The following is a 50,725-nucleotide window of genomic DNA, read 5'->3' as shown; positions in this document are numbered from 1 at the left end:
TGGAATGTACCTTCCGTACTTTTTTCTAGACTATTAAGGATCTAATAACCTTTTCTTTGTCATCTTTAAGAATATTAGTTCCTATCACGGGGTGGTAAACAGAAATGCACTGTTAGGGGCTGCTAAGATGGATGAGGTTATGTGTCCTCCTGCTCTGTGACCCTGCAATGCTGTGCTTTTTGAGCTATGTCTCATGTTCACAGTTTCTCTATCTTCCCTTAAAATCAGCTGTCACTTTTTGCTGCTGTCTTGGGTGCCTGCCTCTTGCACTAGGCCCTTGATTTGCTGCTTCTAGTCTGCTGTGGCCTGAGAAACCGGATTTCCAAGCTTGCTAGAATTGTGTCTAAAATAAGAGTAAGTAGACTAAAAGAAGGCTAAGGGGCTTTTTCTGTCAGTTAAGTGCATGGACTTTGTGGTACCCGTTTGGCTGCTTAGCATACTTCCGTTTGCCTCTTCCTTCTTTACTAAAAACTTGCTAAAAATACTTGGCTGAATATGTGATTGCCATATATTTAAGGTATTAATCCAGTTTTTATACGTTAATGTTCCTAGGACTCTCCATTAATGAATTCAGCTGTAAAAGAAAATTCATCTACCATCTTTGTACAAATCACTGTGTATATTTTAGGAAAATGTTAAATGTTTTGTTCTTGTTGATTGTTCCTAGTATAGGACATAGACTGAAAACTTAGAGCATTATAAATGTGACTCCAGCTCTGTTCACCAAGATTTATGTTCTAGAACTATAAGTTTGAGACTAAACTTGCATGGCTAATTTGGTAAAAACTGGCTAACTGAATATTTGGAGAATGACTCATTCTGGATATCCACGTTTTCTATAGAGCTTAAACCCCTTTAAGCATTAAAAATTTTTGGAATAATTTCTGAAGGTAATCCCTTTTAAAACAGTATGCATTGCTGTGTTATTAAACAATATATGAAAATCATTTTAATCTTTTTTGATGTCAGAATGATCATTATTAACAAGTTATCATAGCTTTGTGCCCTTTTACTAAGTGGTTGCATTCTGCTGTGCTTTTTTCATTTTCTTGTCTTTGTTTTCTGTTAGTAGTTCTGATTCCTCCAATTCCTGCAGTTACTGCTTGCTTAAGTGTACCCATAGCAATGGCCTTTCTCCACCTTCGTAGTGCTCCTTCTAGTCTGCTTTAGTTTCGGAAACCAGGTAACTAAAACAGCTACAGTAATGTATAAAGTAAGAATAAACTGACTTGGTAAAGACTAGAAAACTGGATTATACTTAAACACATGGATTTTGTGGCTATCTATTACTCACTCCCTATTTCATTATCTTTAAAAGAAATGAAGTTACTCAGTTCAGTACCTGCTCTCAAAATAGAAGAGCTGTTATTGTACAAAGGGAATCATTTTGTTTCTATACTTTACCTTCTCTATATTCTATCCTTCAATTTTTTTTTGGCTCTGATTAAAACCAGTCCGCTCAAATTAGCATTTTCTGCAGTACTCTCTAAATGAACTGGATACCACATGCTGCTAAGAATGTCCTTGGCTAGTTAGGTTTTGTTTTTATAGAGATGCATCTTCATTTCTGAAACATGAAGTAGGTTAAGTCCTGGGAAATATCAAAATGATCATTATTTTTATCTCAGAGAGCTGAGAAGTAATAAGGTTTTTAGACTCTAGGCAGTTTTACCACAATGAATTTATTCTTTGTGCAGGATTTTAAGACTGTCTTTGTTTTCTCTCAATGAAATGTATGTTAAAAGCTTGCCAAAAGTTATCAGTGTTAGATCTAATGATATTGGCAGGTATTTGAATGACTAAATTAGATCTAATGATATTGGCAGGTATTTGAATGACTAAATTCCCAGTGTCATTCTATGTTTGGCATGTTTAAATTATCATTTAATATGTTAAGTAAGCATGATGATTTTTCTCTCAAATTAAAAATAAACATGAAATGTGCATGTTATAATGCTTGCAAGTTTAAAATTCAAATCTGTTTAGAAAGGGATAGCCTGCCTTTGAATAACTTAGTTTTACCAATTTGCTGATTATGTCTTAGTCCATCCATTGCTTCATCCATCCATCATACACAAGGTAACTGGAAAATCAGTCTGTGGCCATGACTCATCACCTAAATTATCCATATACTACTGGAAGGGAATTATGATATAATACTCATTTAAAAATAGATGACCCAAACCCGTGTCCTGAGACCCACTACAGAGTAGCCGTGATGCTAAACCCTGGTTGGTGGTACAAGGAGAAAAATTCTCCTTGATTGTAGTTGTGAGAGGAAAGTGATTGTACTTAGTGTAATTACTGTAAATCAAAAAGAGGATAAAATGATTCCAGGATTCATAAATACAAAAGCATAGCATGAAGGAGTTGATTTTATGAATAAGGAATTGATTTTATGGAAATCCTAAAATGTGTGATAAATTAAAATGCATATGCTATTTTAAAAAATGCTATACATTTTAACCTGTCAGCAATTGAGTTACTTTGTTTCATCGCTATTTACTGAATTTCATTTGGCACATGGAAAACATGTTATTGAAATAGGACAGTATGTAAGTTGTGTATACTTCTGACACACTTTTTCAAAGTGAATATATTCTATCAGTCATTGTAGAAATACATATTTCCCCTCATATTTGTATCTTAAGAGTTTCTCAATATAAGGGATAATTCTACTGTTTTAAACTTTACATTTTTTACTTTTATAGCATTTCCTAAAGGTTGGCTGCCTACAAATGAACATCTTTTCTAAAACTAAAGCATGTCTTTTATAAGTTTATTTTTGATGATATCCTGAGAAATTAGATATATTTTTTCCTCTCCCAAGTAAATTTAAAATTAATTCCATTTTTAAAGTCAAAGTATTTTCTGCACAGTACTAGCACCTGGCAACGTACAGAAAACTCCAGGAATGCCACTCCCATTCCTGAAAGATTGCTGTATGGTCCTGGTACAGCCCTGGAGGTCCATATGGGTGAAAACCCCAGAAGTCACCTGAGCTGAAAGCACTCCCAAGGAGTTTGGTTTTGTTTGGGTTTGTTCTAGGTATGGTCCCAGGGATCCCAGATCAAACCAGGCCCCTGGGCCTATCCTAGAACCAACCTAAACTCGCGCATCATTCCTGGAACATCAAGTGTTTGAAGACTGAAGAGAATCTGAGGCTGACTAGACATCCTACGTTCACCAAAACTCATTTTTCTTTGTATGTGTGCGACAGTTTGCAAAAATTGGTTGGTTAATCCTTCTCCAATTAAAGGAATAATGATGGATAGCAAGATAAAGTCTACCAGACTTTGACATTATAGTAATTAATCACAGTAGCAATGTGATATGAAATATGGTTATTACTAATGGCTGATGGGAGAGCTGTTCTTATAACTTATCAGATCGCTATTTTATGGTTAAAATGGTTATGGTTAAACAATTTAGCCATGAAGAAAAAAATTTCTCCCCCAAATTAATGGTTTCTGTTTTGTTTTTTTCACTTTCTACTCAACAATATGATAACAGTCTCATTCAATTGTGCAGTTTCTGAAAGGCATTTGGTCTTTGCCCTGTAACTCCAATGCCAAGTAATTTTAAGCTTTTGATTCTGGAGACCAATGTCTTTTTAATCTTATTGAATCCACCATATCACTTTGAGCTTGGTTTTTAGGTTTAAGTCTGGGAAGAACCTTAGTCTGATTTGTAGATACCAAGTCGCTTGTCAGATTCATTGTAAACTGTGATTCAGAATCTGCTATGGTTGATGGAAACAAGCTAGGATGATAGAGTGGAAATGGATTAATACCTCAGAGATTGCCAACGTATTTTGCAGAATAAGATTTTTAGTAAGTTTCTTTATTTTTGTACCCTGCTGCTCTGGATTTTTTAAAAGATTGTGACCTTGATTCATAACGTGGTCTCACATCAGAACTGTGACATTACTATACTTAATTTGAGGACAGGATTTCTGAAAAGGCATGAAAGCCCCCAAATCCAAAGGTTATGATACACAGTGGAAATGTATACTTTTGGTAATACTGACATTTCAGTAGGTTTAGACCATGATTGAAATAATTGCAGATAAATCAGGGACTCCCAACTGTGAAAAGAGCTCCAAACTGCTGTTCCTCTAAGCCTTGTCACCAGAAAAATTGGATCAATGAGTTATCCTTTAAAATAGCGCTGTGAGCTTGAGACTCATTCTGAAGAATTCAACCCTGGGATTAGTTCTGTACCATATTCATCACATAGATGCTTCATCCTGTGGGTTCTGTTATTTTTGCCTTTTAAATCATATTGTGTTTACCCTTCTCAGTGTTTTCCTGTTTACATAAATCAAAACACTACACATGTTAGAATATGTATATATTTGTTGATAAAACAGTAGACCTTGGATCTGAAGCTCTTTGGATTTTGATGCCTTTTAATGTCGCATGATTTAAATGCATTTACTGTCCTATAAATTCACTCTTAATTTATACTTCATTTCTTTGGATTCGTTTTTTCTAATGAACTATATTAGAATTAAATAGGTGAGCCTTATATTGGTGTCTTCCAAAATTTATGACATTTTGCATTCAGACTGAAATGTATGAATCCATCTTGTGTTTATATACAGTAAGTGTTCTCAGTATTGGGGAGGAGGACGTATGCATTCTCTTTTAACATTGTATGAACACTGAAAACAGGAATGTGTGAACTGTCTTAACAGGGTTCGGGCTTGTTTACATAGTAAGTTTCTGTAGTCAGTCTTCCTTCTTCATTTAACACTGAAGTGTTAAGCTCTATTTTTAAAAAAATATCATTTAAGAATATTCTTTCAGAGATATTTTAATTTTTACTTTCTGACTACTTATATTTTATGTAGAACTGTACATTTCCTACCTGAAGACTTGAGATTATAGCCTTTCTCACTTGATGTATTTTATCATATCAAATCTTTAAAAGATTTTTACAAGAATGAACAGGTTTGTATATGTCTGCATTACTGTTGTTCCTCCGAAGCTTAACAAGTCTCTAATAAAATCTGTACTTCTTTGTGTCTTCTGTGTATGTGTGTGTGTGTGTATGTGTGTGTGTGTGTGTGTGTGCTTTTTTTTTATTCTGGTGTTTCCGACATGAATTAGCCAAAAGGTAAAAATTCTTTTTCTTCCTTTTATCTCTATTTTCCTCTATTATAGTATTTTCCAGAATTTGTAAATATACTGACAAACGATGGCAATTTTCTAGGAAAGCCATGGGTTCATTGGTCTAAGTTAGTTTGGTCATTAAAGTGGCTCACATGATAATTTATGAGAGTGAAAACAGGAGATGAGTTTTAAAAGCTCCATTTTCACCCTTCTCAGTGATTGTCAGCCATTGGATACAGTCTAATCATGTTGTATTTGTTGACTTGTATGACCTCCCTGACAGAAAAGACATACTGAATTAAGAAGAACGTTAAAATGATCTAGTGGATCATAATTTTTTCTACATAATTGAACGAATGATTGGTTTGAACCTTATATGCTGGTTAAAGAAAAAGTGGCCTTCCTTGAACTGAACTTTTACTTACTTGTTTGTTTTACTACTACAAAAATGTATTTAACAAAAAAGTTCAATATAAAAATGGCCATGACCTGGTTTTTATATAGTAGAAAAACAGGTGCTGCGTAGAGGGGACATGTGGAAGCAGATGATATCTTCCAGTGAACATGCCCATTGTTTATTTTCCTCATATTCCCACCATTCCAATATCGTTCTGTTGCCCACTGCTTACTGTCTCCTTACATTCATCTATCACAAGATTCATAAAGGGACTGAATCCCCACAGTATTCCTGGGACCTATGCACTACCATTCAATTTCAGTGATAATTTCTTGTCCATAAATTTTTTCAACCCTTGAAGGTAAGCTTTGCTCATGGTGTCTTATTGGCAAGCTCAGTGATGCCTCCAAATGGACTTGAACAGAATTTTGAAATAGATAAACTACCTCTTTCCAGAAGAGATTTGAAGCAAGGAACAAACATTCATAAAGGCAATTCTTGACATGTGGCCCTTTTCTGGGATTTACTAATGAAAAGTACAAGATAAGGTAGAGAATGTGTATCACTCTACCGGATCCTGAAGTCATTGGGTAGGAAATATCCCGTATGATAATCACTCTTTGTCTTCACAATTTGCTTTTGAAGGTCTTTAGCAGATGTGCTATAACCATTGAAAATAAAGTTGGCAAATACTAATTTTCCACGAACATACATCTGTAAAAATAAATAGAACATTTTCAGAATCTATTCATATAAAAATCAGTCCTAATTTTTTTTTGAACTTATTTTTTTTAATTGTAAGTAAGCTCTATGACCAACATAGGGCTTGAACTCAAGACCCCAGGTCAAGAATCACTCTACTGACAGCCAGCCAGGCCCCTAGCCCTACATACTTGTGGATAGGTCTTAAATGTGTCCCATGAGAAAATGTTTGCATTTATATACAAAGTAATATTAGATATCAAACATGTTCCTAGAACCTGAACATACTGTTTGAAGGTAAGGAGACAGGCTCAGCAGTTTTCTCAAAGTTACACACATGGAATGTCAGAACCAGTGTCCTCCCCAGCTGTAAAGGACATCTTTATCATCAGCCACCTACAGATGCATTTCATTTTACAGCTGAACTCTAGAACAGAGTACAGAGTCCTTGAATTTGGAAGTCAGCAGACTTGGATTATGGATAAAACTACTCTAAAACTTAGGCAAATCATTAAATGATTTCAAGGTACAGTTTCCTCTGTTCAAAAAAAAAAACAAACAAACAAACACTGGGGCACCTGGGTAGCTCAGTCATTAAGCGTCTGCCCTCGGCTCAGGTCATGATCCTGGGGTCCTAGGATCAAGCCCCGAATCGGGCTCTCTGCTCTGTGGGGAGTCTGCTTCTCACTCTTTCACTCCCCCTGCTTGTGTTCCCTCTCTAGCTGTGTTTCTTTTTGTCAAATAAATAAATAAAATCCTTTAAAAAAAAAAGCATTAATTATGAATTGGACTGGACCTCTAAAATTCTCTTCCAAGGCTAACATTTTTAGATTCTCTATTTCTTAATGAAGAAAACAACTGAACTATGTAAAGCCAAGTTTGTCATTCTATTCCAGGGTGAAAAAGTGCTTATATTTATGACACAGGTGAGCAGCCTAAGAAATATTCAACCTTGACATTAAGGGGATAAAAAGAAGTAGTGAGGGGGGCGCCTGGGTGGCTCATTTAGTTAAAGTGCCTGCCTTCAGCTCAGGCCATGATCTCTGGATCCTGGAATCAAGTCCCGTGTCTCCAGTCGTGTGTGTGCTCTCTCAAATGAAATCTTAAAAAAAAAAAAAAAAAAGTGGTAGGGGTGGATGATGGTAGTTTAAAAAATTGTAGCTGGTTCTGGCTAAGAATTAAGCATATTTTACATCTTAAAGTAAATACTAGTACTTGGGAGGGGGCAGTGTAAGAATTTAAAAGAAACAATAGTTCCCTGTGATTGCATGTTACTCCTTTCCTCTTGGATGGCATAATCTTTTTGTCGCAAAGGAATGTCCTATTGCAAGGTTTCCTCTGTAGGAATAGAATTTTCTGCTTTATCTTCATTTCAGCAATGAATCTTTTTGTTGTTGTTGTTACAGATTTTATTTATTTGAGGAAAAGAGAACATGAGTGGATGAGAGGGAGAAGCAGACTGCAGTCCCAAGGCGGACTCCATCCAGGGTCCCTGGAATTATGAGCTGAGCCGAAGGCAGACGCTTAATGACTGCCACCCAGGCACCCCTCAGCAACAAAAGTATCAATCTTTTGTTTCATATCTTGTTTCTTGATCTAAAATACTCTATTCTTTAACACACTTGCCTGGCTATTAGCCATGAAGCCACTTACTTATCTTACCTGAACTTAGAAGATGAAGCTATGATACATTGGTAATGATAGCTAATGACAATATTATAATATACAAAATATATGATACACTAAGATATGAAGAATTTAATAGTGATAATCCCATAAACAGTGACATAGGGTAACAGGTTTTTTCCACCACAATAAATGTGAAATACTGGTATAAAAGTGAAAAAAATGTAATTTAAGAAATTGGTTGGGGCACCTGGGTGGCTCAGTGGGTTAAAGCCTCTGCCTTCAGCTCTGGTCATGATCCCAGGGTCCTGGGATTGAGCCCCACATTGGCCTCTCTGCTCAGCGGGGAGCCTGCTTCCCTCTCTCTCTGTCTCTCTGCCTACTTGTGATCTCTGTCTGTCAGATAAATAAAATCTTAAAAAAAAAAAAATGGTTGGATACCTGGGTGACTCAGTTGGTTAATCAACTGCCTTCAGCTCAGGTCATGATTCTGGAGTTCCAGGATTGAGTCCTGCTTTGGGCTCCCTGCTTGGCAGGGAGTCTGCTTCTCCCTCTGACCCTCCCTCTCTCGTGTTCTCTCACTCTCTCTCAAATAAAATCTTTAAAAAAAGAAAGAAAAAAAGAAAAATTTGGAGTTGAGGAGCTGTAGGATTTCATTGCTATTTTGGGCTTCTATTCACATATAAGAAGAAAGCTTATCATTCTGTGTGTGTTCAAGCTGTCACCTCTTAGGCTAACCCTGAGGCAGGGCCTAGAGAAAAGGAGAAAGGCTACAATGTTCAGTTCTTGTAAAAACAACCTGATCAAAATACAGAAAAATGTTGGACTAGAAAAAACCTTAAGTTTGTATATGTCCAGACAACAGTAGGACCAGACCCAGTACCAAAATTCAAAATTTTTTCTTGCTGAAATAGTATGAGTCGAAGTTCAGTTGAAATTCAAAACCTGGAATAACCTAATCCAGAGGTGCCCAGCATTTTATCAACTAAGGACCCCTGATACTATTTTCCCCCTGGGTACCAGGTTTTGAAGAATTCTTTTATCTATCACATAATCTATCTTAATTAAAACTCTATAAGGTACACCCTCTCCCTTAATATTTGAACTAACCAAGGCTATCATGGTCAATCAGTTTGAGGGTGTGCTCCGTGCCAGGCGCTGTGCTCAATGCTTACAACAGAACGATGAACAAGAAGGTTTCTGCCCTCACTGAATACTAGAGGAAGAGCCAGACAAGATACTGGGAGTGAGGAGGTGGTCAACACTACAGAAAACAAAGCCAAGGAAGAGGGATATGGAGGATGGAGAGTACTTTTTTGTACAATGCGATCACGCAGGAAGGGGGTGAGGGAAGCCAGTGAGGTCTGGGTAGAAATGGAGCTGGTTTGGGATAGGTTAAGTATAAAATACTTATTAACCATTAGGTGAAAATGCTGGGTAGGCATTTAGATATATGTTGGATATATAAGTCTAAGTTCAAGAGAAAGATCCAGAGTGGGAGATGTCAGCGTTCAGAGTTGTTTTTTTAAAGTCATGAACATAAGTCAGAGGGAGTTGGAACACTCCCGACCCGAGGCCACAATCTGATCCGAAATCAAGAGTCAGACACTCAACCCACTTGAGCCACCCAGGCACCTACTTGCTAGTGTCCTTTGACACACAAACATCAGACATTTTGATGAAGTCCAGTATATTTTTTCTTTTGTTGCTAAATTTCCTTATCTTTTCAAGAGAGCCAAGAGTACCATCTGATTCATAGGATTATCATGAGGATTATATAAATCAGTACGTGTGAATACATGTAAAGGGGTTCGGACAATGTGTGCCATGTAAGAGAGACATTTAATAAATATAAGCTACTGTCCAGGCTAAGTTTGTGTATAAAAACCCATGGCCAAGTGGACAGAAGTAGGACATGTGACATGGAAGCCAGAGAAGCAGAGGGTCTCAACAACACGATCAATGGTGCAAAATGATTCAGAGAAGTCAAGAAAGCTCCAAAGAACAAACTTATATTTGGCACCTGCAGGTTCAGACAGTGGTGAGACAGAGAAACACGCCCAATTATACCGGACTGAGAACTTCTGTTAGGCCCTTTTTGGTCTCCAGGGCCGGTCCGCTGGGTCAGCCCTTCCTGTGATCTAACCCAAGACTAATCCTGGGGGGCTGCTTAAGTGCAGCGGGGAGAACACTCTGTTTGGAGGCAGAACACCTGGGTTAAAGTTCCTGGTCTTCTACCACACAGGAATCCTGATTACCACTTCATTTTGCATTTTAGTTTAATCACAAGATTCCTAAAAGAAGGCAAGTAATTCCTCTGCACATTGTTCATTCACATAATAAAACTGTTAATCTCATTTCTTTGGACACTTCCCCGCCGGACCACTGTCCTAGTGTCCATTATTACTCATCAGACTGGTGTGAGAATCTTTTTGCAAAAGCCCTTTATAAACTGCAAAGATCTTCTTATTATCTAGTGGGATCCACTCGGTCCTACTTAGCCTGTTCAGCTGCGGTGAGAGCGTAAACGTTTAAACCACACTGGTTATACCATTGTTCCGGCAATTGAACAGAATGGAATGGAAAGACTTGTCCAAACAACTCAAACCAAGCAAACAGTCCCTGACTTGCTCTCTCAAACTAAATGTGTTAGCCTTGTGGTGACCCAATATTGACTTAATGACTAAATGAAAGCAGAGATCCTAACTACCCTCCAAACACTCACCAATTACTTTAATGAACCCTCCCACGATGCTTCCAGACGGCAACCCTTTCATTTAAGTAGAGACCAGAAAAGGGATACATGTTAGTAGAATAAAGAGACCTCCAAAACACTCTCAAGAATCCTAAAAGTCTCATTTACAGAAAAACAAAGAGGAGGCCATTTCCCACTCTACCTGCTCCTGTACTATATCCTGATTCTACCAACAGACTCTTCTGTTCCCCCATTTTGGACCCTGAGTCAGGATAACTGGGTTCAAATCTCAGCTCCACCTCCTAGCTGTGTAAATGCCTTGAGGTCCCAGTTTTCTTATCTATTGAACAGAAACAGCATCATCACTTCATAGGATTATTGCCAGGATTTAGGAAATTAGTTTGTGAAAAGGTAGGATTCACAGCAGATACTCCTTTCCTTTGGGTCTCCAGTACCTGTCTTTTTGCTGGGGAATTCCTGCCTTGTAGAAATGCCTGGGGCCTTGCCAAAAGGTGGGGCAAAGACCTGGTTATAAATGAAAGGGGCAAAGCAAAGTAAAAATGGGTTTGGTATTCCTGACAGAAGGAACGGTGAATATCCGTTCACTCAAAGAGTATTCATTGAAAATCCACTTGGGGCCCCTGGCTGGTTCTGTTGGTAGAGTGTGCGAATCTTGATCTCAGGGTTGTAAATTTGAGCCCCATGTTGCATATAGGGATTACTTAAAAATAAAACCTTGGGGCGCCTGGAAGTCTCAATCAGTTGAGTGTCCAACTCCTGATTTCAGCTCAGGCTGTGATCTCAGCGTCCTGCCATCGAGCCCCCACATCAAACTCTGCATTCAGGACAGAGTCTCTTGTCCCTCTCCCTCTGCTCCTCCCCCCAACCACCCCCCTCACTCCCTCTAAAATAAATAGATAAAATCTTTACAAATAAATACATAAAACCTTTAAAATATCTATCTTTCTGGGCACTTTTCTAGGCACCAAGATGCAGGAATGAACAAAACAGACAAAACCTCTTCCCTCACTGGGGGGATCAGATCGTAAACCAGTAGACAGATAAGATGTAAAGTACCGATAAGTGCTATGAACCAAATAGAGTAAGGGATGGAGAGTGAAAGGGGCTCCTTTAGACAGAACCGAAAGGGAAGGCCACTGAGGCCATACCTGCTGCCTCAGACCCCTGAGGATGTGAGAGACTAGAGTGTGCATCTCTCTGGACGACAGTCAGCAGAGAGCGCACCACGTGTAAAGGCTCCGAGGGGGAAACAGCAAGGGGGGAAACAGGGCAGCGGAGCAGGTTGGGGAGTGGAAGAGAGGAAGGGCCTGAGTACATGAAGTGTTGTGGCCCCTAGAAGAGCTCTGGGATTTTACTTCAGGGGTGAGGAGTGCCTAGCCGAGGGCTCTGAGCAGAGAAGGGCTGTGATCTGAGGCAGGCTTTGTACCGATTACTGCTGGCGCTACAGAGGACAGACAGTGGCGGTGGCAAGGGTAGACACAGAGACAGATCGGGGCTCTTAGGAAAGATGCTGCTGCCTGGAAGTGGCGTGAATTGTCAGACTGGATATATCAGGAAGGTAGAGGCTCCAAGATTGGCACACAGATTACAGGGGGGGTATGAAAAAAGAAGAGTCCAGATTTATTTCAATATTTTTGGTCCGAGTAAACTGGGCAATGGTCATTTCCTGAAATGAGGAAGAAATGGGGAGGGGCACGTTTTAGAGAAAGAGGAAAAGGCTCAATTTGGGAAAGTTAAGTCAAGATGCCTGCGGAATGTTCCAGCAAGATACTGAAATAGAGCGTTGGAATCAGGAGGGACATGGAGTTCCGGGGAGACGCTGTATGTGGGGATGCTAATGTGGGAGTCATCAAGAGATGGAGGGTTTCTAAAGCCACAGGACTGGGGGTGAGGTTCTAGAGCAAGGGTCAATGGAGACATGAGCAGACATGAAGATGAGCTACTGAGACATGAGCTGAGCTACTCTCCTCTCTTCCTAGAGGCCAAGTGAAATGCATGCTCTTAACCCTGGTCACATATAAAAATCACTCGAGGGTCTATTAAGAAAATAGATGCTTGGGCTCCACCCAGATCTACTGAATGAGACTCCCCATGGGGTGAGGCCTATATTTCTTTCTTTCTTTCTTTCTTTTTTAAAGATTTTATATATTTATCTGACAGAGAAAGAGCACAAGTAGGCACAGCAGCAGGCAGAGGGAGAAGCAGATTCCCCCTGAGCAGGGAGCCGGATGCGGGCTTCAATTCCAGGACCCTGAGATCATGACCTGAGCTGAAGGCAGAGACTTAACCCACTGAGCCACCCAGGTGCCCGTGAGGTCTGTCTGTCTGTCTGTCTTTCTTTCTTTTAAAACATTATTTATTTATTAATTTATTTGACAGACAGAGATCACAAGGAGGCAGAGAGGCAGGCAGAGAGAGAGAGGGAGGCAGGCAGAGAGAGAGAGGGAGGCAGGCTCCCAGCTGAGCAGAGAGCCTGACGTGGGGCTCGATCCCAAGACCCTGGGACCATGACCTGAGCCAAAGGCAGAGGCTTTAACCCACTGAGCCACCCAGCCGCCCCAAGGTCTATATTTCTTAAAAAGCTCCGCAGCAGAATGGCCAGGTAGGAGGACTGCTGCCCTTAGAAAAAGTAAAGAGGGAAGGAGAGGCTGTGGCCTAGGGAATACCAAATAACCAGAGCAGGGGCTCAACAAAGCTAAGGAACCTATTAAACCCCTGACTTCTACACACACACACACCACCACCACCACCACCATTAATCAAAAGCTTCAAAGACAGCTCTATACCCATGTCTGAGTGTAACTTCCTTTCCTCAAAATAATAACGTCATATTTTTGGTTTTCCAATAGTTTTTAAATACATTTTCTCATTTAAACATACATTATCATTTGAACATAACATCTTCCTCTTGAACAATTAGCCTTGCATCAACCCCGTGAGTGACAGGTGCAGACTGCACGTACTTAAATCTAGCCATTAAGTCCAGACCCTGTTGGCATGCTGTGGTACGGTATACTAACTCATCCCATCCTCACAACATCCATCGGTGATTTTCTCCCCAATTTACAGACGAGGAAACTGAGGTAAACCACAGAAGAAGTCATAGACCTCAGACTCAAACTCAAGTTTCTGACCCCACCCCCCTGCAAGCTTATGGTCTCACTTCATCAAAAATTTGATCACTGCTCTTTTTTTTTTTTAATGGCTACTAAACTGGCTTAGGTTTTAAAGCATGGAACTTTATAGTCTTTCCAGAAAGGATAAGGTTTTCCTGATTTTGAAGTAACTGCTGTGGTAGCAGACTGAACCAGAGCTTCACATTTCTTTGGTAGGTACTGGTTTTACTCCCATGGTCTTTTATAAGAAAAACTGCTTCTTAGGATTGTAGATAGAAAATATAAAAGCTCCTGATCAAATATGCTCCTAAAATCAGACAATAGGGTGATCGGTTGTCCCTACAACTAATTTGGCTGATAGGATTTGGTGAGAGAAGTTATAAATTAATCCACACTACGGAGTTTCACTTCCCTTCTGTGATTAGTCATTCTCCATAACATTGTGACTTTTCCCTGAAGTTCAGCATTACAACATCCATGTATCTTACCAGTAAGTGTGATCAATAATTCTTAAACTAATTTTGATAACCACATGCCCTTCTGATCTGCCATATAGTCATAGGAGAATTTCTGCATGCAACTTTTATAAAATAGTAAATTGTAGGGGCACCTGGGTGGCTCAGTCGGTTAAGTGTCTGCCCAGAGTCCTGGGATCAAGTCCCACAAGGGGATCCGTGCTCAGTGGGGAGCCTGCCTCTCCCTCTGGCTGCTGCTCCCCCTGCTTGTGCACACTCTCTGACAAATTAAATAAAATCTTAAAAAAAAAAAAGAAAAAAGAAAAAAGTAAACTCTACCTCCAATGTGGGGCTTGAACTCACAACCCAGAGATCAAGAGTTGCCTACTCCAGGGGCACCTGGGTGGTGTAGTCCATTAAGTGTCTGACTCCTGGTTTGGGCTCAGTTCATGATCTCAGGTTTGTGAGATGGAGCCCCATGAGCTCCATGTTCAGCAGGGAGTCTGCTTAAGACTCTCACTCTGCTGTATCCCTCTCTCTCTCTCTCTCAAATAAATCAATCAATCTAAAAAAAAAAAATTAAGAGGTCCCCAATTTCACCAACTGGGCCAGCCAGGTGTCCCATGCATGCAGTGTGATAGGATAAGCCTCCTAGCCAAAAGAACCTGCATTCTAATTCCTCAGAGTCAAACCAGACACACCTAAACCAGCTGTTTCTAGATATTTTTCTTTGTTTTCACACACTTAAAGTTAACTTCAAAGATTTCAAAGCCATGTCTTAAGGAGGGGCTAGATTTGTAAAGAAAACAGAATGAAAATTTCAGTTATTTATAATTGCATAATTAGTTGGTTTTCTTCAGGTTAATTCTTTTCTTAAACCTTATAGTTTGTTTGTTTGTTTGTTTGTTTCCCTTAGAGGAGAAATAGGAGCCCATAAGAGCTGTAAGTAGTTACATCTCCGCGGCCCACCTTCTATAGATCCTCCTGGGGTAAGTATTAAGATTGAAGCTGTTTGCATCACCTCTCCCTGTGCTAAGCCTCATCTCCTCAATTGTCCTTACCAGTCTCTATGTTACCGGACAGGGGAACGTGGTGACCATGTAATTTACTTAGAAGCATAAAGAGCAATTTCATTCTCAATACTTTACCCAGTAAGAGCACCGATGGAAGGGTCACATGGCTTTCCCAACTGGAAACATGATACATAAAGCAATGTTCAAAATCATTGAACTGACAATAGCTATGCTTCTCTGTTCATATCACACTTTGGAATCCGGATATGCACACATGAAGACATTCCCAAAACTAAAACTCGTGGCTACACACGTGATCTCTGAGCGTATTTTGCATATGACTGGGCATGTGATTGAAGTTAGGCCAATTAGACCTGATCTCTCCCGGACCGCGTGGGGAGGACAGACTGAGGTGGATGGCACTGAGAGCTGATGCCATCTGGTGGCGGTGGCCGGGACTGCCGCTGAGGACTGTTGGGCTGCCCTGGCTAAGGCGACGGCTGTGGTCTTAGGAAAGGACCTAATAAAGTCTGTCTTTGATTCTGTGGCTTACCCTAAATCCTTCCAAAACCACCCCCCTTATCCCTTATATTAGCCAGAATTGGTTTCTGTTGCTTGCGATCAAAGATCCTTAATTAAGAAACAAAATAAATGCCTTCATGCCCATAAAATACAGCAGGGGATAAAACTAGAAAATCATCAGTTTCTTTCACTGATCACTACCTTCTGTTATTCACTGTATTTTTTATTAGAAGGTACATTCAGAACTTCAGGAAGGAAGGAAGGCTTTGAGAGTTGGTGCAGAATAATTTACGCAGGAATGTGAGCTGGCTGAATCCAAGACTTCTCCAGTTTGTGTACTCTTAGTATAGCTCCACATGAAACCCAAGTCATTTCTACAGCAGGAATAATTTTTATGACCCTCAGCCTTGATCTCTCACTACATTCTATCCTTCTTGATATTTTTTTCGAGGGTGGCATGGAGAAGAGGTCTTTAAAAAAAAAAAAAAGCTGTATGAACATTTTATCTCCATTTTAAATTGTACAATTCAGTGGTTTTTATTATATTTACAAGGTGGTACAACCCACCATCTAATTCCAGAACATACTCAGTCCCCTCAAAGAAAGCCCATGCCCACAAGAAGTCACTCCTCATTTCCTCTCCATCTACTTCTGGAAATAGCTAATCTACTTTCTATCTCAAGGATCTGCCTATTCTGGACATTTTGCCACATGAAACATACAAGACGTGGTCACTTGTGTCTGGCTTCTTTCATTTAGCGTATCTTCATGGTTCATCCAAGAGGTCTTTTTAAAACACTTAATCAGGACTTCATCAAATGTAAAAATACATCTCAACAAAAATACATTTGCCATATGTAGGGACACACTGGGATCCTTTAAGATCTTATGAGGGTTTATAACAACTTTGTACTCTGGTGATTTGTTGGGGGGCAGGGGAGTGGAGAGAGGAGGGAAGGAAGAGGAAAGGTAGGGAAGGAAGGAAGGGAGGGAGGGAAGGAGAGACTGATTGAGTGAATTCTTACAGGAAACAGTCTCCCTAATTAAAATAAGACCCAGAACCTTTTAAGCAGCATGCTGGGGCATGCAAGAGCATCCCTTGCTCCTGTTCCTCTGTCTTGTCATCACTCTTTTCCCTCACTTACTTTATAGTGTTTGGCACATAGTAGGCACTCAATATTTTGCATAAGGAAGGAATGAAGGAGGTTTGATGTAAAATGAGACTCTTTAGGTGGACAGCAGGCAGGTGACCAGGACACAGTGGTTCTCTTCCCTAGAGTTTTCCTAGGATGATAGGCAACCTCACTGGTATCACTTTGATGGCCACTGAGGCACACCATTCCCCTCCAACATTCGGGCCCAAGCAGAGTCCCCACTCTGGATCCACTGCCTCCTTCCTCTCTCGCAAAAGCTCCCTCAAAGTTCTCCCAGCCCACAGTTTCGTCTCTCTCCAATTCATTATCTAGATTCAACTGATAGTGATCTTTCTAAAGCATGGATATACACTCATGGTCCTCCCTCTTTACAATACTTCAGTGTTCCTCATTCCTCTTAGGATCAAGTTCATGCTTCTCCTACTCTCTGTATCCCTCCTCCTTGCCCTCTACTTTCTTCTCCTCCTTCCCGTCCTCCTCACCCTCCTATCCTCCTTCTCCTTCTTTCTCTCCTCTTCCTCTCCTTCCTCCCTGCCTCCTCCCCCTTTCTCTCCCTCCCCTTCCTCCATTTCTTATCTTTCCCATCATAACTCACGAGACCTAGCATGATCTGGCCTAGTCTCATCTTTTATAACTGTCCTCATGCCTTCTCCACCTTACCCTTTATGATCTAGGTGGATTTCATCTTGTTGACTCTGAACTCCCTAAAACACCTCTAAGTGGGGCGGTCCAGGAGGCATATGGGTATATGGGACCAAGGCTCAGGTGAGAAACTGGGAATAGGGCTGGAGATGGGGGTGTCACTAGCATACTCTGAGTCACTGAGTCTGTGGAAAAGAATGTTGGGAGTCTGCAGGGGACTCATGGAAGACATTGAGGGATGCCAGCATTCCCAGAGGTGGCCTTAACCAGGAATGCTCTGTGATTTGACTCCTTCATGATCCAGATCAAAAGAGCTGGTTTTCCTGTTTGCAGTTCATCCTTCCCCACTGGTAAGGAGACAAATTCTGAGCCCTATGTCCTTTAATTCAACAACAGCTCCACATTATTATGGAAGCAAGCCCCAACTGTTCAACAACAAACCAGAGTATTTGATGAGACAGACACGCAGAATGACAGTACATCCCAGGTTTGAGTGATAAGATTTGGCACCACAGTTACTCTGACCAAGTGGTAGCACAGATCCTCAAGTGATCCCCATCTGTATCTCCCACCTGAGCCTCACCCCTGACAGATCACAGCTCCCAGCCTGCTTGGCCCCTATTTGTTCTAATCACTGCTTGGGGTGCTCTAACATTGTCACTTACATTCTTCTTTTATTGAAGTAATATGACATAAAATTTTATCTTAAAGGCACCTGGGTGGCTCAGTGGGTTAGTCTCTGCCTTCGGCTAAGGTCATGATCTCAGGGTCCTGGGATCGAGCCCCACATCGGGCTCTCTGCTCAGCAGGGAGCCTGCTTCCTCCTCTCTCTCTGCCTGCTTCTCTGCCTACTTGTGATCTCTGTCTGTCAAATAAGTAAATAAAAAAAAAATCTTTAAAAAAATAAATAAATAAAAATCATGGAAACAAATGAAAATGAAAACACAACTGTTTGAAATCTTTGGGATGCATCATAGGTGGTCCTGAGGGGAAAATGTTTGGCCTTTCTCAAGAAACAAGAAATGTCTCAAATACACAAGCTAACCCTACACCTAAAGGAGCTGGAGAAAGAACAGCAAAGAAAGCTGAAACCCAGCAGGAGAAGAGAAATAATATAGATCAGGGCAGAAATCAATGAAATAGAAACCAAAACAACAGTAGAACAAATCAATGAAACTTGGAACTGGTTCTTTGGAAGAATTAATAAGATTGATAAACCCCTGGCCAGATATTAAAAAAAAGAGAGAGAGAGAGAGAAAGGACCCAAACTAATAAAATCATGAATGAAAGAGGAGATATCACAACCAACACCAAAGAAATACAAACAATTATAAGAACATATTAAGGGCAACTATATGCCAGCAAATTTGACAATCTGGAAGAAATGAGACATATAAACTACCAAAACTGAACCAGAAAGAAATAGAAAACCTGAACAGATCCATAACCAGTAAGGAAAGTGAAGCAGTCATCAAAAATCTCCCAACAAACAAGAGCCCAGGGCCAGACAGCTTCCCAGGGGAATTCTACCAAACAGTTAAAGAAAAATTAATACCTGTTCTCCTGAAACTGTTCCAAAAAATAGAAATGGAAGGAAAACTTCCAAACTCGTTTTATGAGGCCAGTATTACCTTGATCACAAAACCAGACAAAGACCCCATCAAAAGGGAGAATTACAGACCAATATCCTTGATGAACACAGATGCAAAAATTCTCACTAAAATACTAACCAGTAGGATGCAACAGTACATTAAAAGGATTATTCACCACAACCAAGTGGGATTTATTCCTAGGCTGCAAGTTTGGTTCAACATCTGCAAATCAATTAATGTGATACAATACATTAATAAAAGAAACAACAAGAACCATATGATACTCTCAGTAGATGCTGAAAAAGCATTTGACAAAATACAACATCCTTTCTTGATCAAAACTCTTCACAGTGTAGGCATAGAGCGTACATACTTCAATAACATCAAAGCCATCTATGAAAAACCCATGGCGAATATCATTCTCAATGGGGAAAAACTGAGAGCTTTTCCCCTAAGGTCAGCAACATGGCAGGGCTGTCCACTATCGCCACTGCTATTCAACATAGTACTAGAAGTCCTAGCCTCAGCAATCAGACAACAAAAAGAAATAAAAGGCATCTGAATCAGCAAAGAAGTCAAACTCTCTCTCTTTGCAGATGATATAATACTTTATGTGGAAAACCCAGTTTTCTGATGACTGTTGGAATTAGGAGGATGCCTGGAGATTATCTCATCCCATCCCCCAATACCAAGATTAAGAAATGGAGGATTAGAGAGGTAAATTACCTGTGGTCACTTAACAAGTCAAGGGCAGAACAAAGGGTATAATCAAAGGTTTGCTATTTTTCCTACACACTACCTCTCCTTTCTTCTCTTTATTGTGGAAGAATGTAACAAAATTTACTGTGCTAGCTCTTTTTAAGCATACAGTCCAGTGCTATTAAGGACATTCACATCTTTGTGCAACCATCACCACCATCCTCTCCTGAACGTTCCATTATCCCAAACAAACTCTGTACCCATTAAGCAACGACTCCCCTTTCTCCTTTCTGCCATGCCCCAGGAACCATGGTTCTTTCTGTCTCTCTGTATTTGACTTGTCTAGGGACCTCATACAAGTGGAATCATTGAGTATCTGTCTTTCTGTTTCTGACTTACTTCACTTGGCATAATGTCTTCAAGGTGCATCGATGTTATGGTCTATATCAGAATCATCAAACAGCACATATCATACAGCACGTATTATCCTAGGGAACAGAGCATTCTTTTTTAAGGCTGAACATTTCACTGTAGGTCTATACCACATTTGGTTTATCTTTTCATCTGTCAATGGATGTTTGGAATTTTCCATCTTTTGGCCATTGTGTATAATGCTCCCCTAAAACAAATATGTGTTGAAGTCCTTGCTTCCAGTTATTTTGGTTAATTATCAAATTATCATATGATAAAATCATTGCTTCCAATTATTTTGGTTAATTATCAAATTATCATACGATAATTTTCTGAGAAACCACAGTACTGTTTCCCACAGCAGCTGCGTCAATTTACACTTCCTCTCTTTATTCTTTTGTGTATAGTAGACAGAGTATTGGATTGAAAGTTGCTAAGCCAACCCCAGGATTGATGAGCTGTGTAATACTGGATAAGCCCCTCTGCCACTCAAGCTTCACTTCCCTGGTCAGGAAGAGAGAAAATGTCCTGTGGCATGCCAGCTTCACAGAATTGTTATAAGAATTGAGCCAAATGAGATATACAGAATGCTTTATAAATGAAAACATTATTTAATAAGAGTTGCCATGAGTCATTTGTACTAAATTTGAGCCCAATCCAATGTCAAAGGAGAAAACCACATGCTATTAGGAAGGAAGGGGCTCACTAAAGAAATCTAATATCCAGCAAAGACTCCGATTCAAAGGTCTTTTTTCTAAAACCTAGGTGTTCTACCCTAAACAGAGAGCACCGTGGCGGGGGTGCAAGGAAGCAGTCACAGCCAGCTTGGGAGAAGCTGAGGAAAGGGCACATCAGCATGTCACAAAGCAGTCATGGGTCCGTCAGCTGGTTCTGTTTGAAGTTCTGCCACTCACTGTTTCATTAGAGGCATTTAGAATTGTGTTTATAATTTTCTATAAACACATCATTCCTAGGACAATGTGGCTTATTCCTTTTGGTAATAAGAGTCGCTGAAATACATCCAACAAATTTTTTTTGTCTGAAGTTAAATCACTGGCTTCATCTTACTTACACAGATTACACAATGGGCTCCCAAGTAGATAATGAAAACTGCCTACTGGCTTTTGGAAACAGGGATACCCTTTAGATTTTTGGGTTCTAAATGTTAAATTTACTCTCTTATTGTAAATTGACTGTACAAACACTGATTTTGTAACCACTGTAAAGGATGCAACAAAAATCAGAAGAGTAAACTCCTACCCCAAATGAGATCAAAGCAGAATTGAAGATCTCAAGGGACTGATACAATGTTGCTAGACTTTATAACTAATGACAGAATTATTTTCACTCTTTATGTACACATACTGATGCTACTGTACATAGAGGGCATCTCCTTGGAAGGTTTTTTCTTATTTTAGACACACTTAAAATGTCTTCTGTCAACTCTTTTTCATGCCCATCTTAAATAGTATCTCATTTTTTAAAAATAGTATCCCATTTTTAAAGAACATTACAGGCTTGGTATAATTTTATGATGTGATGCCAAGCTATTCGAGTATTAAACAGAAAAGCTTATTGGTCCTAGAGCGTACCTGGTCATTTTGGCCAGAAAAGGGACTCTCCTCTTTGGCTCCAAAGCCTACGGTAGGGACAGATATGCAGTCAGTGATTTCTGAATTTGGTACTAAGGAGGAGGAAAGAGACAGTCAGAATCAAGATTGAAATGGGACTGAAGCACAGAGGAGGAGGATGAAACCTGGGCAGAAAAATAATTGCCAAGAAAAATGGGGCTAGAAAATAGAAAGAAGGCATCCACTCAAGATAGCAATTCCTTCTGAGATATCTCTCCAAAACTTATACTCTAGCCTCTGAAAAGAAGAACTCATTGCTTTGCAAAGCTCTGCATTCCCACATTAGACAGCTCTAGTTATTTTATTTTATTTTAATCATGGTAAGTATGCTCTCTTTTTTATAGTATTTTTTTTAAAGATTTTATTTATTTATTTGACAGACAGAGATCACAAGCAGGCTCCCCGCTGAGCAGATCCCAGGACCCTGGGATCATGACCTGAGCCAAAGGCAGAGGCTTTAACCTACTGAGCCACCCAGGCGCCCCAGTAAGTGTGCTCTGTAATCCCCATCACCTATTTCACCCATTCTCCTCCCCTCTGCTACCCACCAGCTTGTTCTCTCTAGGTTAGAGTCTGTTTCTTATTTTGCTCTCTTTTTTGTCCCCTTTGCTCATTTGTTTTGTTTCTTAAATTCCACATGAGTGGGATTCCATGAGTGAAATCATATGGTATTTTTCTCTCTGACTGATTTATCTTGCTTAGCATTATACTCTCTAGTTCTATCTATGTTGCTGGGAGACCGCTCTATTTTTTAAAATGTTCTTCTTTAAAATAATTTGGTGCCCAGCAACAAAAGAGATAGTAAATAATAAATCATGGTCCAGCCTTATACTGAAATATTGTTTAGCCTACATAAATGATGCTGCTATAAAAGAATATAGAAATGATACTTGATGATTTAGGGAAATGCTTACAATATATTGTTATATGTGCCTCAAGACTCTAGTTTGGGTTGTGTGTGTGTATGTGTAGACATTGGGAAGAATAGTGAACAATTAACAGTGTTTATTTCTGGGTAGCAGGAAGCATGGATGATTTTTATCTTCTCCTTTATGCTTTTTTTTTATTTAAAAAAATCAGATTTTACCATGAGGACACTCTTCTCAAATTATCTGTGGTGCTGGCGTCTCACAGAGTGGCCACATAAGCCTCCAAAGACCTTCACTAGAGAATGAAGAAGATAAAGAAATTGGAGGAAGAACGCATCTTGTGCTCGTGTCTGCAGAGATCAACAGAGAGCATGTTCTAGAGCTTCTGTGGGTGTACACGCCTCTACCCAATTCTCTGTTTGCTTTCGTTGAGCCTCGCTGGGGAAGCAGGCAGACCCGTTGGGACATGCCGCCCATTGGCTTTGCTTCCTGAGAGAATCCATTCTGCTCTGGTGAGTCTCCGAAAGTGCTCATCTTCCTCTGCTGTGAGCCACCTCTCCTAAATCCTTTCATTCTTAGGATGAAATGGTAGACCCCTGCTGGGTAGAAAATACTAGCACCAAAGGGAATATCATAATATTTTTGGTGACAGTTTGCCTGAAATAGGCCCATGCTGCCTGGGTGTGGTCGATGAGGCCCAGAGAGGCCTTGAAATGTCCAAAGAGCAGAGACGGGGGTCGCTCACAGCTCTCCTTTGTCCTGTGTTGCTCAATGTCTCTGTGAGCCCTAGAATGAGAGCCCCATCTTCACACAGCCAGACAACCTGTTTGGGTTTCTAACCCAGACTTGAAGGTCTCGGAATTCCAACAGAACTCCCTAACAAATTACTACTGCAGTCTTACTGTACTTTTAAATATATATATATATATATATATATGCATATATATATATTTACTCTCTTATCATAAATTGACTGTACAAACACTGATTTTGTAAACATTTATATATATATATATATCTCCCCAAAGTTTTGTTAAATGTAATAAAATATAAATGTGCTAACTTATCAGCACAAATAGATTAGATCAAACAATATCATGTAAAGCAAAGGAGGGGGAAAAAACCCTTTTAGGTGCTAAAAAGGTTCTGTGGTATAATTTCTCAAACTGGTAATTCTATTTTAATCTTTCAAACTGATTTTAAAAGTTTGGAAGCAGAGTATGACATTAACATTGCTGTACTGCTCACTTAAGAGTCCCATTATTTTAAATCATTGTCCTTTCCATCTTGGGGAGGAGAAGTAGAAGAGAACAGTTGCCCAAACCAACCCTCTTAGCATCTTGAAGCAAACACTCAACTCACTCTCTGGCCTTCTCCTTTTAAAGTGGGAATATGGATGGTTCCATCATTCCCTCTCCTCTCTTACATTAACTCCATTATTTCTACTGATCACGTCAAGTTTTACTTGACTTACAGTATTTGCTCTAACTTAACTATTTCTCTCTCCTCCTGAAGACAGGGATCACGTTGGAACAGGTGGAACAAAGCACAAACCGTGCCCCGGCAAATTGGAAACAGTACTCCACAGACAACCTCGCCCCTCGTCAGAGCCCTGGGAAACACTCTTCCCAGACACCAGCCCATTCGTGTAAGAGTGAACACCCTGGGTAAAGAATCGATCCGTCCCATGGCATCTAGGTGAACAGCTGAAGTGCATTTTCAGCTGAGTTTTCACAATGCTTTTTGCAGCTTTTTGCCTTCTTACATTATGAAGAAAATATAGGTTTACTTATTATGGACAATCAGATCCGTTCTCTGTACCACTTTGCACAGAAACCCAGCCCAACATGGTAACTGGAACAATTCTACACCTCACATTTTCCCTTGAAAAATAAAGAAAAACAAGGATTCTGCCATACTTGGAGAAGAAAGACAGAGCCATTCCCCAAGGCCCTCAGAAAGCCATCTGGTTGCAATCTTTCCCGGAGTTTTCTGGCCCAGAGACAAAGCACATTTGTATCAGATGGATCAACACTGTCACCCAGTGGACAGACACTAGGCGGGCTGAGGCTGAGCCTTGATCTTGGCTTGGCTTGGCAAGCCAGCATTTAAATAGGAACCTGTTTGTTTTAAGTGAGCATGTATTCTTTTACAGGGAGCTGGGAGGATCTCGGCTGACAAGACTTTGATTTGGGATGAGTGCAAATATAAGGAAAACATATATTTTCATTGTGCCTATGCTTTTTTTTTTTTAAACCACTAGGAAATTTATAGGAAGCATAGACTATAACCAACCAAGCAAGTCTGCCAAGACACAGGATCAACCAGGCTTGCAGAAGGAGGGAGGTATATGATCACCTGCCAAGTATGTGGGAAGATTTCCCTACCACAGAATAAGACTTATTGTTCATTGTTTAAAGAGACTAGTGGATGTGTATTTTGAAAACTAAAGATTTTTTTGGGCGGGTGATATGAGGTTATTCACTTTACTAGAATGATGTCAGTAGACGAACCATTCTTGCTATCTCTATTTTGTATTTATGTCAAAAGATATGCATGGATGCAGCCTCTGACCCATCTCATTCCCCCAAGTCTCTTTAGTCTGTATTATTATTATATATTTGAGAGAGAGAAAATTGGCGGGGGCAGGGAGAAAGGGACAGGGAGAGGGAGAGAGAGTCTCAAGCAGACTCCCCACTGAGCATGGAACCCAAGGAAGGAATCCATCTCACTATCCCAAGACCACAACCTGAGCTGAAATAAAGAGTTGGACACTTAACTAACTGTGCTGCCCAGGTGCCCCTCGGTCTCTTTAGTCTTATCTGCCATTTGACACTCTCAACCAACTGGCTTACTTTTCATATTAAGGTGAGAGGTTCTTTGCCTTAAGCCTTTCTTGCTAAATGTACCTTTAAAGTTTCTTCTCCCTGGCTGGAATGCATCAACAAACTGAAAGCATTCATCTGGTATCACTTTACACTTCTGTAGTCCTGGAAGCTGAAACTTCACCTGGTGGGAGCTTTTCTAGCGTCTTGATTAAAAGCAATCTGTTTATTGGAGGGAAATCTGGGTTTGAATCCTAAGTGCACCACTTGTTAGCTAGCTCCTTGCCTTGGACAGGTCACTTAGTTTCCATGTCTGTTATCAGGGATAATACTGGCACCTACTGCCCCGGCGGTTAATCCCTGCTGTGGGGATTTAGGTAGGAAAATACAGATGAACAACAGCACAGGGCCTGGACGTATTGTAAAATCTCTATAAACATTAGGGTTGGCATTGTCATAATTATTACAATGACGGCAGTCACTCTTACTACTCCTAAAATGCAATTCTTATAAAGTACCTCAGGCATACAGATGAAACCGTGATATTTTTTTTAGCTAGAAAGACCCTGAGAGAGCATCCAGTCCTTTGTTCTTCATTAAAATCATCTGGGGAAATATGTATATATGTATGTATGTTTGTATGTATATTTTTAAAAATTATTTAGTTTAATTGAGAGAGAGAGAGAGAGAGAAGGCATGCGTGAGCGAGAGTAGAGAGGGGCAGAGAGAAACTTTTGCAGACTTTCCACTAAGTGTGGATCCCAATGCAGGGCTTAAGCTCATGACTCTGAGCTCACCACCTGAGCCAAAACCAAGAGTTGGACACTTGACAGACTGAGACACCCAGGGGTCCCTCCAAGGAACCTTTTAAGGAACACTGACATGCTTATTATATGAATCCTTTTAGATGAATTCTATAAAAGGCAAACCTAATCTATAGCAACAGAAAGCAGATCAGCAATTGTCTGGGGATGAAGATGGAAGGAAAGAACTGAAGGAAACTTTCTGGGGTGGTGGCAATGTTTTCTGTCTTGATTGTGGAGGCAGAGTATGCACATTTGTCAAAAAGTTTCTGAAACTGTACAGTAAAGTGAGTGCGATGTATTGTATGTAGAATGTATCATAATAAAGTTGATGGAAAAAGCTGACGCTGAGTCTCTTCCCCAGGAATTCTGATTTGACTGTACCAAGGTGAGACTCATGCAGCTAAGGCAGGAGCCAGCGGTGAGAGCCACTGATCTAATCTAGTCTCCTCCACCTCCAGATGAGCTCAACCCAAGTATATACCGCTGGTTATAGCAGAAGGTGCAGGACCAAAAACCGGGTCTTCAGGCAAACCTGAGTGGCGAAGTCAGTTAAGCGCTGGACTCTTTTGATTTTGGCTTAAGTCTTGATCTCAGAGTTGTGAGACCAAGCCCTGCATCAGGCTCCATGCCGGGCATAGAGCCTGCTTGAAAATCTCTCTCCCTCTGCTCCCCACCCCCCTGCCACATGCATGCTCGCTCACTCTCTGTCTCTCTCTCTCTCTCCAGATTTCTTGTGTTCTCAGCCTTTCCTTTTTACCCTTACTAGTAACACTGCTTCTTCCTGGAAATTCCCTCTCCTTTTTACCTCTCTGTATGAAAACCCCTTCAGGGTTCAGCTCACATCTCATGACTCTCAGGAAGCCACAGTCTGCACCGCCCTGCCCTTGACCTAGGAGTTCCTTGGCAGGAGGGACTGAGGCTTTTTAAAAAATTTGTATCCTCAGAACCAATATTGTGCTTGGCACAGGACAGGCATTCCATACACATTTGTTGAACTGAAAAATTGGTGGAAGGGAATTACCATTTAATAAGTACTCACGATATACCAGGAATTGAAATGAGCACTTCATACACATTATCTCATTGAATTTTTACAATTTTATGAGTTGGTTATCATTTCCCCTTTTTGTAAGGGAGGAAACAGGCTCAGAGAGGCTTAGTAATTTGCCCCAGGACAGAAAAGGCAAATAGTAGAACCAAGGTCTGGACTCAGGTTTGTTGATTTTCCAAGTTCCTGCTTTTTCTACCATACTGGGCTGTCTCAGTCTCAGCAGTTACTCTGTTCAGCCTTAAGATATGGATATTATGTATCCTATCTCCTCCGTTAGGTTATAAGCTTCTTAAAGGCAAGAATTAAAGTTTAGCATTTATAATCACATATCAACTCATGAGGTAGAGGATTTGATCACCTCAGTGTTAAGAGAGTATTCAATGTTTAATTGCATTAGAGCAATTGCAATGATAATCCAACATTTAGAAGAATAACCACCTGCACTTCTAAGAAGACCTATAGTTGGGGGGAAGCCCAGAAGGCTGTGATTCGAGCTTATCTATTTCTTCACTCTCTCCTTTCTTTCCTTTTTTTTTTTTTTTTAATTTGACAGAGATCACAAGTACGCAGAGAGGCAGACCAGGCATTGAGAGAGAGAGAGAGAGAGGAGGAAGCAAGCTCCCTGCTGAGCAGAGAGCCCGATTTGGGGCTCGATCCAAGGACCCTGGGATCATGACCTGAGCCGAAGGCAGAGGCTTTAACCCACTGAGCCACCCAGGCGCCCCCTCCTTTCTTTCTTATGAATAATCTCTAAGTCACACAAGCATCATACACAACATCATTGACGTATAACAACATAGTAGGTCAGTTAAAACAGTCATAAATCTCAAAGCACGTACCAAAAATATTCCCGGAATGACATTGTGCCTTTGAACCAGAAGTGGACAACTGCCCCCAGTAAATTTACATGCAGAGGTGATGTCGTATTTGAGCAATCGAAATGGATCTGAACAACTCTAAAAAAAAAAAAAAGTTGTAAAGACATTAAATCCCAGGTAACAAATCCTTTGTTCCATTCAGCAGTATTTGCGTCTTTGAGCCAACAATTCTAGACTCTATTCCTATCACTCCATTAGGAATGCCTTCTTCCTAAACTCATCAAAGACCTCTGTATTGCCAAAGCCAGTGGACATTTTCATATTTCTTCTATTTCTTGAACTCTTTGAGGGATTTGAAATTACTACAGTCCTCCTTCTCGAACTCTCTCCTGGGCCTCTGTGGTCCCACCCTTCTGTTTTCTTTCTATTTCTCTGTGTCTTCCATCCCAGTCTTGGTCAAGCACAATTTTTCCTTTACTTGACCTCTAAATATCTAAAATCTAAATATCTGGGGCACCTGGGTGGCGCAGTGGGTTGGAGCCTCTGCCTTAGGCTTGGGTCATGATCCCAGGGTCCTGGGATCGAGCCTGCAGGAGCCTGCTTCCCCCCTCTTCTCTCTGCCTGCCTCTCTGCCTGCTTGTAATCTCTGCCTGTCAAATACACAAAATCTTTTAAAAAAATAAAATCTGAATATCTAAAATAGATTCCTGCTCTTCACTCTCTCTTCACATACCCCTTGGGTAATCCATAATTTTTGCTACTATTTCTGTGCACCAAATGTTTTCCAAAGCTAGTGCTTTCCTCTGAGTATCAGACTTGTGAGTTGAATTGCCTACTTCCTGATGTGTCCATTTTGATGACACTCTAGTACCTCCAACTCAACATGCCCAATCTGAATTTTTCATCTTTCTCTCTCTCTCTCTCTCTCTGTGTGTGTGTGTGTGTGTTTGTTAAGTAAGATCTATGCCCCATGTGGGGCTTAAACTCATGACTCTAGATCAAGAGATCCATGCTCTAGTGACTGAGCCATTCAGGCATCCCTCTTCGAACATTCTTATGTGGATTAAAGATGTCTATAAATTTTTTGCCACTCTACCTATCAGGAGATGGAGGTCTACTTCCACTCCCCTTGAATCTGGGCTGGCCCTGTGATAGGCTATGACCAAGAGTATACTGTATAACTTTTGAGACCAGGCCTTAAGAGGTCTCCAGGTTCCATCTTCACCTCTTGGAACATTCCTTCTCAAAACATGGACATCATGGTGTGAGAAAACCTGAATAACTCTTAGAAAGGCGGCCCTCATGAGAACAGAGGTCCCTGGCCAATAGCCATTGCTGAGCTCCCAATACCAGCAGATCTACCTGCCAGCCATATGAATGAAGCTCTTCTTGAATCCTCCAGCTGTACTCTAACTGGCCCAGTCAATGCTGTGTCAGGTCATTCCTGCTAGTTCTGAGCAGGTCATGAGCAAATATGCGGTTGCTGTACTAGGACTGTAAGTTTTGGGGGTGGTTTGTTATGTAGTAATAGGTAATAGGTAACAGACATTTCTTATCTTCATCCTTCTGAATTTCCTACCACAACAAATGGTACTGTTCTTCTTCTAACTGTGCAAGCAAGAAGCTGGGAGGCATCTTAAATTCTTCCCTCACCCAACATATCAAATTTTACAGAGTCTTGCTTCTAACTACAACTCAGACTTAGCATCCTTTTCTACTCCCACGGCCGCCACTGCCTGACCATTTCTCACCTGAGTAAATGCGGTATTAGGTCTCTCTGTCATTCCAATTTTTTCTGGAACATTCTGTCAAAATTATTCTTCTAAAATACAAAATCTCTTCATGTTACTTCTCCGCTTAAAACCCTTTAATGGCTCCTCTTCCTTTTCAAGGAGAGTTGGGGTTCCTTACTGAACCTCAGAGTTAGATCTCTGCGACCTTTATTAGCTGCTAACTCCCTCAAAGTGCACCCCCCCAATACTGATGTCTTTCCCACCTCCCAGGTTCATCCTGCAACTTGCTATCTTCTTGTGTTCCAACGTGTAGTTTTCCAACATGCCTTCAAAAACGTAGTTTGTGGGAAATATTCACTCAGTTAAGTCTTTCTAGTCTTACAAGTCTTACTAGTCCTTCAAGCCACTTCTTTCCTAAATGTTCTGTTGATACTTCTGACCCAGCACTCATGTCACCATGTCACCTGTTGTGACTGTTCTCTGGATTGTCTTTTCCTTGAGGACACAGTCAGGCTCTAATTCATTTTTCTCTATCAAGTTTCTATCCCACTCCCAGCATATTGTAGGAGCTCAGTGAATGTATATCACCTGAATGAATAAATTTACAGAATTGTGCTATCAAAAAAGCTTCATCCTCAAGTAGATACTACTTGTATCTACTTAGTTCCTCATTGTTGAAAGGGGTCAGCCAGGCATGGCTCCTTTTATCAGCTGTACTGGCCCTCACAATTCTTGCTGAGCACACACATGAGGCCCCTGCCATGCCTTCTGCCTCCGCATGCCCAAGCTCATACTTCTGAGATGCGGGATATGCGCCATTCCTCCCAATCCATTCATCTCATTTGATTCCACTCTTGGCCCCCTTAGCCACTGCTTTTCCTGCTCCACAAGGCTACATGGCAGAGCATGGTGCTAAAGAGCATGGGCCCTGGTGTAACTCTCACCCCCACCCCTACCTGACTGAGGAAACTTGGACAAGTGACCTATCTGTCCTGTCTCAGGTATCGACCTGCACTCAGTGGACACAAATGCAGAGAGCCAGCCATTTATGGCTCTATTGAGAATTTAATAGTGATTCTCAAAATAGTGGATAGGTAAATAGTGGTTGCAACACAGTAAGTGCTCAATAAATATCGGCTCTCTTGATCTTATTCTGACTTTGCCATCTCAGATCAGTTCAGTGAACATTTACTGAGTGTCTGTTGGATGCCAGGTATGAGGTTGGGGGTATGGCAGGTACTGTCTGCACCAAGTATATCAGAGCCCTTGGGATTTAATGGACATTATTGTCCTCCTGAGGACTTGAACTCTTCTTGACTATGGTCCTACTCTCTCATCCACTCAGCTTGTCTGTCTCTTCAGGGGAGACCTAGTTCCTTTCACAAGCCATGGTCCCAGAGGCACTTCCTATGAAACCAAGAAAGAATTAGCAGTGACCAGATACCCTCATATCTGGCCTTCAGACTAAAGAAACATTCATTCATTTATTGGTTCATTTATTCACTTGACAAATACATTGTAGATGTTAACCATGTATTTGGCCCAGGACAGGCACTAGGGCTGCAATGGTGAGCAAGACAGGGCCCTGCTATCAAGAAGCTTCCAACTCTGGGCAGGGGAATCTGGTTTCAGGGCAGGCTGGAAGGGTGAGGGTGCCACTCCCAGAACCAGTGCTCCCTGTGTTCCCAGAACCCATCCCATATCCCCTATGGCTCAGGCTACCCTTCTAGGAGCTTTGTCTACACCCTTGATGCTTCCACCAGGGTATCCCGTGAATTCTTATTGCTGGCCAGCTTCCAAGTGCAGCTTAACAATTTCAGCATCACACAGTCCTCCCAGTTCCCTGGTTAGGTGGAATGAAAGAAAAGGAAGTGGGAGCCAAGACCCTCATCTGACCAGGCCACCCTTTTGATGAAGACTGGAGTTCTCAGGTTAATGTTAACATGTTTTACGATCTTCCCCATTCTTATTTGTATTCCCTTTAGGGTTTCTGGTATGGGAACATTCCCTTCATTTTTATGATCTAAAAAAGAATCTAGGGTACCCTGTGGTACCCAGCCAATTAAGTCTGTATTCTCTTTCTTCACCATTCAAAGTTACAAAATGACATGTCACTTTCCTACAAGGTTGCTATCAATTCTGCTGGATAAAATAATATTTCCTTCATCAAAACTTACATTTTAGATTTATTTATATTCTGCTTTTTTAGCAAAAGACTGGAGGTGGTTTATAGGAGGTAAGAATAGTAGCAGAGAAACAATGAATCTTGGAACACTGCATTTAAAAAAAAAGAAAGAAAGAAAAAGAAAAGAGAAAGAATAGTATCAGAAAAAATTATAAATTAAAAAAAATTTTTTTCAATGGGAAAATTTCAGTATAAACAGAAGCTCTGGATCCAAAAGAAGAACTGGATTTCAGATAAGTGGCCCACAAGTTCTTACTCTATTTTTATAATTCAGTTTAAAACTTTGCTCTGTACTTCCAGGTAAAGTGAAAAGAGAAACCCAGTTGGGCACCAAAAATCTCATCACTGGGGAAGGGGAAACATACCAGATTCTTTTTTTTTTTAATTTTTTAAAAATATTTTATTTATTTGACAGAGAGACATCACAAGTAGGCAGAGAGGCAGACAGAGAGAAAGGGGGAAGCAGGCTCCCCGCTAAGCTGAGAGCCCGATTTGGGGCTCAATCCCAGGACCCTGAGATCATGACCTGAGCCGAAGGCAGAGGCTTTAACCCACTGAGCCACCCAGGTACCCCAACATACCAGATTCTTATGGGAAGTAAAGCTTCTCATTCAGAAAGACAATTTTCATTTTGGGCTTCAAATAGGGGACACTAGGCTGGAAAATATATTGTAACATCCCTCAAAAGAAGTTCAGGGCTACTTAGGGCAACATCTTAAAAGGCCACTCAGTGGCAGCATGTCCGCAAAGGACGACGTGGCCCAAGCCCTTAGCTCCCACCAGCTTCAGATCTGGTCTCTGCAAAGGTTGTTTAATATATCCCCTGGGACTATCACTGGGTTTGGGACAGGGAACTGAGCAGTCAGGGTGGGAAGAGCCCCACTAGGAGGGGGACCTCAATGTAATACTAAAGAAATTGGATTTGGCCTGAAGGGAAGTCCTTAGAAGACTGTCAGCAGGAGAATGATGCCCTTGTGTCCGTATATTAAAAAGAACACCCAGCAACATATAACAATTACCAAGGGCACCATGAGGCAGGAAAACTCATCAGAGAGGCCACTGGAGAGAATCAGATAGGAGGTGACGAAAGCCTGAAATAGGTAGACACAGTGGAAATGGAAAAAAGGCTCAAATGTGAAAAAAATGTCACAGTGATAGAATCAACTAGGCTTAGAGGATACTCATTAAATGTGTTGACAATAAAGGCTCTCGTGGGGAAAAGGCTTCACGAGTTACTACTCGGGTCAGCTGGTAGAGACTGCTTGCAGTGCAGTCAGGGAAAGGAGTTTAGGGCCCAGTCTAGGCTCGGCTGAAAAGGATGCTGGGTTAGTAGTGTCCATCACGGGGGCAAGATGCGAGGATGCTGACATGCCTGGTATTGACCTTCCGAGTCTCTGGCAAAAGAAGCACAACAACATACTATGTGTTTCAAAATGTGTACACTGTGATTCCATGGATATGAAGATCTAAAACAGACAAAACTGATTTATGGTGATGGAAGTCAGAAAAGTGGTTCCCAGGGGCAGGAGGTAGGTGGGTTACTGACTGAAAAGGGCAAAAGGGAGCTTTTTTGGGCCTGGGAGTACTCTGTGTCTTGATCTGGGTGGTCATTATATAGGTGTACACATATATAAACATTAATTAAGCTATATGTCCTTAAGATGTGTGACCTCTATTATATGAAGGTCATACCTCAATTGAAAAAGTGGGGGAGAAATTCCTCCATGGCCTTTGTGTGGCTGAGGACATGTCTTAAGATGTAACAGCAAGTAAACAGTCACAATATGTCTTAATACACATGACACTCACCTGAAAGCAAGGCATGCTTTTACATCTGTTCAGTTTCCTATACACTTTGGCCATTTCTTTTGTAGTCTTGTCCACGTTGCTAGCTGAGAACACGTGGACTACAATGAGCTGATCCGTGGAGGACAGCTGGTGGCTTATAAGGTGATCATACTCCAGGTCTGTCACTTCTGGGACGCTGTAAGTGCTACACTGGCATGTGCCCCCTTCCTGCCCACACAATGTCCTCCTGAGGACCACAGGACAGAGCAGCCGAGGATCAAACCATGCATCCTTGTTCTTAATGGGAAGAGGAGGAAGCCTAGAAATGTAATGGTAAGAAATCATGTTCAAAGAAGTGAAAGGACAGAGGCACCTGGGTGGCTCAGTCAGTTAAGCAACGACCCTTGATTTCAGCTCAGGTCAGGATCTTGGGGTTCTGGGTATTCAGTCCCATGTTGGGCTCTGTGGTCAGCCCGGAATCTGCTTGTCTCCCTCTCCCTGCCCCTCTCTCTGCTTGTGCTCCTGCTCTCTCTCTCAAATAAATAAATCTAAAACAAAGAAAAAGAAAAAAGAATTGAGAGGGCAGAAAGAATATCACTTTAGAAGAAACCAAAGTGGCTACTTTGGTAAAGCATTTAAGTGTAATTCTGGATAGAACTTTATGTGCCTGGTTAGTACTTGGATGGGAGAACTTTATGTGCCAATGTGCTAAAACACTTTTCAATACACTGAAAGAATTGAATGTAAACCTTTTCAGTTACATAAGCACCTGTGGCTCTGAAACAAATATAAGCCTTATGTTCAGAGGACTTAATTAATCTAAATGATTGCAAGTAATTGACCAGTAAGAGTGAGACTTAGAGTCTTAATTGCAGTTTGACAAATGCAAGAAGAATGCATCAAGGTTGGTCTGTAAGATACTCACTTTATTCCAGTCTCATAAATGGTGAAAACTAACGCTCAGAAAATTCAATACTTTGACTAAAGCACCCAAGTAGTAACTGACAAAGCTGGAACTTGAACACACATGTATTTTTTTTGTTCTATTACAATGGCCCACTGACTGGAGATGAAACACCTACAGCATACTTTTGAGCTGATTGGTGCCTATTAATAGACCAGATAAACCATGTAATCCAATAGCAAGAATGCAAATCAGAAAGCTAAATTTGAATCTGTCTTCTGTCCACTAACTCTCAATATGACTATAAATCTTCTGATTTCTCTATACCTCGGTATTAACATCTGTAATGCCCCTGGGATAAGTTTATGTTTCCACAAAACTTCTTGGGAGGTTATGAGGCTTATAAAACCAAATATTGCGAGTTTTAATTATGCCTAAAGAATTTTTATGTGATACTGAAATTTGTTAAATAAAATATTTTAATTAAGTTATTTAAAACTGGCATTCCTGGGGACGCCTGGGTGGCTCAGTTGGTTGAGCCACTGCCTTCAGCTCAGGTCATGATCCCAGGATCCTGGGACTGAGTCCCGCATCTGGCTCCTTGCTCGGCGGGGAACCTGCTTCTCTCTCTGCTCTCTGCCTCTGCCTGCTTGTGCTTATTCTCTCTCTATCTCTGACAAATAAATAAATAAATAAAATCTTAAAAAAAAACCCTAAACCTGGCATTCCTGGGTAACTAGAAGAGCATTTTTTAAAAATTGTCATTAGAATATTCAGTATTGGCTTCATTTACTTTATGCTGAACCCAAGGAACTTAGTAAATGGGATAAATGCCCAGTGATGTTTGTTGAAGTTGTGCTTTTCGAAAAGTCTTGATGCCTCCCCTTGTTAGAAGCACATTTTTGAGAAAAGATGATTATATATTTCCTTGTGATAAGAAAACCCACACTTGTAAGTATAATGTTATTTTAGTTCTCACCTTCATGCCCTACTAGATCTATTTTCAAAATATTTTTTCCCCTTTCTTGTCATAATGTGTATAAGTGAATTTGAATATAGACCTACTCAGAAATGGATCTTCTTTTTTGGAAAGAGAGGCAAATAATTTCAATAGAATACTGTTGCTCTGAAACCTTCATATTCTTAATAGTTCTGTATTCGTAATAATAAAAGTCTATACATGTGTGTATCAGTGTGTTCATGTGCTAGTTTACATACAAGAAAGTGAAGCTTTGTACATACCACTCTGCTTTATCAAATCTTAGTATTTTACTACACTTGCTATATATATTTTTTTTCATTTTTATAATTTCAGATGCAACTTACAGCCCCAAGGACTTCTCCTGATTTCACCCAGTTTTTGCCCTGATTTTGATGTATGCATTCTCATGTATGTTACACAATATGTCATAATCCATAATCTATCAGGGTTAAGGTTTTCAGCTGACAGCAACAGAAACAAACTGGCTAATTTAAGCAAACAAACAAAAACAAAGGAATGTATTAAAAAAATCAGAAAATCTTTGGAAAGGTGGAAGAATCAGGCTTGCAGGGTCCACTGACCCACGGGAAATGTCCCAAATTGTGCTGTAAAACTTGCCCACTAGGGGCACCCCAGCCATAGCTGATGGTCCTGCTGACCCAGAACATGGTGGTGAGAACCACTGCCACCACAGCCTCTGGGGGGTCCTGTGTCCATGACATCCCTCCCTGCCTAGAGGGTTGGGCAGCCCTTATGGCTGCATGAAAATATGGGGCAGGCTTATCGTACTAGCCGTACCTGGGTCATGTGCCTGGGCCCCAGTTTCAGAGGGGACCGAGAAAGCAACAAATCTGGCGTTTTTGTCATCTATACTGAAAGTAGACTCTGCCTTGGCAAGCAGGGAGTCCCTAGGCATAAAGTAGGTTCAGATGCTGGATGGTCAAAACAAATGACAGATGTCCACAATAAAAAAATTCATACATCCTTTTGGTTATGGAAATATGGGTAGTTTCTTTCCTTTCTTTCTTTCTTTCTTTCTTTCTTTCTTTCCTTCTTTCTTTCTTTTTTTTTTTTTAAGATTATTTACTTTAGAGAGAAAGAAAGGAGTGAGGAATGAGTGGGGAGTGGCAAAGGGAGAAGGAAAGAGAAAGAATCCCCAGCAGACTCCCTGCTGAGTGCAGACCCCCCTCCCCCCACCAATTCAGGGCTCAATCCCACAACCTATGAGACCATGATCTGAGCTGAAATCACAAGTCAGATGCTCAACCAACTGTTTTTAACTATTGCAAACTGCTGCAATGAAATTTCTGTGCTTTCCTTCTTTTGTATATAGGGCTTTTATTTTAATGTAGTTAAACTTAATCAATGCTCTCCCTTATGTTTCTGTTTTTTGGTATGTGTTTTGTTTAAGAATTTATTTTCTACCACAAAGCGATGAAAATATTCTCCTTATTTTTCTTCTAAATATTTTATTATTTGGCTTTTTATATTTAGATCTTTAGTCTACCTGCAGTTTATGATGGGAAGTAGGAATCTTCCTACTTAGAAGGAGGATAGATAGGTAGGTAGATTATTATCTACCAGTTATATCTATATTATTATCTACCAGTTGTCCTAACACCACTGACTGAATAATCCATTCTTTCCTAACTGGTTTGTATTGCTATTTCTGTTTTATATCAAATTTCCATATTGTCTGGGTCTGACTGGGGCTCTCTCTTCTGTTCGATTGATCTAAATAGCCTGGTGCCAATATCACACTACCTTAGTTACTATTACTTCCTAAAAAGTCTTTTTTTTTCCCCAAAGATTTTATTTATTTATTTGACAGAGAGAGATCACAAGTAAGGCAGAGAGGCAGGTGGGAGGCGGGGAAGAAGGCTCCCCGCTGAGCAGAGAGCCCGACGTGGTGCTTGATCCAGGACCCTTAGATCATGACCTGAGCCAAAGGAGGCTTAACCTACTGAGCCACCCAGGCACGCCCCACCCCCCCAAAGGTCTTAAAATCTGACAGGACAAATCCTCCCACTTTGTTTTTCCTCTTCAAATATATTAATGTTATTTCTAGAGTTAGTTACCTTATATCCCAAAGAACACATGATTTTAAAAAAAACCCACAACTTTTAGCATACATGATTTGGTACACAATATGAGTGATAAGGGGACCAGAGACCTAAGAATACCACCTTTGCCAGTGGCTGCACAGTAGCAGAGAGCTCTGAGAGCAGGATGCAATTACCATCAAATAAATCAGGAATGTTTGGAATGAAGGTTCTGATCTCCATCCTGTAAAGAATAGGCTACTAGAGGTCACAGCCCCCGTAACACCTTCTTGTTTTCCCATGACCACTTACTCTTCATCCCCACCTTTGTCTACGAAGCCTCTCACAGGTAAATATGAAGCACACCAACAACAGGGCCTCTGAAGAGGCATTCTGAGCATCCCTGAGTAATTCCAATGGATCAGCTAGTGTACCTGTCAACCAGGACTAAACCAAGCTGCTTGCTGGCCTGGAGACTTGGTCTACAATATTCCTAATATTCATGAGGCAGGATGCCACCCCACCATAACTGGACCTGATTTTGACAGTGAAGCCTTGGGGTTCTGGGTAAGGGCAACTGAAAACTCACCAGGCAGGAGGGGCAAACAGACAGACAGACAGACAGACACACACACACACACAACGCACTCATGCAAAGTATACTCAATATACAGACATGCACATACACCACAGAAAGATGAGCCTAGAGTCAAAAATCTGAAAACATATCAAAGAAAGTTAATTCTAACAAAGATAACCTATAAAATCAATAGTCAGAAGATGGATTTAATCTAGACAGAATTAAAATAATAGAACAAATCTAAAAAGCACTTATAAACAGGGATGTTTAGAATTCTCAGGATGAATAATGGTGGAAAAAATAATTGAGAAAAAATCAGGGGTGCCTGGGTGGCTCAGTTTTTAAGCATCTGCCTTCAACTCGGGTCATGATCCTGGGGTCCTGGAATCGAGCCCCACATTGGGCTCCCTGCTCAGCAGGAAGCCTGCTTCTCCCTCTCCCACTCCCCCTGCTTGAATTTCCTCTCTTGCTGTCTATATCAAATAAATAAATAAAATCTTAAAAAAAAAAAGAATTCAAAGACTCCCAAAATATTGACAGGTATAGAAAGTCAATCTGAATTTCTTTTTTTTTTTTTTTAAAGATTTCATTTATTTATTTATTTGACAGAGAGAGATCACAAGTAGGCGGAGAGGCAGGCAGAGAGAGAGAGAGAAGCAGGCTCCCCGCTGAGCAGAGAGCCCGATGCGGGACTCCATCCCAGGACCCTGAGATCATGACCTGAGCCGAAGGCAGCGGCTTAACCCACTGAATCTGCCCAGGCGCCCCTCAATCTGAATTTCTTAAGCACACAATAAAATAGTATATTTTCTCACTAACAGGCTGGTTTATATTAACTGTCTTACATTGGGACATTATGGGATGGTAGACAGTGCTAAAAACTTAACATGCTTCATCCTATTTAATTCTTTCACAGTCCTGTGAAGTAGGTTTATTATCCCTATTCTATGGATAAAGAAACAGGCTTAGAGAGGTATGCAATTGCTGAAGTCTCATAGCTAATATTCTCTGCTAGCGTGTTATCAGGGTGTTACGCTGTTTTCCCTCTGCCTGGTGTCAGCCTGTCTTCCATGCATAGGATTTGTCTGGAAATTGAACTAGAGCATGAAACCCATATAGAGAAGTGATGCACGGAAGATGGATTTTCTCATTCATGGTGCTTAAGCCTTTATGCTTATTTCAAGATTTAGAGTCCAATTACAGATTTAAAAGTTTCCATTAAGTTTTTACAGAAATAAATGGAGCCCTTATTATGCTTATTTCAAGATTTAGAGTCCAATTGCAGACTTAAAAGTTTCCATTAAGTTTTTATAGAAATAAATGGAGCCCTTATTGAATTAATATTAATCTCTTCAGATATCATTGCAACACATAACTGAGTCATAAAAGTAATTCTACATTTAAATGTGAAGTGACTGGGTTTTGACTTTTCACAGGAAATTTAAAAGCCTGAATAAACATCTTAGGCCTGACTCACACAGTGTCTGTTTGCTGCATCACTGTGGATTTTAAAGGATTTGGTTAATTTTGCTACTTGTACCCATTTCTGGCCTGGAGTCAAGGCCCTCCATGATCTGGCCTCAATCCTGGTTATCCTATCTTCCATACCCTAAGCAACAGGAAAACCAAACTGCTCAACATTCCTCCAACTTGCCTACACTGACCTATCTATATGCCTTTACTCAAATCCCTGCTCTGCTCACCAGCTGTGTCTTTGCAGGGTGACGAGGGCAGCATGGGCTTAATTATAATTGCACCCCTTAGGTGTGTCATGAAAATTCAATTAAATCCTGTAGGTACAGTGTTTTGCATGGTACCTAGTGTCTAGTGAGTATTCAGTAAAGGTTAGCCATCCCTGACATTATTAGTACCATCACCGTCCTTATTATACATCTCCCCCTGGAGTACCAGCTCTCCCTACTTGCATATCCCAATTCTCCTAATCACTACAAACCTTATTCAAAGGCTCCTGGGGGAAAAAAACTCCTTTCTAAAAAAAAAAAAAAAAACTCTCTCTCCACAAAATTTCTTCAGCCTTCTATCTCTTCTGCTCTGATAGCACTTATTTCCTTAGTTTCCGTTGATTAATGGTATTCATTAATACTTTGAAGTCTTTGGAGGACAGGGACCAAGTCTTTGTGTTGTTGACTGCCACATGCCTGGAAGGCGGCAGATGACAGTTTTTGGTTGAATGAATTCCCATGTGCAGGTGTCAGGTAGGACTGCTTGTTTAGTGGCATTTATGAAGTCTGCTGCCAATGCTTTGTTCATTGTTTTTTTAAGATTTTGTTTATTTATTTGAGAGAGAGAGCAAGAGAAAGCATGAGCAGGGGGAGGGGGAGAGAGAGAGGGAGAAGCAGACTTCCCACTGAGCAGGGAGCCCATTATGAGGCTGGACCCCAGGACCATGACCTGAGCCGAAGGCAGACATTTAACCGACTGAGCCACCCAGGTGGCTCTGTCTATGCTTTAAATACAAGAAACATTTACCTCATGGCATTTGCCATTTTAAATTTATTGTTTTCAATGTTACTGAAGCAGTACTAGGACTGGAAATCCTAGGGATTTTCACACTGCTACTCAGGGTGAATTCCAGTGTAGAGACAACCTACCCCCACATCCGACACCCCTCGTCTCCCCCCTGCCACCTGGACCTGGAGGGAGGTGACAACCGAGGTGGGAAGCATCCCTGTTTGGTAGCAAGACTCAGAGATACAAATGCATAGAGAACCTGGCTTTTTATGCTGATGAAGAAAACAAGGGCACATTTCTCTCAGAAGAACTGTGCAAGAAGGCAAGGGAAGCAACAACTCCTGGCCCTCATTTACCATCACCAAACACAGAGTCAGGAGTTTTCAGCCCAAATATATGGTCAGGTTTCAAATATGTGCTCCCCAAAGAGATGAAAACAAACTGAGTCTTGATTCCTGATTGATTTGAATTCCTCTTGGGAAGCAGGGTGGAGAGAACTCAGATGCTTGAATCTAGGCATATAAATTTGTCCCACTTTTAGGAAAAGTATTTCTTTAATAGCACATAAGTGGTGACACCTTAACCCACCCTGCTTAGAAAGCACTCCTGTGTGAAGCAACGTAACAGGTCTTGCTTGGCATTTGTGGGTGGACTGAATGAGACATCCATCTGAAGCTCTTTCAGATATAAACTGTACTATGAATTATTAAGACAAATGAGGCTGGTACCTGAAGGACGGATTGCTGCCTGGGGTCTTCTGGGTGCGAAAGAGAGGCACAGGCTTAAAGACACCTTTCAGTTTTAGGAAGGTATTCCGGTATCGAAGGTACTCCTTACTCTCATCTTTTTCCTCTGCACTTTGTTTCAGAGGAAATCTTGCTGATGAGACTTTTTGTTTCCTGATCCCTTTTTCTGGAAGCTTGGGCATTTTGCCAATGTGCATGGAGTCTATTCCTGAAATATAAACAGAATATACATCACTGAAAACCTTTAGTGGACCAAGGTGCCAGTAGGCTAAGCTGTCTGGGTTACGTTGGTTGCAATAATCTGAACACTCCTTCACCCACTTACAGAAGTGCCTTCTGTTGGTACTCTTATTTTAAATGCACTTCCTGGTTGCCCAGGGCATACACAGCATCTGTGTAATATAGAAAATGTCTAGGTTATCAACAAATCTAATCCATGGAAGTTTTATTGTCTGTGCTTATCTTTGCCAGATATCTTTAAATGCCTTATCCAACTGAAGTAAGTACTCTCCTTAGGTGAGTACTGTTATTTTAATGATATCACCAGCTAGAAAGAGGCAGAACTAGGATTTGAACAGGTCTGTTTAATTCTGAAGGCTGTGTTTTGACCATGCAATAGACCAATGCTTCCTAGCCTTTTCTTTTTAATCATCTAGAAAACTGTAAACTGTCAACCCTTATACATATAGATACTTATCATAGAAAATCTGATATAAACAAAAGAAAATATGATGTGTTGGTATTGCACGTTGTGGTAAACTTACTAGAATCAACCATCCCAGATTGAACCTGTCAACTGATGGTAGAATCAACTATCCCAGGGGCTCAATCACCCCCACCCAGCCACTGTCCTGAGGGATAAGGATTTCCATTTCTTAGTTCCTGTGTAAAACATTTGTGGCAAATCTTTTGCAATACTTTACTGTATGCCATCATGAGTAGCAAGTTACTTCCTCAAAGTAATAAATAATAAATAAATAAATAATAAAAAAGCTTCCTCAGAAGCTTTTTCTTTGGGGTTTAGCTTACAGTCAATCCTCCTTATTTGCAGATTCTGTACTTGTGAATTTGCCTATTAGCTACAGTTTATTTGTAACCCTAAATCAGTATCTGCAGCACTTTCATGGTCACTTGTAGATGTGCAGAGCTACGAAAAACTTAAGTTTCATCTTGCATTTTCCCAGTTGTGGTTGAACAAGGTGATGCTCTGCCTTCTTGCTTCCAATCTCATATTATAAGCAAGTATCCTTTCTATGGCCTCTTCAGTGCCAAAGTCTTTTACATTTTTTTGTGCCTTTGGTTGGTGATTTTGCTGTTCAAAATAGACTTCAAGTATAGTACTGAAGTGCTGTCTAGCATTCAAAGTGCAAGATGGCTGTGATGGTTCTTATAGAGAAAACAAGGAGTTGAATAAGCTTTGTTCAGTCATGAGTTACAGCGCTATTGGCCATGAATTCACTGTTAATGTTTCAACAATATATATTAAATAAGGTATCTGCAGACAGAAACACATAAAATATGGTTATGTATTGACAGGGTGACAAAAATGCTATGACCAGAAGGGCACAAGAGCCTCACCCTGTATTTCTCCTAGGAGCAGTGGTTCAATATTGGCTAATTCAGTGTTTGTTGAGACCTTATAGAACCTAATTACAGTGAATAATGAGGGATAAGAGTATTTTCTGGGTGCCTGGGTGACTCAATGGGTTAAGCCTCTCAGCTCAGGTCATGATCCCAGGGTCCTGGAATTGAGTCCCACATCGGGCTCTCTTCTCAGCAGGGGGCCGGCTTCCCTCTCTTTCTCTCTCTGTCTGCCTCTCTGCCTACTTGTGATCTCTCTCTCTCTCTCTCTGTCAAATAAGTAAATAAATAAAAATATTTTTTTTTAAAAAAAAGAGTATTTCCTGATCCAAAATATGAACATGAAAGCACCTTTCCTTATGAAAACACAATTAATCAAATGGATTATCTTCTCCAAAGAGGGAAAGGAAATGAAATTAAGGTCATCTCCTTTGATTTTTTTGCTACGGCTCATCACCTGGATCCATGATAAGACTCTCTATGTATACTGATTTACAGTTTACAAACTCACGACCTTGGGAACCTTAGAAGGAAGAGGCATTCAAATGTTGATCTTCTGGAAGTCTGAATGATGGGAACAGGTTATGTGGAGCAATACAATGGATTCCATAACTGACCCAATGTAAATCTGTAGTAATCCAGCCACTGAAATAGGATGTTCTTGACCTTCTTCTGTAGTCTTCTTAATTTAATAACTGTTGGGATGTCAGAGAAAGGGCTTATGTCCATTACAGGATCAAATGTAGCTATTTTCATTGTGTCTGTTAAACTTGAAGGCTTCAAAACAGGAAATTATATATAAATATTATAATTCATATAGATTACTTACTATACGGTTTTAAAACATCAATTCATTCATTTGTTTATTTGCTTATTCTTTCAATCAACAAATATTTATAAGTTATATTTATGGGCCAGGTACTGTGCCAGAAACCAAGACTACGGTTATGTATAACAGTCATGTTCCCTTGTGAATATACTTAATGCCATGGATTATGCATTTAAAAATGGTTAAAATGGTAAAATTTGTGTGATGTATATTTTACAACAAAAAATGGGGAAGAAAAAGCCATGGCTCTCTATCCTCAAGGAGCTCACAGTATGGAAAAACTAGGTGGGTAAATCATTATAATTAAAATTAGAGGGGCCCCTGGGTGGCTCAGTGGTTTAAGCCTCTGCCTTCGGCTCAGGTCATGATCTCAGGGTCCTGGGATCGAGCCCCACATTGGGCTCTCTGCTCAGCGGGGAGCCTGCTTCCTCCTCTCTCTCTGCCTGCCTCTCTGCCTACTTGTGATCTCTGTCTGTCAAATAAATAAATAAAATTTTAAAAAAAATTAGAAATACTGGGGCACCTGGGTGGCTCAGATGGTTAAGTATCTGCCTTTGGCTCAGCTCATGATCCCAGGTCTGGGATAGAGCCCTGTATCGGGCTTCCTGCTCAGTGGGGAGACTCCTTCTCCCTCTGTCTCTGCCTGTTGCTCCCCCTGCTTGTGCTCTCTCACTCATGCTCTCTCTCTCAAATAAGTAAAACCTTTAAAAATAAAATAAAATTAGAAATACCATATGATCCCAAAATTTCTCTACTGGGTATTTGCCCAAAGAAATGAAAACACTAATTCAAAAAGATATATGCAACCCTATGTTTATTGCAGCATTATTTACAATAGCCAAAATATGGATGCAACCTAAACATCCATCATTAGATGGATGGATAAGAAAGATATGATAATATTCATAATGAGATGTTAGGAAGCCATAAAAAAGAATGAGATCTTACCATCTGCAACAACATAAATAGACCTAGAGGGTACTATGTTAAATAAGTCAGACTGAGAAAGACAAATATCATATTATTTCACTTATATATGAAATATAAAAACAAAACAAATGAATAAACAAACAAAAAGTGTAATCAAACCTATAGATACAGAGAAAAAAATTATGGTTGCCAGAGAGATGGGCATGGGGAATGGGGTAAAATCAGCAAAGAGAAATGGGAGATATAGGCTTCCAGTTATGGAATAAATAAGTCATGGGGGAAAAAGTCACAGAATAAGAAATATAGACAATGATATTGTCATAGTGTTGGATGGTAACAGATGGTAGCTACACTTGTGGTGAACATAGCATAAGGTATAGAGAAGTTGAACCATGATGTACCCCCAAAACAATGTAACATTGTACATCAACTATATTAAAACAAAATCAAAATAATTAAAACATAGCAGAAGGGCCATTTAGATATAAGCACAGACTGTTGGAAAAGATTAAGTAGGAAATTTAACGTTCATAATGTTGATTTTCTACTTAGCAGAGGAAAGTTTCTAAGAGAAGTACATCATGAATACAGGCAGTGGGTATTAAGGAGAGCACATATTGCATGGAGCATTGGGTGTATTGCATAAACAATGAATCTTGGAACACTGAAAAAATAAAATAAAGATATTAAAAGAAAAATAAATAAAATATATAGTTACAGTGAGCAGTATGTGTGATCTTCTCATAATATTGGGCATAAAGAGTGGTTACTCAAGTTTGGATGAGTTTATGTGACCAAATGTGACTAAAACTGATAATTCAGTTTTACATACAATCATTAAGTAGACATAATTATATGGACAATTTTTTTTAAGATTTAAAAAAATTTATTTATTTTACAGAGAGAGAGAGGGACAGTGAGAGAGGGAACACATGCAAGAGAAGCAGGCTTCCCAATGAGCAGGGAGCCTGATGTGGGGCTTGATCACAAGACCCTGGGATCATGACCTAAGCTGAAGGCAGGTCATGAGCCACCCAGGCATCCAATGGACATTTTCATATTTACATATAAAATTGTACATAACTGTATACTTAACTCATTATCCAGTTGGATGCTATGATGGAGCCTGTTGAAGATATGAGAGATGAACAGAACCCAGGAAGAATTTGAAGAAAAGTACAGAATTGAACGACCCAGGAAGAGATTAATGAAGTGAATTATCAAGAATTTTAAGAAATTTGGTCTACAAAAATCAGATGTAAAGTTAAGATTTTAATTTGAATCTGGGAAAAATCAACCCTATCAGAAGGACTCAGATTTGGACTCTTCTGTTATAATGACTATGAAAAGGATTGAGAACCCATCTGAGATGTTGATAAAAACTACCCAAAAACATGTATCTTGGGTTCTGAATCTCAATCTCAAAAATCTGGCAAATAAATAATCCCTAGAAAAATTTAGAATTCAAATAGAGAGATAAAGTAATCTGACAATGTTAAAACTTCAAAGTGTATGAGTGAATTTTGAATCATTGGGATAATCTTATGTGTTTGAAATATTAAAGAAATTTTGAGGACTTAGAGAATCTGAGAGATTACACTTGGGCTTTCAATTTAAATTGAGTCAACTGATTTTAGAATTTGTGATTATTAAGTTTTAAGGTTTAAGATAATTTAACTAAGTTCAAAAAAATAATTGGAATATTTAAGAGAACTTGAGATTCCCCTCAATTTATTTTTATTTGCTTTACAAAAATTAATAACTTGAGAATATCTTGCTTAGGATTATAAATATACATTTGAGGTACTTAAAGGGAAGCAAAATATATTAAAAATATAAATACACTTTAAAATATGAGATTATTATTCATTAAGTTGTATGTGAGTCTAATTGTTTATGAAGATATAGTCAGTTAAATTTCAGTTAATCAAACATTAATCAAAGAAAGGTAAAGACAATTGTTATCTTAGTAGAATATATAGATAAAATAGATTTTGGTGGCCTTAAAACAATGCAAACTGAGTTTTTATTTATTTTTTTTTAAGATTTTATTTATTTATTTGACAGGCAGAGACCACAAGCAGGCGGAGAGGCAGGCAGAGAGAGGGGAGGAAGCAGGCTCCCTGCTGAGCAGAGAGCCCGATGTGGGGCTCGATCCCAGGACCCTGGGATCATGACCTGAGCCGAAGGCAGAGGCTTTAACCCACTGAGTCACCCAGGTGCCCCCAAACTGAGTTTTTAAATCAGTCACTTCAATTAAAACCAAAGTGAATGCATTTTTTTACTCAAAAAAATCTCTTAGATACCAAAACTCTCTGCACTGGTTCCCTGCTTTTGAAAGTCTCTCCCCATCACATGTTTACTGAATTGGTTCATCACAACCAAAGCAAATTTCTCTAGCTGTTTTCTTTTAATAGAATAAAATTGACAAAATTCTCCAAGAGTGGCTAAAACCCAGAATTTGCTAACAGGGAAAGACTCTATATGGAATTGATGAAATTAGATAGTTCACAGGCATGACCAACATTTGTGAGAAGTTTTTGAAAATGTAAAAGCAGAAGTGTTTTTTTCAAATGACTAGATATGTATTACCAAAGAGGTAATATATGAACCTAAAAATTTTGAACCATCCTGCCTCGCCTATAGGAATATATACTCCATAGGAATTATTTCTTTGAGTTTGTATAATTAACAGACTGAGCCAGAAGAACAAATGGGTGAAAAAAAAAAAGAATAAAATAACATGAAAAAGCCCCTTGCTTTTCCCTTTCTGTACCACTTCAAAGAATAAGGGCTCATAATCAGATGATTTGGCAACATATCACAGTCCTTTCAAATTCATGTCCCTTGCCATATCCATTTGATGCTCAGAGTGTGGCTCTTCTACAGATCTCTTCTTCTACTTGACCCAATGCTGAACCTGCCTCTTTTTTGAAGTCTTTCTTTTTTTTATGGTTTAACAACCTTTTTGGTATAATTTACATGTAATAAACAGTACTCATTAAGTATGTTTTTGATGAGTTTTGACAAATGTATACCCCTGTGAATACCACAATCAAAATCCAGAGCAATTCCAACATCTTCCAAATTTCTCTCCTTCCCCTTTGCAAGCAACCCCCCCTGGACTCCAAAAGATCTTTGAGTTTCACATAACTGGAATAATATAGTGGGTGCTCTTTCATGTTTGGCTTCTTTTGCTCAGCATGATTTTAAGACTCATCTGTTTTTGTGTAGCAGTGGCTCATTCCTTTCTATTAGTGATTTTCCATTGTATATATGTACCAGTAACCAGCTGATGCATGTTTGGATGGTTTCCAGTTTTTTAAAATTATGAATAAAGATGCTATGAACATTCATGTAGAAGTCTTTGTGTGAAAATAGGTGACTCTTCTTGAGTAAATAAATACCTAGGAATGGAATTGCTGGGTCACATGGTAGGTATAAGTTTAATTTTATAAAGTGCTAAAATTTTCCATATTGGTTGTACCATTTTAGATTTCTTCCAGCAGTGTATGAAAGCTGTGACTGGGAGTCCTAGATAGTCCAAGATGGCAGAGGAGTAGGAGACCTCAGTATTGTCTGGTCCAAGGAATTCAGCTAGATAGTTATCAAATCATTCTGAACACCTGTGAACTCAACTGGAGATCTAAGAGAATAGATGCAATTGTATAAATAGAAGAAAAGTGACCACTTTCTGTAAGGTAGGAGGTATGGAGAAGTGAATCTGAGGTGCTATATTGGAAGATAAACTGTAGGAGAGGGAACCTCCATAAGCTGGCATCAGAAAATGACATAGTAGTGGAGCATAAAATCAGAACTTTTAGATGTCTGCTCACTGGTGAGGGGTATCTCTACCTGAAAGGTGCTCAGGTGGCACAGTGGGACAGAATCCTAGGTGGGACAGTGTGGTCTCGGGATCCCTGGGATCACAGGAAGACTGCGGGTGCCTGAGTGGGGCAGCATTCCCAGGCATTGGAGCGAGGAAGCTGGCTGCAATCAGCAAGCCCAGGATTGGGTTCTCAGCTCAGAGTTGCCATATACCACAAACCCTGGCTTGGTCAGGTTACTGGTCATAGAACAGGGGCTCAGAGAGTGGTGTAACTGTAGGGAGACCCCTTCCTCCCCCGGTGGGAGTGGCACAGAGACCAGGGAGACAGGAGTGATGAACTGCTTTTCCCTGAGGGTGCACTGAGGAATAGGGTCTTGAGCTTTCTGCTCTGTGGCTGGAGATTGGGAGGCCACCATTTTCATTCTCATCCTCTAAAGCTGCAAGGAAAGCCTTCAGGCAACAAAAGCCACACAGAGCTACTTATTTGGCTATCCCTGGCAAGGGTGGTACAATTCTGCCCCAGGCAAAACACTTGAGCATTAATATAACAGGACCCTCTCTCAGAAGATCAGCAAGAACATCCAGCTAAGAACAATATACCCATCACAGAGAACTGTAGAACCCTAGCGCTAGAGAAAAACAGATCTAGAATACATGGTTTCTGCCCAATGATTAGTCTTCCAGTTTTAATTTTTTTCTCTTTCCTTCTTCAACCAATTTCTTATTTTATCTCTTTTTTAAAATCTTTTTAAATTTTCCTTTTTACAGTTACATGCTATCCTTTCATTATATTTATTTTTGTATGTATATAACTATATATAACTTTTTCTTTCATTATGATTTTGGGATGCAGTGTCTTCTAACAGACCAAAATACACCTGTATGGCTCTGTTCTCTTCACCTGTCAGTTTATATTTCTTTTGTCTTTTAATTTTCATTTTTACAGTTACATTCTATCCTTTCATTGTATTTAATTTTGTTTTTGTACTTATATAAGTTTTTCTTTCTTTACAATTTTGGGATCTAGTTTTCTAACAAACAGACCAAAATACACACAGGATCCAGTGTATTGCTCTGTTCTGTTCACCTATCTGATTATATTCTCTCTCTCTCTTTTTAATTTTTTTTGGGGGGGTCTCTTTTGATTTGCTTAGTGTATATTTCTCTGGAATCATTGGTGCCCTTTTAGTGTTTTATTCTCATTCATCTATTCTTCTCTGGACAGAATGACAAGATGGAAAAACTCACTTCAAAAAAGAGAACAAGAGGCAATATTGACTGTCAGGGACCTAGTCAGTACGGATGTAAGTAAGATGTTGGAACTAGAGTTTAGAAAAACAATTATAAAGATATTAGCTGGGCTTGGAAAAAAGCAGAGGAGACACTAGAGAATCCCTTTCTGGAGAAATAAAATAACTAAAATCTAATGAAGTCAAAATTAAAAAGGCTATTAATGAGATGCAATAAAAAATGGAGGCTTTAGGGACGCCTGGGTGGCGCAGTTGGTTGGACGACTGCCTCCGGCTCAGGGCGTGATCCTGGAGTCCTGGGATCGAGTCCCACATCAGGCTCCCAGCTCCATGGGGAGTCTGCTTCGCTCTCTGACCTTCTCCTCGCTCATTCTCTCTCTCACTGCCTCTCTCTCTCAAATAAATAAAATAAAATCTTTAAAAAAAAAATGGAGGCTTTAACTTCTAGGATAAATGAGGCAGAAGAGAGAATTAGAGATCCAGAAGACAAAATGATGGAGACTAAAGAATCTGAGAAAAAGAGAAATAAACAACTACTAGATCATGAGGGGAGAATTTAAGAGATAAGTGATACCATAAAGCAAAACAATATTAGAATAATTGGGAACCCAGAAGAAGAGTAAAGAGAGAGAGGGGTAGATCATATAATTTATGATTTAATTATAATTATATAATTATATAATTAATCATATAATTATATGATAATTTAAAT

At 40.1% G+C, this 50,725-nt stretch overlaps 1 protein-coding gene across 1 annotated transcript; it reads right to left on the bottom strand.

Annotated features, from left to right (window-relative positions):
• Positions 1–5,175: 5,175 nt before the first annotated feature.
• On the bottom strand, positions 5,176–33,937 carry LOC122891582 (uncharacterized protein C3orf20-like). Its single transcript, XM_044227351.1, has 3 exons — positions 33,890–33,937; positions 28,184–28,300; positions 5,176–6,228 (listed from the first exon to the last, which is right to left on the bottom strand). The coding sequence occupies exons 1-3, from the start codon at positions 33,902–33,904 to the stop codon at positions 6,082–6,084; spliced, it is 279 nt and encodes a 92-aa protein (XP_044083286.1). The 5' UTR covers positions 33,905–33,937; the 3' UTR covers positions 5,176–6,081.
• Between the last annotated feature and the right edge of the window lie 16,788 nt (positions 33,938–50,725).

This window comes from Neovison vison, chromosome 12 (assembly GCF_020171115.1).
Source record: "Neovison vison isolate M4711 chromosome 12, ASM_NN_V1, whole genome shotgun sequence".
In the NCBI taxonomy this organism is placed as follows: domain Eukaryota; kingdom Metazoa; phylum Chordata; class Mammalia; order Carnivora; family Mustelidae; genus Neogale; species Neogale vison.
This window is presented reverse-complemented; position numbering and strand designations above follow the sequence as displayed.

Bases quoted from the DNA above. Each gene is read 5' to 3' on its own strand.
- LOC122891582 (XM_044227351.1), bottom strand. The intron at 6,229-28,183 runs GTACGTGCTTTG...TTATTTTTACAG, and splicing joins TCATTCCGGGAATATTTTTG to ATGTATGTTCGTGGAAAATT.